This window comes from Pinus tabuliformis, chromosome 7 (genome assembly GCF_031772625.1).
Source record: "Pinus tabuliformis cultivar Carrire ecotype Pingquan chromosome 7, CPIR1, whole genome shotgun sequence".
Classification (NCBI taxonomy): Eukaryota; Viridiplantae; Streptophyta; class Pinopsida; order Pinales; family Pinaceae; genus Pinus; species Pinus tabuliformis.
This window is the reverse complement of record NC_142293.1, coordinates 925,190,012-925,262,100: the sequence shown is the minus strand read 5'-3', so window position 1 is coordinate 925,262,100 and position 72,089 is coordinate 925,190,012. Positions and strand designations below refer to the sequence as shown.

Here is a 72,089-nt window from a genome sequence, read left to right as displayed (position 1 = left end):
AGGCGAAATAGGAAGCAGAAGCAAATAGGAGATTTGACTTCATCAACAACCATCTCGTAGAGGTTGGGATAATGATCGGAAAGTCCACCGTCCTCCATTGAAGATTTGATTTTATAAGATGAGGAAATGAGAGTGTCGGAAATTAGAAAACAATATAGTCTTTTAGTAATAAAGTCATTATCAATTCTTGAATTTTGCCAAGTAGGAGAAATATTCATTGGGCCAAGATCAATGACACTTAAAGAGTTTATGAAGTGTGAAAAGTAATCAAACAGGGGGCCTTTTTGGCATTGACATGCCACACTCCTCTTTGAGAAATGATGAAATTCAAATCTCCACCACTAATAGGGGGATGACCACGAAGAACACTAGAGTTATTCAAATCCCCCCAAAAGGGCTGACAATCGACATATGGCCAATAGATATTAAGAAGACAAAACTTTAGACATAGCTCTTTCGATTCTATATCTGCAGGAATGTATTAAGAAGAAAGAGACATTGAGTAGACAATAAAAGTTTATGTCCATGCAGTTATAAGACCACCTGATAGGCCTTGGGGGTCAACTATTAGAAAAGTCCACAACTACATCCAGGGAGATATAATCTCTTTGGATTTTATCCCATTTGACATAGATTCTTGAATCATGATGACATTTGGCTTATTCTTATGGATAAGCCACTTAAGGGCAAATGTTTTGGGGGAACCCTCAAACCCCCTTAATTTAGGGATAAAATCTTCATCTTAGGTCCCCTTTGTGGCCTCGTGTTCTAAGAGTCGTGTCTATGGTGGCGTATTTGCCTTGTTGGATGTATTCATACACCTTGTCTTATGCTTTTGAAAGGTTATATTTTTTGTTCACATGGTTGATCGAGGGAGAACTTAGAGCTACAACTCCACGTGAGGGAGAAAATTCTAACCATTTAAGTCAAGAACGTAAAGGGTGTGTTCTCTTGCTATCCTGAGAGGAGTTTGAAGAAGAGTCTAAGGGTTCAGGGATAGGACATGCATCCTTTGAATGATAGTTAATAAAATTCGAAACCTAGGTCAAAAGATATGAGAAATTAACACGTGGAGATTGCAATCATAGAGGATATTTAACATGTGAAGAATATTGGGGTCAGACAAGCAGGGAAGAAGAGCATTTCATATAAGAGTCGTTTTCAATTCTTTCATAGAATTACTTGTATTTAGAACCAACACATAATTCATTTTCAAATTCAATATTGCAAAGGGCATTCAAAGAAGTTTTAACTGAATCCTGAGCCTGTTGGACCAAAATTTGTGTCGATCTGTCTATGAGATGGGGTTGCCCATTGGTGAGGCAGACAACTTTGGAGTGTCCCATGCCCAAGACAAAACCAATTTTTTAAAACACTTTTCCACCAGAGGTTTTGTATTTCGATAATTGGATTCACAAGAATTGACTAGGTGACCAACCTTGTGATAAACAAAAGACTTGAAAGGTATTCTCCAATATTTGATGTTTTGGACACATGTGCGACTTTGATAGCATAAATCAATGTCTTTTAGAAGACCACCTTTAAGGTTAACTTCAACCTACAAACACATTACTCTACGATCAATTTTGCTGAAACAATCTTCATTGACTCCCACACAATGTTTGATACAATTACCTATCTCCTTCAAAATTTCACTATTCTAGAATATCAACGAATGTCCAAGTAGGAGAGCCCATATATCTTGGGAAGTATAGCACAGAACCATCCATGCGCCAACACATCGAACTGTGGTGTGTTTCCCAACAAAAGCCTCCAATTATCCTGCAACCATTTTCCATAGAACTAGAGGGTGAACCACCTTTCTTGTAAATCTCCCTACTAGTGGGTGCTCCTGCAACAAGGGGATATTAGATAATGGTATATCCTCTCTTACCACTGATGAGCCTAGGTATTGTAACAATAATGTTGCAACTCCCATGGATATCAGCTTTACTTATCAACCCGGGGTTTGTACAAATTTGGAGGTGACAGTGCTATATGCACAAGTAGAAGTGAAGGTCTTGCCTGTTGTCACTGTTTATCTGGCAAGAGACCCCAAGGGTTCCAAGCCAAACTTATATAGATTCAGAAGAAGCTTAATTCTTTGATGAAAGGAGAGCAAACCTTATTCTAAGAGAGAGCTACTTCTACTGTAGTAATGAAGAAAACAACATGAAATGACAAACTTACACCATAATCTAACTAATCAATCAAACAACTATGCTAAGCAGAATTGCTAATTTAACATTAACCCAATGCTAATTATCTACGTTGCAGAAGTTAAAACATTAAAACTAGACTAAGGGGTAATAAAGGACTTAGGCTAAATCGGGTTTCAGGTGGAAAAAGCAGTCGGAGGTCGAAATCAATGAGAGGAGGAAGTGAGGGAGCAATAGTGCGTAAGAACCGTTGGATCAGTTGGGTGGAAGGTAAATGAACGGCGGGGATTTGATTGTAGGAGGTTACGTAGGTAGGTGGGTGAACAAGGAAGCAAAGGAGATGAATAACTAAGATTTAATAGCACGGGTGAGGGTAAGAAATGGGCGGATGAGGCTAGTTGGCAGATGGACGACAAAGATTAGATCACGGGCAAAAGAACGTGCATAAATGGTGGAGCGGTTTTAGAGGGCGGTAAGCTGTTTATTGCACACCCTCAAAGCTATAAGTGGTTTTCTCAAATTTTACGCGATTAGCCTCCCCAGGTGACACGTAGCACAAGGAAACCACCCATTTCGCGTGCTCTCGGGTGGATAACGGTCATATATAAATCCACGTGATATGGCGCGATAACCGTTGGATCAGGCGGGGCTGATCAATGGTGGATATCATCCAAACTAGTTGGTGATCAGGTGAAGCGACAACCGTCGGATCAGGTAAGGCAGATCGACAGTGGGGACTTAAAGTTCATAAAGTAAGTGGTGGACTCCACGCAGGGCAGTGGTTGGAGAAAAGAGTGAATCAGACGGTGATTGTGAAGGTTTGTTGGTGATCGCACGGCGAGGAAGCGATGTATGAGGAATGTGCTGGAGGCAATTTTTAAAGGAAAACGACAGAAAAAACCAGTGTGGGTAAACAACTAACTACATTTAAACAACAAACTCCATAGCCCATGCGAGAACCAGAGACTGTGTTTTTGGGGTTGCTGGAGGGTCTCTGCCTCAAGTCATGGTCCTAGAGGGAGGAGATGAGGCCGAGACACCTGCGCACAACCTGATAGTAATCTTTTCCTCTAACTAACCTGTGAATTAAAAACACAAATGAAAGTAAACTACAACAAATGCAGCTACTATAACAGATGAACAGAAATAGGAAACTATTCAAATAAGTGAACATAACCAGAAAGCTGCTTAATCAAATGAATCAGAACTAGAAACTTTTTGAGCAAATGCATTAGCAAACCATGAAACTACTGAAGCAAATGAATCAGCAAACCATGAAACTACTTAAACAAATAAACAGAACAGAACTTTATGCTAGCATAACAGTATAGTAAAGAGGAGTTGTGGCTGCTTGGGTCGGGCCTAACCCAAGAGCTTCAGCCCTCGAAGTTTAACTCAGAGCTGGCTTAAACATAACTCATCTTTATCACAGAAACCATGGATTACAGAGCAAATTCACAAGTCTTTGCAGTTCAGAAATAAAACAGAGTTCTACAAATGAAGTCCCAATCCTTTGAGGTCCTAAGCCTCTCTACTTATATATATGAAGTCTCCAACAACTTCCTTCCAAATTAGGGTGGTTTGGCTCCCAACTCAAAATACATTGTTTTATGTCCTTTTCACTTGCTTGGTTGTCTTTTAGTCCCCATGATGTGGCTGTTTGCACTTCGAGCTGATGGAAGAATATTCGAATGGATGGGTAGTAAATGAGGAGGATTGACCTCCTATAATTACTCTCCCTTGTCTCATTCTAGTCTTTACCAAGGTCTTTGCCATAGTTCTTTGCTTTTATCCTTTATACCTGCATTTTTCCTTGCTTTTACCCCTTTATTCCTGCATTACATGCACATTAGACCACAAAGCCAAATATCCAACTCTAACTCATTTCATAAACAAAATATAATCAAAAGTATGCAATAAGTTGTGAGAATAGTTGGTTTGACTAAGCTAGGAGGTGAATTAAGGCCAATTAAGGCCCATATAATTACTCAATAATGAGGCTCATCATCACCCCCCTACTGAAAGTGTTTCTCATCCTCTGAGCAACTTAGTGGCTCTAGTAGCCTCTCTGACATCCCATGCTTTTGTTGTGGTCTCTTCTTCTTGTTCATAGAAGCCTGCTTTCCTTTCTGCTTCTTCCCACTGCCTCTTTTCCTCTTCTTCTTTTCTCTGATCTTCAAATTGTGTGGTGGTGTGTTATATTTTAGCAGGCATGTATATTATCATCTCTTAGCAGCTTAAATATATCCTCAAAATGTGAAATTGCTTGCCCTTGGGCAGCAAGATATCTAAGTGCCAACTGAGGATCATTTGCAATTAGATTATGGGTGCTGAGTAGGGCCATGGGATTTGATTGTTCAGCTCTGATGAAAAGAGGTTCATTTTTCTCTCTGGCCAATATTCTTTCATCTCTACAACCCTTGACTTCTCATGGTTTAGCCATGATGCCAAAGCCATTAATTGTAGATCTCCTAGCTCTGCATTAGGATCCCAATTATTCATGTCTGTGAGGGCCATGTTATGCAAGTAAAACTCAGCCATTTTGGCCCCATCCTTTAGTGCACTTTTATTACAAAGATCAATAAACTGTCTGCAGTCCTGATATGGCATGGTGCTCCTTTGTGCTATTGTTTTTCTTATCTTCTTCCTTTTGTTGTTCTTTCTCATCTCCACCAGTTTCTTCCTATGTTTCAACATCCTCCTCCTTGTGTTTCAGCATGGTCCTCTATATTAGTTTCTTCTTTATTCATCTCATCCCATCTAGCTTTGTATCATCTTCTTTTTTTGCCTCCTCTTCACTGACAAAAGGACTAACATCATAGATGAGGGTTTTGATGTCATCCTCTGCTGGTAAGTCTTTGAAGACTAACCATTTCATAGGGATCCTGAGGTTTTGGAGGGCATCCTCAATGAGGATTCTGATCAAATCATGGTGAGCCAACTGTTGGGAATTCCCTTCCTTTACTTTGTTGCTGGAGTATATGAGTGATTGCGTCAAGAAATAGGGTATGTTGAGTCTTTGGTGAACTAGTGTTTCTACCACAAATCTTAATTCTTTAAACATTCTCAAATGGTTGCCATAACAATATTGTATCAATGGACCCTTGCATTCTCTTTTGACTTATTAAAGAACTTCCTTTTTGCCACCTTTTCACTTATAAACCAACTACCTCTTAACCTTTACAACCTTTGATCAAATGATGCATATGAGTGAGTAGGATACTTATCTGTGGCCTTGATGCCATGTTGCAGTTGTCAAAGATCAGAGGTGCTGCTGCTGGTCATTCTTCTTCCTCCTCTGTTGTTTGCTGATGATTTATTAGCTTTTGCAGGTCTTTGTGACTAAAGATCTTATGTTGTTGTTGCTACTGTGGAGCTCTTGGATCTGATGTTGTTGCTGCTATTGTGGATCTATTAGATCTAATGCTTCTACTGTTGTGGTGGAGCTCTTAGATCTGATGTTGCTGCCGTTGTGGAGCTCTTGGATTACCACTTGGAAATGTTTGGTGTCTTCCTTAAGATTCTTGATCATGTTGCTGGATGGTGTTGTGAGGATGCTATAATGAATGGACAGAGGGAGTAGGAGTGTATGTGGATGCAGGGATGATGGTAATGGTTGAGGTGATTTTGTTAGAAAACATAATCTTCACCTGAATGGAAGCAATGAAGTAAAAAACAATAGAAGTGATGGAGGGATGCATTGGTAAGGAGTGGAGGAGATGAAATAGATGTGAGACAGGGTTCCCTTTGGATCTTCTCTCTGCTCCTTAGTTGTCTTCCTCACCCACATGCACATAACAATTATGGTTTTTTTCTTATATATATATATATATATATATATATATATATATAAACAAAACACCTAGGCTGCCTCAGAGAGGTTTTCACCCTAGATATCTGCCTTGGGTGCCTCAAGGAAGGTTTTTACCCAAGGATCTTCTTATCCTTTTCATTTTTCTCATCCTTGGTCTGCTTCAAGAGGTTTTCAACCCAAATATGGGACTCAGGCGCCTCATAGAGGTTTTCGCCTGAATCCTTATTCTTTTTTTCCTTTTTCAGTGACCGGATGAGGGAGGAACTGGAACTTGCTCCACCATCATCATTGTCTTATTAATGTTGTCAATGAACTCTTGTCTTGATAAAGGCCTCTTATACATTTTCAATCTGCATCCATTAACTAGCAATGGAATGGCTTCTTCATCAATAGTTCTGATTTGCACTGAACCATTGTCATGGCATCTTTCCACCACATAAGGTCCGAGCCATCTTGTCCTTAGCTTGCCCTTGAAATATTTAAACCTGGAATCATATAACAATGCCCATCTCCTTCTTGAAATTGCTTCTTCTTGATGTGCTTGTCATGCCAGATCTTCCTTTGAAGCTGAACTATCTTTGAATGTAGGAGGGCCTGCATTCTGAATTCATCCAAGCCATTCAAATGTAACAACATTTCTTTTCGTGCATGACTGAGATCTAAATCTAGTTGGGCTATCATCCTCAATGTGTTATATTCAAATTCGATGGACAACACAACCTTTTTACCATAGACCAGCTGTTGAGCAATAAAAAGGTGTCTTTTTAACTCCTAATTATCTTCACATTAATTGTCAACCCAGGGACGACTTTTTATTTCAAGAGTGTACTCAGCCTGAGGCGACTATTTACTCAAGAGTAATGTTTTGCAGAATAGTGCTTAAAATCCAAAAGTAAATGAATGTTGTAAACAAAATCTAATTGGAACAACAAGAAACTGAAATGTTCTAAACTAAATCATTTACTCAAACAACCATCAATCGAGGATACAGTAGCAATAACCCATTCCTCTAGATATTGATGCAATTGAAATCAAACTGGAACAAGACAATCAATCTGGGAACGAGGAAGCAATTAAAACAATTAAAAGGAAATAGAAATTGAACTAAAGCTGCTATTGAAAGTGAATTAGGAAAACTCTTTAAAAGCAAACTCTTTGCAATTAATCAGAAATGAACAACAAAGTAAATAGGCAGCAAACTGTAATTAAAGGAATTAAACAACGAATCCTATCTAATAAATCTGAACATCAAACTCTAATTAATGGAATCGAATAACCAACAATCTGTAATGAATATACAAGATTGAAATGAACAGAGAAGCTTTACATTTGAAATGAACAACATAAAAATATATGTTGGAGAGGATAATAATCTCTGTTATGATGGAAAAGAACAGCCACACGATTCAATCTCAACTTGTGCAATAAAACAATTTCATAAAATACTGTAACAGCACGCTGTAAAAACATGAAACTATAAAGTAATGCAATTCAAAGGAATAAGAATTAAATCAAACCATCACATGGCAGAAATTGTAAAGATATAATACACAGCAGCAGCGTAATCCACCAGAGGCTGGGCCCTTAGCCGCCAGCGGATGCTGTTGGGCTACTTCATATAAGGCGAATGAACAACAACTCCCAAATCATATATTAATCATCAAATTGTGAAATCATTACATCACCAAAGCTTGAGAATTACAATGGTAATGCAACAATCTCCTTTTCCTCCTATTCTATCCTATCATGAATAATCCATCGTCTTTCTTGAATCTCCAATTCTGAATCCTCAATTCTCCCCCCATCTCTGATCTCTGTTTTCATTTAAATAGAGAGAGATTAGAGAGCAGTTACAACAAAGATAATTACAACATGATTTCTATTACAAAATTTGATTGTTTCTAACCAATTGATCAAGAAGAAAATATATTTCCATCTATCTTTCAACAAGAGCAAAGTGAATTTGGCTTTGCAGCTGATATTTGGGAAACGGCCACATAGTAAATCTGAGAAAATCATGCTCAAAGAACCCTATGTTTCTCTCAATACAAGCCGAATTTGGGCAAACCGTTCTTAAACAAAGTTAATTTGATCCGTTTTGGACAAAACCCATGTTCCGGATTTTCCAGATTCTTCTTCATTTGCCTAGAATCTCAACTGCAAAACTGTCACTTCTTATTCCAGCGAATTTCTGAGTTGGAATATTTAATGATCAAATCTTCAATCTGGAAATTGTATTGGAGGCTAAAAATGGTGAATAATGTTACAACCAATTTATTAAAACTATCATTGATAAAATCATGCGTAATCATCAATTTATTAGAAATAAAGGAGAATAAATAATATTTATCCATAAAAGCATAAATCATTGTAAAATGGATTTATATAATAAATTATAATAAATGACATGATAAAGAATAGTAAAAATGGATGAAATAAGTGTTAAAAAGTGATTGTATTTACGGCCCAACATACCCCCACACTAAATATATTGCATGTCCTCATGCAACAAAAACTGAATATATTGCATGTTCTCATGCAACTCAAAGACAAAACCCATGTGTTAACCAAGCAATAAAAATAAATTTGTTCATCCCAGGTCATGAAATGGATAGAACAAATGAATGTTTCCTTAATTAATGAATATTCACTTTTAGCAATCTTGATGAAGACATAACAATTTTTACATTGACGTTCAATTATATGAAGTTTCAACAAAATATGATATAAGTAACAGCAAACTTCATTAACCATTTTCCCAAAAACTACAAACCAGATTTTGTTGAAATGTTGTAAGTATATTTCTAATATATCAATGCTTCTATGATCCAAAAATTAGATCGTTTTGATGCACAGATCATGAGATATAAACAAAATGGTTGTAGATGAGAGTGCATGATTTCTGAAATTTTATGAATCAATTTAACTTGAAACTATCTGAGTTTTTGTATTTTAATGATACGTCTGTGTTTTCCATAAATCTCAAAAAATATGTGGAAATCAATTTCTGCACTGAAATTGTATGCTTTAAATGAGAAATAAAGTAGAAAACATCCATCATGCGTAGCAATTCCTCCCCCTCTCTGAAGAATTAGCATGCCCTCATGCAATGCTAGAAAACAAATTGAGGTGGACGCTACCATTTGTTGAATTCTATGCCTGGTGTAAAACAACATGGAATAAGGGAGGTGTTCAAAAGGAATAAGAATAGCAATGGATGATAAAGAATATGAATGACATGGTCATAAGAAAGAAATGAATGAAAGCAACACTCCCCCAAATTGAAAGATGATATGCCACTGAAAAAGGGGAAGTGGTAAATATATGGAATGAAGGATGATAAATAATGCTCAAAATGGATTTCATTACATTCTCCTAAATTCGTAATAAATCAGAAAATTATGCTATTTTACCTCAAGTTTTACCTCCAAAAAGAAAAATGTGGAATGACATATATGTACTGGTAGTTGTTGAAGTTGATGTAGGCAGAGTTGGTGCTAAAAGTGATGCAAAAGGTTGATTCCAGGCAAGCACATGATGTCTAAAGAATTGTTCACGTTTGCGAGTTGCTCGAGCCTCTTCTGTTAGTTGCAATAGTGTGGTCACGCTGTGAATAGGGTTCTGCCCCCCATACTTGTTGTTCTCCTGTAAACAAATCACTATTTTGCATATAATGTTCTTGAATCCACAGTGTTAATTTTGAATAGCAATAAATTATGATACATGCAAAAATTTCAATCAGAAAAACTTTTGTATACATGCAAATTTGTAAAATCAACAAGTTATGGCAGAGTGCAGTAATCATATCGCATGCTATCCCATAACGCATACATTTCCCCCTCAAGTTGGAAAAGGGATTCCATGACCATAAAGCATATGAGAGGTGTTGTGCTGATGGCAAGGCAAGGGAATGAACAATACGACAATGAATGAAGCAGAGTACACATATCAAGGATGGGACGGCGAGAGTTATGGTGATAATGAGAGCAGAGTGTGTAAAGATAGTTATGAGTAAAAGATAGGACGCTTTGGATTGATGATAAGTTATGTGAAAAAAGAAAAAGAACAACAATATGTCAAAACTATGCTTTACTGATGGTATTCTAGCTGAAAATAATGCGATTGATCTGAAAATAATTTCTCATGCGTAAAGGAAAAACAAAGAAAATTAAGGAAATAACTTCTCTGATAAAAAGAAAAAATAAGGAAAGGGTATTATAGTAATAATTGACGATAAGATATAACTTCAATACCATAAGCAGAGCCTCTGCTGCCAGTCGGCGTCCATAGCCTCGGCAGGGTTGCTTTTTAAGCCATATGAACTAGGATCCTCAATTTATAAATGGAAAGTTCCAGTGTTGTTCTACAGAAGAGATCAGTGTGCTGGCATGGTAACCAAATAACCACACTGCCATTTACTGGGATGTAGCAAAAGTGATCAGGTCGGCTCGTGATGAGACCTCCTGTTCCAAGGATAATTTGGCTATCCAATGGATCATAACCTTGGTGTGGTGGCCATAATGGGAATGTCACTTTGTTACAACCTTATGAACATGGTAGGCTGGCTCGTAATGAGACCCCCTATCCTCCATCTGCGAACAAAATTTTGTTGTTATTACACATTTTATGATAAAAAGAGGGAGGCTCAGTACTCCTTAAGAGTAGGAATGGTGGAAGAAGTTGAACATGTCAATAGAAAAAATATACCCATAATCTCATTTATTACAGACATAGAAGATTATAACTAGGAAAGGTGGAACAAGCATGGTATTAAGATGATCAATCAATATCATGTTCAACAGAAAACAATGCAGTAAAGTAGTATATAAAAAATTGTGTCCCTTTTGAAAATAATCTATCATCAAAGAGTTGTCCTGTTAAAGATCATAACGTGAATGATATTAACTCGCTTCAAAAGAATCCATAATTCTTGTCCTCATAAAAGTAGTGTACTTCATGCATGAAAGAGAATCAGTAAAATGTGGTTGAAATGAACTAGGAATAATCCCATAAGAGGAAGAAAGGGTTGCTCTCAAAAATACTCCCAAAGTGTTACTCTTTTGAAGGAATAGCAAAAACACTCCCAAAGTGTTACTCTTTTGAAGGAATAGCAAAAACACTCAAAAAATGGTGTTCTGTGTAGGGAACAACAAAGGAAATGCACACCAAAAAACAAAAATACACATGAAAAAGTGTTAGGGAACAACAAAAAAATGCTAAGAGAACAACAAGAAATGCGAAAATATTGTTCCTTTGAAAATGAACAACAAAAATGTGAAAGTGCTGAAGTGTTGCTCATTTTGGAAAGGAACAACAAAAACGTGAGAGTGCAGAAGTGTTGTTCTTTTCGAAAAGGAACAACAAAACGTGAAAGTGTAGAAATGTTGTTCCATTCGGAAATGAACAACAAAAACATGAAAGTGCAGAAGTGTTGTTCCATTCGGAAAGGAACAGCAAAACATGAAAGTGCAGAAGTGTTGTTCCATTCGGAAAGGAACAACAAAACATGAAAGTGCAGAAGTGTTGTTCCTTTAAAAATAAACAACAAAACGTGAAAGTGCAGAAATGTTGTTCTTTTAAAAAGGAACAACAAAGTGAAAGTGCAGAATTGTTGTTCTTTTGAAAAGGAACAACAAAATGCACAATCATAAAATGCAAGCACGCAAAGAATGAATTAGTTGTTCACTGTATTGATGCTGAGGATGGGTTACAGTTTAAATAAAGCAACACCTGAAACACAAAATATAAGAGAGATCAGAAAAGAAACAACATTTTATTTAAAATACAGTATGTAAATAAATTAAGTTACAACAGCTATGATATTATGTAAAAAAAAATGATCTCTTTGAAAAATGTTTTGGCAGCAGTGGCAAGACATGAATCTTCAAATGGAAATCAATTCTTCATTTCTTCTATTATGAATCTGTTGGGTAATGAGTTGGATGAAATTCATTTGCTTCATTGAAATTTCTTTCAAAAATCACTCATCCATAAATCGACCTTCTTTTTCTCTTAGGACCTGCAAAAAACAAGTATCTACCTGCAATAAAACATTAAATCATGTGAAAGAAAGGTGCGCGAGCTCCCCTAATCCAAGAATTATGCAAAAAACTAACAAGTAGTTACCCTGTAGAACAAATCCATGGAGAAAATAACAAAGTAAAATTTATTTGTCACCTGCGGGAGAGCAGTGATCGACCATACTAACTAGCAGTGTTGTAATCACAACTTCTTTGTTTTTCGTCCAAATTGAGTGATTCCAAAGCTAGATGAGAGCTGATTCAAAGGTGTATCTCCAATAGAAACAAGTTTTGAAAATTCAATGATATGTTATGTCAATTTTAGTTATAACAACCTGCATAACATAGTCATTTTCGATTACCCCACTTAGAACAACAGTGAATGTTTTAGGCATAGATTCTTCGTTTGATGTCGGATTTGAATGATTGAAATTGGAAATGAAAGTAGATTCATTTATTTATCTCCAATATAAATAGGTTTTGAAGACAAGAAGAATTGATAGGTCAAATGCTCTAAGGAACAACCGGAAAAACAGAGTTTTAAGAGTGTTAATTTACGATAGACAGTCAGTATTTTGATCATAACTTCCCCATACGATATCGAAAATGAGTGATTCCAATTACCTTGTAAACTAAATTAATAGGGGAATCTACCATAAAAACAGGTTTTAAAAATATGGTCATTTATGCCTCCAAAAACTGAATATCCCAACTCTATTCCTGAGCTGCCCGCTAAACACCCTGTCAATGTTTCAGTTCTAACTTTTTCGTTTCAAATCCAAATTGAGTGATTCAAATTGGGTTGGAAAGTAGACATCAAGGGCTACTTATTGTAGAAACAAATTTTTAAAATATTTCATTTTGGTCCCTCAAAACATGACTGTCCCGACTGTTTTTTCAAAAATTTCATCAAGCCCGCAAGCTAAAAAAAATGATATTCAATCATTTTTTCAAATTGGTGATAAAAATGAATATGAGCGTTTGTAGAGCTATTATTTTTATTATAAATCATCTAGATACACAAATGAATTGAAAAAAAAAAAATCAACGACGTTGATTTTCATAGCGTGTTGCAACAAAGAAACATATATTTTTACAAAAAAACAAAATGAATTTATTTATGTCCTTATTTTATTTTATTTTCTCCACTATCCTACTCTTCTTTGAGAATTGAATATGTTTATATATAAGAGTATTTCCAGTGGAACCATTTTAGAAATAATGCCTCTAGTAACGGCGCCAAAATGTTGAGCGATAAAAATGTGTCTTTTTAACTCCTAATTATCTTCACATTAATTGTCAAACCAGGGATGACTTTTTATTTCAAGAGTGTACTCAGTCTGAGGCGACTATTGACTCAAGAGTAATTTTTTGCAGTAAAGTGCTTAAAATTCAAAAGTAAATGAATGTTGTAAACAAAATCTAATTGGAACAACAAGAAACTGAAATGTTCTAAACTAAATCATTTACTCAAACAACCATCAATCGAGGATATGGTAGCAATAACCCATTCCTCTAGAGATTGATGCAATTGAAATCAAACTGGAACAAGACAATCAATCTGGGAATGAGGAAGCAATAACCAATGTTCTCTACAGTTGACAGCCCTGCTTTAAAACAATTAAAAGGAAATAGAAATTGAACTAAAGCTGCAATTGAAAGTAAATTAGGAAAACTCTTTAAAAGCAAACTCTTTGCAATTAATCAGAAATCAACAGCAAAATAAATAGGCAGCAAATTATAATTAAAGGAATTAAACAACAAATCCTATCTAATAAATCTGAACAACAAACTCTAATTAATGGAATCGAATAACCAACAATCTATAATGAATATCAAAGTTTGAAATGAATAGCGAAGCTTTACATTTGAAATGAACAGCATAACAATATATGTTGGAGAGGATAATAATCTCTGTTATGATGGAAAAGAACAGCCATGCGATTCAATCTCAACTTGTGCAATAAAACAATTTCATAAAACACTGTAACAGCACGCTGTAAAAACATGAAACTGTAAAGTAATGCAATTCAAAGGAATAAGAATTAAATCAAACCATCACATGGCAGAAATTGTAAAGATATAAGACACAGCAGCAACATAATCCACCAGAGGTTGGGCCCTTAGCCGCTAGCGGATACTGCTGGGCTACTTCATATAAGGCGAATGAACAGCAACTCCCAAATCATATATTAATCATCAAATTGTGAAATCATTACATCAGCAGAAGCTTGAGAATTACAATGGTAATACAACAATCTCCTTTTCCTCCTATTCTATCCTATCATGAATAATCCATCATCATTCTTGAATCTCCAATTCTGAATCCTCAATTCTCCCCCCATCTCTGATCTCTGTTTTCATTTAAATAGAGAGAGATTAGAGAGTAGTTACAACAGAGATAATTACAACATGATTTATATTACAAAATTTGATTTTTCATAACCAATTGATCAACAAGAAAATATATTTCCATCTATCTTTCAACAAGAGCAAGGCAAATTTGGCTTTGCAGCTGAGATTTGGGAAATGGCCAAACAACAAATCTAAGAAAATCGTGCTCAAAGAACCTTGTGTTTCTCTCAATACAAGCCAAATTTTGGCAAACCATTCTTTGGTAAAGTTAATTTGGTCCGTTCTAGACAAAACCCATGTTTCGGATTTTCCAGGTTCTTTTTCATTTTCCTAGAATCTCAACCGCAAAATTGTCACTTCTTATTCCAGCGACTTTCTGAATTGGAATATTTAATGATCAAATCATCAATCTGGAAATTGTATTAGAGGCTAAAAACGGTGAATAATGTTACAACCAATTTATTAAAACTATCATTGATAAAATCATGCATAATCATCAATTTATTAGAAATAAAGGAGAATAAATAATATTTATCCATAAAAGCATAAATCATTGTAAAATGGATTTATATAATAAATTATAATAAATGACATGACAAAGAAGAGTAAAAAATGGATGAAATAAGTGTTAAAAAGTGATCGTATTCACGACCCAACACCAGCTCATAGGGTGTAAATCTAGTGGTGGTATTCCATGTTGTATTATAGGCCCAGGTGGCCTCAACTAGTCTCTTTGCCCAGTCCTTTCTGTTATTGCTTACTACCTTGGTTAAGATGTTCTCTAGTGCCCTATTAGTCACCTTCACCTGCCCATTAGCTTGTGGATGATAAGGAGTGGAGGTCCTATGCTTGATTATGTGATGGCTGAGCAGTTCTTCAATCATGCTGGAGGTAAACAGGCTGCCTTGGTCTGTGACTAGCTCTCGAGGGTACCCAAATTTGTAGAATATATCCCTTAGGAACTCAGCCACCTTTTCTTCTGTTGTTGCCTTAATTGCCTTGGTTTCAGCCCACTTATTGAAATGATCAGTGCACATAATGATGTGTTGTTTTTGCTTTGAAGGGGGGTTAATAGGCCCAATGAAGTCCATGCCCCATTTGTCAAATGGCTCAAAAATCACATGAGGTTGTAGGGGCATTTCATCTCTTGGAGTAGGCTTTCCCATCCTCTGGCATCGATCACACTGACTAATGTACTTCTTCACATCCTGATGAAGAGTAGGCCAATAATAGCCTGCTTGCAACACTTTGAATGTTGTCTTTTTTGCTGCAAAATTACATCCACAAGGCCCATCATGATAGGTTAGAAGGATGTCAAAGACTTCCTCTTCCCTTACACATCTTCTCAAGATTTGATCTGGGCTAAGTTTGAACAGATTGCCCCCAATCCAGGTGAAGGGGTCACTTTTCCATCTTGTTGTTTTCTCTGGAGGGCAGGTTTGGTGGGAATTGTGCTAATACCAAATAGTTTGCTATATCAACAAACCATGGGGAGAGGACCAAGATAGCAAACAAATGCTCGTCTAGTAACTGATCATCCACCATTCCTTCTTCACCTGCAGGTAGATTCATCCTAGATAGCAAGCCAACAACAACATTTTCCTTACCGGGCTTATCGACAATAGTTAGATCAAACTGTTGTAATAAAAGTAACCATCTTATGATTCTAGCATTTATATCTGGTTTGTTCATTAAATATTTAATTGCAGCATGATCAATATGCACAAATGTTTGATAGCCTATAATATAATGCCTAAACTTGTTCGATGAATGCACAACAGCGAGGAGTTCCTTTTCGGTCACAGTATAATTTAACTCAGCCTTTGACACGTTTTTACTGGTAAAATAGATGGCATAAGGCAATTTATCCTCTACCTGACCTAAGGCTGATCCTATGGATATATTTGAGGCATAATCATGGATATGAAAATGGAGGGCCCAGTTTGGGGCTCTCAGGATTGGTGCAGTGATTAATTTACCCTTTAGAATGTCTAGGGCCTCTTGACAGCTTTCTGACCATATAAATTCAGAATCTTTGGCCAACAATCCGAACAAAGGAGAGGCCAATTTGTTGAAGTCCTTTATGAACCTTCTGTAGTATCCAGCTAACCCTAAGAAACTCCTAACATCTCTCTGCTTTTGTGGAGGTGGGACCCTTTGGATGATGGCTATTTTGTTTGGGTCCACCTGCAGTCCTTACTGAGATATGGAATGACCTAGCACAGTCCCTTCAGTCATTAAGAATTCACATTTTTCTAGACTGAGAGACAGATTCATTTTAATGCATTTGCGTAATACTTTGCCTAGGTTAGTTAGGGTCTCTTCAAAATCACAACTGTAAGGTGTAAAATAATCCATATAGATCTCTACAACATCATGTACTAACTCAACAAAAATACTCAAGACTGCTCTCTGTAAAGTGGCAGGAGCATTGAATAAGACAAAAGGAAGGACCCTATAGGCAAAAGTACCCCAAGGATAGGTGAATGTGGTTTTATCCTAGTATTTTGAGCAAATTTGGATTTGGTTGTACCCATTGAATCCATCTAGGAAAGAAAAGAACTTCTTCCCTGCTAGGCCATCTAGCACTTGGTCAATGAAGGGTAGGGGAAAATGATCCTTCTTTGTGGCTTTGTTCAACTCCCTGTAGTCGACACAAATCCTCCACTTACCATTCTTCTTGGGAACTAACACTAAAGGAGAGACCCACTCACTGTCAGAGATAGGGTAAATGAAACCTGCATCTAACAGTTTTTGCAGTTCTTCTTTGACGATGTCTTTAAGGGCTGATTCATTCTCCTTTGTGGTTGACTAATTGGCTTGCAGCCTTCCTTGATGTATATGTGGTGAGTACACACTAAGGGTTGTACTCCCTTCATTTCCTTATAGCTCCAAGTGAAGGCTTTTAGGTTCTCTTTCAACAATTTGCATAGTTGTTCCTCTTCTAAAGTAGAAAGAGATGGATTAATCTTCAAGGTTTTCCCAGGGCCAAATTCTATGGTTTTGACTCCGAGTGGGTTGGAATCATCCAAGCATAAGTCAATTTGATGATTGTTCAATGTTTCCTTTACTTCTTTTTCTAATGGCAGGGAACTAAGAGTTGGATTTTGGCGCAGGTGTTCAATTAAATCATCCTCATCTTGCTATCCTCATCCTATGATTGCTTCCAAAGTATAAAATTGGGCAGAATAATCCCCATCTTCTTCCTCCTCCTCTAACCATAAAGGTAAATCATGCTCTAGAGAAGGTTGAGCAAGAGGGTATAGGACTAATTGTTTGGACATATGCCCATTCTTGATGCTCATATTCCCAGCTCTGCAGCTAATGTAAGCGTCAGTTGTGGCTAACCATGGCCTCCCAAGATGAGAGGGTAACCAATAAGCTTAGCCTTAGGCTATAGAACTAGGAAATCTACAAAGTATTCCCAGGAATCAATGGAGACCATCACATCCTCCACATTTCCCTCAGGGGTGACTGGGGAACGGTCTGCAAGTTGCAGCACTGTTGTGGTCTTTCTCAATGACCCTTGGAGGTTGAGTTTGAGCATGGTGTCCTTAGTCATCACATTAATGGCAACCCCCAGATCAATTAGAGTGTGTGGGACAATGGTGCCATTGATGTGTACATCTACTACAGGGCTTCCAGGGTCCAAATATTTTGGACATATCACCTGCCCCAGCATTAAGTCAGACAACTGCCCAATGAAATTAATGGTAGGGGCATCCCTTTTTCTTCTTCTTGGATGCTTGAAGCACTTCTCCTTAATTAACTTGTTGTAAATGGGAACATCTTTGATGGCTTGGAGAAGGGGGATTTTTACACATAGATTTTTCAATTCTCCCAGAAGTTCAGTTTCTTCTGGGGTAGGTTGGAGTGGTTGGGCTAATCTTTGAGGAAAGGGTGGATTTACTTTAAGGTTGCTTTCCTCTCTTTCTTCCTCAACCTCCCTATGTGGAGATGGAGGTTGGTTACCAAGGAGAATTCTCCCTGATCTTAGGTTGATCTCCTGGATTTCTATAGCATAAGCTGGGTATGGTGTCTCTCCACTGTATGCTTATTGAGCTTGCGTATTGTTTGGGTTCGGGTTTGGTTGGGCAGGCATCTAGGGTTGCTTGGGTGGAGTAGAGTGCAAGAGTTGTGGTTGTGCAGGTGGTGGAGGCAATAGGGCTGGAACATTGTTGAATTGGGGCCTCCACCCCTGGGGTGGGGCATTCCACTGATGTTGTGGCTGAACATAAGGTTGAAATGACTGGCTGGCTGGCTGGGATTGATACTGAGATGCATAGGACCAAGGAGGGGGTGTATACCAGGAAGGATGAGCAGGGGGTCCCTAAGAAGGTATAGTTGTGGCTTGGTTGGGGTTGTAGTATGCATGGGATGGCCCTTGCATACCCTGTTGGTATGGTCTAGGCCCAGGAGGTCTCATTTGGTTGATGTAGCAAAGTTGCTTAGTGACCCCTTCAACTCCTTGATATACCTCTTTGAGTCCAGGTAAATAAGGGCACTTGTCTGTGGAGTGGTTTTCTTCACAGATTGAGCAAATCTGAATTCAGTTTAATGGACATTCATTCCTAGGATGCCTCCTAGTGCATCTAGGACAAAAAATGGCTAGGGCTCTCTCTATTTCCTCTTGCTTCCTTTTGATGTTCATGGTGTCCAATTGCAAGGCAAGGGTTTGCATCATGTCACTTTTGAAATCTTCCAGCATATTTCCGATTTCACCTTTGATGGATAAGTTAGAGGATGATGTACTGGCCATAGGTTGACTACCCCTACCCTTTTTCCTGGCTGTCTTAGAATGGTTTCTAAAGATAGTCTTAATTTCCTCATAGGGTAATTGGTAGACATCTCCTCTTGCTATCACATGTAAGGTATCTAGAAGATCTTCGCTTACTCCTCTAAGCAAGACCAACTTTAATGACTTAGGGTCAAGTGTGCACCTGGCCCTTTTGTAACTAAGCTGGAATCCTTCTTCATGGTCTTCCAGGGATTCATCCTGGCCTATGGTCATCCTGAAAATCTCTTCTTTAGTGTCTTTTGACCTACAGTAGTCCCTATATTTGTTGTTAAAATCCTGTTGCATCTGAGCCCAAGTTGTGATGCTATCTCCAGGTAAACCCATGAACCAACGCAATGCTGCATCCTTGAGGGTAGATGGGAATAGTTTTAACTTTTGCTCATCATTTGTATAGTCATAGGTTCGACATATAACAACAAATTCAAATAGGAAAGTGTCAAGGTCCTCTATGGTTAGGCCATGGAAATGAGGTAGAGTAGAGGGGCTTATATTCTTCATCTTAGTGTCCCCATTGGTTTCCCTGATGGGGAAGGCACTCTCAATTCTCTCTCTATCTCTCCTGTCATTTTGGTTTCCAGCCATTGGTTCAGTAGGAATGGGTTCTTCCTCTTCTTCTTCTTCTTCTGTAGGTTCCTCAAATAGGTAAGTTTGCTCACCTAAAGGGTCTTCCAATTCACCATCACTGAAGAAGAGAGAAGGTTGTATGTTGGATGCAGTGGGGGTATTTGACAAGAATTTTCCTGAATTATCCCTAATCCTACGAGGCATGAAAGGAAATGTTTTTGGGTTGGTTTTTTGTAAGATTTTGTTAAAGCCAGAAAGTACTTGCAGAATGGAAAGGAAATAGATAATGACAACTGAAAGAAAGAAAGAAACTAGACTAGTTTTGCAGAAATAAACTAATGGAAGAAAGTTGAAGACTAGAAGTAGAAGAAAAGAAAGTTTGGAGACTAGAAATAGAAGAAAGAAGTAATTACTTCCACTTAGACACCTTTCCAGCAACGGTGCCAAAAAGTGATGAGCCTAGGTATGACAATAATAATGTTGCAACTCCCAGGGCTACCATCTTTACTTATCAACCCAGGGTTTGTACAAACTTGGAGGTGACAGTGCTATATGCACAAGTAGAAGTGAAGGTCCTGCCTATTGTCATTGTTTATCTGGAAGAGACCCTAGGGGTTCCAAGCCAAACTTCTATAGAGTCAGAAGAAGCTTAATTCTTTGATGGAAGGAGAGCAAACCTTAGTCTAAGAGAGAGCTACTTCTACTGCAGTAATGAAGAAAACAACATGAAATGACAAACTTACACCATAACTTAACTAATCAATCAAACAACTATGTTAAGCATAATTGCTAATTTAACATTAACCTAATGCTAATTATCTACGTTGCAGAAGTAAAAACATTAAATCAAGACTAAGGCATAACAAAGGAACTTAGGCTAAATCGGGTTTTAGGTGGAAAAAACAGTTGGAGGTCAAAATCAGTGAGAGGAGGACGTGAGGGAGCAACAGTGTGTAAGAACCATTGGATCAGTTGGGTGGAAGGTAAATGAACGATGGGGATTTGATCACAGGAGGTTACGTAGGTAGGTAGGTGAACAAGGAGTAAAGGAGATGAATGGTTGAGATTTAATCGCATGGGTGAGGGCAAGAGATGGACGGATGAGGCTAGTCGGCAAATGGACGACGGAGATTAGATCGCAGGCAAAAGAACGTGTGGAAATGGTGGAGCGGGTTTAGAGGGTGGTAAGCTATTTATCGCACGCCCTCAAAGTTGTAAGTGGTTTTCTCAAATTTTACGTGATTAGTTTCCCCGAGCGATAAATAGCACAGGGAAACCACCCATTTCGCGTGCTCTCGGGTGGATAACGGTCGGACAGAAATCCATGCGATATGGCGTGATAGCCGTTGGATCAGGCGGGGCTAATTAATGATGGAGATTGGCCAAGCTAGTTGGCGATTGGGTGAAGCGACAACCGTCGGATCAGGCAAGGCAGATCGATGGTGGGGAGTTAAAGTTCATAAAGTAAGTGGTGGATTCCACGCAGAGCAACGGTTGGAGAAAGGAGTGAATCAAACGATGATTGTGAAGGTTTGTTGGTGATCGGACGACGAGGAAGCGATGTATGAGGAATGTGCTGGAGGCAATTTTTAAAGGAAAATGACAGAAAAAACCAGTGTGGGTAAACAACTAACTACATTTAAAACAACGAACTCCATAACCCATGCGAGAACCAAAGACTGTGTTTTTAGGGTCGCTAGAGGCTCTCTGCCTCAAGTCATGGTCCCAGAGGGAGGAGATGAGGCCGAGACACCTGCGCACAACCTGATAGTAATCTTTTCCTCTAACTAACCTATGAATTAAAAACACAAATGAAGGTAAACTACAACAAATGTAGCTACTGTAACAGATGAACAGAAACAAGAAACTATTCAAATAAATGAACAGAACCAGAAAGATGCTTAATCAAATGAATTAGAACTAGAAACTTCTTGAGAAAATGCATTAGCAAACCATGAAACTACTGAAGCAAATGAATCAGCAAACCATGAAACTACTTAAACAAATAAACAGAACATAATTCTATGCTAGCATAACAGTATAGTAAAGAGGAGTTGTGGCTGCTTGGGTCGGGCCCTAACCCAAGAGCTTCAGCCCTCGAATTTTAACTCAGAGATGGCTTAAACATAACTCATCTTTATCATAGAAACCATGGATTACAGAGCAAATTCACAAGTCTTTGCAGTTCAGAAATAAAATAGAGTTTTACAAATGAAGTCCCAATCCTTTAAGGTCCTAAGCCTCTCTACTTATATATATGAAGTCTCCAACAACTTCCTTCCAAATTAGGGTGGTTTGGCTCCCAACTCAAAATAAACTGTTTTCTGTCCTTTTCACTTGCTTGGCTGTCTTTTAGTCCCCATGATGTGGCTGTTTGCACTTTGAGTTGATGGAGGAATATTCGAATGGAGGGGTAGTAAATGAGCAGGATTGACCTCCTATAATTACTCTCCCTTGTTTCATTTGAGTCTTTACCAAGGTCTTTGCCATAGTTATTTGCTTTTATCCTTTATACCTACGCTTTTCCTTGCTTTTACCCCTTTATTCCTGCATTACATGCACATTAGACCACAAAGCCAAATATCCAACTCTAACTCATTTCATAAACAAAATATAATCAAAAGTATGCAATAAGTTGTGAGAATAGTTGGTTTGACTAAGCTAGGAGGTGAATTAAGGCCAATTAAGGCCCATATAATTACTCAATAATGAGGCTCATCAACCACCATCTTCAATTTTTCCTTGCAATATTTAACTGATGTTTTGGTAAGGCTCGAAAATCAAAGCATGAACCAAGGATCTTGGTCTCAGGAGTATATATGGATGCCTCTATAGGTGGCGAAGAATTGGGCAAGTTAACAACTTCCACAACCTCTTTAGCAGAATGAGATGTTGCTAGATTGGAAATATCTATGCATGGTGGATTAGATGGAGCATTTTTTGTAGCAATCAATTCATTGCAGGTTAGAAGATAGGTTTGGAGCATGAGGTATCTAGCCCATAATCTAACAATTCATCGTCCACCGAGCCATCAGATTGAGCATTACCATAGACATTAAATCCACACAAATGATCAATGAGCTTGGGATAAATAAGAAAGACACTTGTAACCTAGAGAAGTGCCATAAACAGGTAGCCGATAGAAAGCAATCAAAACCGGGGCATAAATAAGTCAGAACCCTTGAGGAAAAGTGCTTGGGAAAAGACGTCAGTGTGCACAATGAATAACCAAGAATCAAGCTCGAAGGTGGAGATTGTCATGAGGTGATTGCATCATGAATATATTTGTGAGGGCAAGAATTGATCACCAAAAGAAAAAACCTGCGACGACTAGAGCAAAGACCTCAATGAAACCTTGACCTAGGCGCAATCTCCTAGTTTGCTAGTTATGGACAAAACAAACATAGTGGGCCCCAACTTTAGTTAAATTAGAGACAAATTTAGGATGCATGTCACATCTAGCATATAATATTTTTGATATGGAAATTACACATTTAAGCAATTAGAAAGGGACACAATTAAAAGCATAAAACAAAGCCTAAATGCAAAATTGATGTAATTAAAAGTTTAGTTCAAAGCTTAAATGGCAAAAGTGTGAAAGACAATTCATTATATGACATCATTGATGGTCATTTCTAAAAATTATACTCACCACCATTTTCCTCCTAGACTAATAATATTCACTTAACTGAATGCAAAGATAGATTCTCTTCCACTGAGGTTGATAGACCACTGAAAAAGGGATAAAATCCTTGTAATAGAGTGCATCTTGACATCATAAATATCTTATCGTTTGAAGAGATTCCTATAAGCCATAGAGTCCACTTAAAATAATATATCGTAAACTAGTTGACTCCATATGCCTTTTGCATGATGAGGCATGAATTCTTCAACATTCTTGCTAACTATATAAATTGCAACAACATAAGACCAATATTTAAAATCTGTATTTGAACCTCAGTTTTATAAGCATGACATAACACATTGAAACAATCGTTCAATTGGCTCTAATATGCATGGTAAGTGAAATTTAAAAACAAAATTAATGTAATCCAAGAGGTTACAAGCTAGATGCTACCAACAATATCATAATAAAAGGGCACAATTTATTCAATAACTATCCATGCAAACACCAAATATAATGATACAAAAAACCAACTATGAATCACAAGTCAAACAAAATCATATATGAAAAAAGCTCTAGTATTAAACTCCATATATGAAAAAGTTATATATATATATATATAAAACTCCAGTGTTCATCATTCACACACCACCTCTAGCATACAAAGAGTTGCGGCATGGATTATTAAACTATTTCATATTTCTTATCCAAATCTCATCACTAAACATTTTTGGATGGTTCTCTATTGTGGTATATTTCAATTGCAAGGGTTGCATATACAATGGTCTCCATATTTGCAACTTGTAGAAGTACAACCATAGCCATTATCTATTTCTACAATACTGTAATCTTTAAAATACTTACTGATTTAAAAGATCTATAAATTAGGGATCCATTGAACCCAACATTAATAATTTGGGTGATGATAGACATGAAAATATTGCATTTTTTCACTTACCTATTGTCAAAAGTCATGTTTGTGAAAAATGGCACCTCAATCATCTCCTCTACTCATACCTCAAATTTAAATTATTTTCATTGAGAGCCAAACTAATTTATTGATAATCATATTGTATTAATTCAATAAGATATTGTTGACTCGTTGCAACTAGCATTGCACTTGCGATTTCCTCCACAACACAACATTTTCCAATCTAGGGAGAATCTAACTCCTCACCCACAAACTCCAAAGTTAGAGTGCAAAACCACAAAATACTTAACAAAATGTTCTTGGGTGAGTAGCTGGAGAAAAGGAAACTTCTAGAACCCTAAGGTGACTAAACAAACCATTAACCACACCATCGACTACACTATTTAGTTGATGTCTATTTAATAGTCATCCATGCAAATGTCAACTTTAATAACACAAAACACCAACCATGAATTGCACAATATATATATATATATATATATATATATATATATATATATATATATATACAATCCAATCATCATTTACATACCAAAGGTGGGCAAAGCGTAACTCATTAATACTTATATCATATTTTATATCCAAACCTTGCCATCGAACATTTGCTTATGATTTGCTATGGTGGTAACATTTAAATTTTATTATTCATTTTCAATGACAAAGGCTGCAAGGATATTTGTCCCATACTTGTAATTAGTAGAAGCACCACCACAATCATTCTTTCTAAATACAATAACAAAATCAACAATTCAAAAAACCTACCAATTATATCCGCAATCTATGTGTTAATAAATATAAAAAACTTACATTTTTCACCTTATCCATTGTCAAAAACCACTACTACATCTACAATTTCATCTATAACATAAGATTTTTCAATGTATATAAAATTAAACTCCTTACCCACAAACATGAAAACTAAAATGTAAAACTCCAAATCCAAAATAAATTAAATGTTCTACTCACTCAGGAGCTTGAAAGTTAAAGAGTAAAATCCCAAAATCAAAATAAATTATGTTTTTAAAATAAACTTTTAAAATAATTTAACTAATCATTAATTACCTTATAGGAAAATTTATCATAATTCAGTTGTAAAAACCAATAGTGGAACAATTACTAGTGGCTATTATCTGTAAATGTAGGTTGATTATTCAAAAAAACCACACCACCTAAAATTACCTGTTGATAATTTGTAAAAAAACAAAATTTCAATCATACTAAATATCTATCAGCCTTAACCCAACACAAATATTTTAAAGCATACTCCGCATCCAATTAACCACCCCACCTACGACACTTTTAGCAAAGTGATTTTTATTTTAATTTGAATTATTTTTAATACACACATTGAAATATAGTTGAATTAAAAACAAATCATAAGGTGGAAAATAACCCCCATAAAATAAAAAACAACGTCCGCTAACCACTCAAGAAAAGAAAATAAAGTAAATCCAAGGAGGTTCACTATCGTTTTCATATAAAATTCCACTCGATGGCATGCACACCAAAGGAAAAATAGAGCCCAACGCGCTTGAGGCGTTAGGGCTTCGTGAAATAATTGTACGGTCATCGACCCATTTACGCCATTGCCATTATCATTCGCCGTCCAAGGCAAATGCATTCAATCCAATTGCATTAAGCCTTCCGTGCCATGAATCTGCTGGACGTGAAAATGAAATCAAATGGTACAGGCATGTATGCTGTTTAGTATGTTTGTTTTGTTTGAAAATTTTCCAGCCAAGGAATGCAGAAACCAACCAGGGCGGCAAAATAGGCATAAATATTAAATAATAGCCTGATCCAATATTGAATGTTGAGTTTCAATCTCCGTGTCAGTGGTAGCTGATCACGAATATCTATCTAATATACACAGAAGTTGAGGGATTTGAAAAAAACAGGGTTAGGGGCTATTCGTGGCCATGACCATGGCCGCCGGGGGTTTTGGAAGCGGTTGGAAGTTGATTTTGAGATTTTATGCGTTCCAGGCGAAGAAGAGGGCACAGTACTTCAGCCATGGGAATATGCACCCTATTTCACCCAGAGCACATTCTTTAACTGCTTTTATAGAGAAGGGCATTTACATAAACAGGTCAGTTATAATGGCCCCCTCGCTTGCTGTTAGCGATTTTTATCAATATACCAAGTCCTTCAAGTATTGCACCACCTGCAAACACAAACCTGATGATGACAAACCCCCTGACAATCAAAGTTGCCACAAACCTGATGATGACAAACCCCTTGACAATCAAAGTTGTAGGGTCCATCTGGTTGAGCACGATGATGATGCATCATTGCAGTCGAATTCGACGGAGGACCCAGATGGAGAACGATGTCACCAAAACGAAAGCTTAGATCTCGAAGATGAGATAGTTAAAGGAGAAGTTGCTGTGAAGATGATTCGGGATGCAGTGATAAGTGCTTCTGGCCCCGAAGAAATCAAACAGGTTTTAGATCAGGAAGCTTCCATGTTTAATGTTCCCATGAGCAGGACATTCCTCCATCTGCTGAATAGTTTAGAATCAAACCCTCAACTAGCTTTAGAGGTGCTTATTCTCTTTCCCTTTTCAGTACTCTTTTCATTGGCAAGATTTCTTTTATTAACTAGAAAACTTACAATCTCCTGAGATAGGTAATTTCTGAAAATGACAATTCAGTGATTATCTTGACATCTTTGCATGAGCATAAGAATTGCAATCATAAAACTCACATTTTTTGACCCTGAAGGTCTTTACTGTCTGACGTTACTTTCTTTTAGGTATTCAATTGGAAAAGGAGACAATCTGACATGTCAATATATCCAGAGGAGTACTCCAAATCGATTGTTCTTGCCGGAAGAGTAAAGAATATTGATTTAGCTGTTGAGTTGTTTGCAGAGGTCCAGTCTAGAGGTATTAACAGGGCGACTTCAGTGTACAATGCTTTAATGACTTGTTATATTTGCAATGGTCTTACTAAGAAGGCGCTGTTATTATTTGAAGACATGAAGAGGGATGCAAACTGTATCCCGACTATTGTAACCTATAATATACTCTTGTCTACATTTGGGCGTTCGATGCTTGTGGACCATATGGAAATGGTTAATCAAGCAATTAAGGATGCAGGGCTCACTCCCACTGTCCATACTTACAACACTCTCATTGCTGGTTATGTCACTGCTTGGATGTGGGATGAAATGGAGAGGACTTTCAAAAACATGGAAGCAAGCTCTGTAAAGCCAAATAAGTTCACTTATTCTTTACTGACGAGAGGCTATGCACATTCAGGACAAATGAAGAAAATGGAGGATGCTTTTAACTGTTTGGGTGAACAAATAAGTCAGAAGGAGGTGCCCATAATTCGAGCCATGATCTGTGCATATTCTAAGAGTACCGATACAGATAAAATGAGAAAAATAGAGAATCTAATTCAGTTTATACCTGAAGAAGATTATAGGCCTTGGTTAGATGTAATATTAATTAGAGCCTATGCACATGCAGACTCTGTCAAAAGGATGGAAGATTCCATAAGTAGAGCATTGGAGCGTAAATCAACTATTACAACAGTAGGTGTGGCTCGTTCTGTCGCATCTACTTATTTCAGACATGATGCAATAGAGAGGCTTGAAGGTTTTGGGAAGCAAGCAAAAGCAGCTGGATGGAAGCTATGCCGTTCTTTGTATCATGCAAGGATGGTGATGTACGGTTATCAAAATCGGTTAAATCAAATGGAAAATGTTTTGGAGGAAATGAAATCCTCTCATTTTCGCCCTACTAAGAAGACCTTTCTGATTTTGTATAAAGCATACATGAAGTTTGGGAAGGAAGATGAGATAAAATGGACTCTCAAAAGAATGGACGAGGCTGGGTTTCCCTTACCCGAGGATTCACAAATATTTTGGCAGCAAGTGTTTGCTTCATTGCCAGAAGAGAGTCTAATTTAAAGGTAATGGAATTCTCATGATAAGAACCAATGAAAATTGAGAGACAGACATGGAATACATATTGCATGCCAATGTTGATGGAGACACGATGTAGGTAGCATGCACATGTTTCCTGATTACATGAAAATTTTCAATATGCACAAGCAATCTGGACAGTCAGTGGAGTTGCACAAAGGACAAGGTATGTTCATACTGATATTGCACAGGGTGCAATCTTACAATGCATGAAGGAACTTCTCGAGAATTATCTATTGCGGGTCATAGAAAGATATCCAGGATCACATGTAGCCGTTGTCTTTCAGGATCAGATTGGTTGAATTACTGCATTAAGGGATGCAGTACGTCCATGGTTTGATAGTCATGTGGAATAGCATTTTTTACTTGATCCTTTATCAGAGAGTAACTACGCCATACTATCAATGGATTATGTTTTAACTTCATTGGTTGTGCTTCCTTTTACCTTGTAACATTCATTTTGAAGTTTGGTTTTACTTGGACTGTGGACGTATTTTACCCTTTTCATGCAGATTGAAAAATTATAGAGATGGGACCTCATTCTTGCTGGGTGCTGAGGAAGGACAATGAGAAAGCATGAACTTCCGTTACTGAGAGAAGATATCATGAGAATAGTACTCCCTGCCTCAATCTGCTTGATATTGGTAGTTGTTGTGGTAAGTTTACTTAGCCATTTCTCTTCTTTGTCATGCTCATTGATAATAAATATAGTGAGACATATATTCATTGAAAAATCATCAGACTCAAACTGGGGAAATTTTGGGAGCGCTCTTCTCAATTGCTTTATTACAGATGCACAAAATTTATATGTCATAGCATGGTTTCTCCAGCACTCATTGTACTAGCTTATAAGGATGGGAGTATAGTTGTGCTACTGGTGCAAACTCTGTCTATACCCACGGATTATCACTTTTCGCTTTGTGCTACTTAATTTCACTGTGGTGGGTGTGTTTTCTGTATAAAATGGCCATAATATTCCCCCAGGGGTACTCGGTTCTTATATGTAGGCTTGTTGCATTAGCATATTGGTTCACTGTGCCTCCGGGTGGAGAAAGGGCCCAGGGGTGCTCCTTTGAGTTACCAGGCTGTTATGACATCGGCTTCTTCTTGCACCATAAGCTGCCATATTTTTTTTTTTACCTGGCCGATGATCCAATAGACTGGATGCATCTTCCATCTGTGCTAAGAGTAGAATCTGTGGAATCCTCATCTGTGCATAGAGTAGAAGCCATGCAATCCCAGAGGGGTGTATGGAAGAAGCTGGTTGGTTTGGGATCTGCATTTTGGAAATGATTGAATCCATGAGGTGATGAAAGTAATGCTACTGCTTGGAGATTCTTTTCATATTTCACAGTAGTTTTTTCAGAGGAGAGATGAATAAATGACGCTATCATGGAGAGTCACTGGCAGAAAAGGAATTGACTCCCTAGTAAACTACCAGGCGACTTCTTCTACACTTGTCCATTGGCAATTAGATTGTTCATCATTTCCTGTATTGGAAGGATTATTGAAACAAACTGATAGTGGGCAGAGGCCAAATCCAGTTCCTCAGGCCAATGGCGTACAGGAATCTACAGAAAAACAAAGACATGAAGGAATTGGTCGAAGTTTCTGCACCTGGTGCAATCAAGTTAGAATTAGTTTATTAATTGGAAGGGCAGCTCTGTATGCTTAAATGAATCTTTTTGCATGCTGCCTTTATATTATTGCAGGTGTTGGCATGCCATTAATTCTGTTGCCGTTTTGTCTGAAAGCTTTGCATTATACCCCAATGTCTATTTCGTTGGGTGTGATTTTTACTTCTTCACCTGTCTTGTAATGGAAGCTTTTGTGGTTTGCATTTCAAAATGCCTTTTGCTGTGCCAATATTGTTGCAGAGAAATTAAATATTTTTTGTTAATTTTGCATAAAACTCTGCAACTACTTAATGAATCACTGAAAACAAGGCAACCAATACTGAAACCAAATTTGCTTTCACCAACATACAGAGTTTCTTAACTGATAAGCAGCAGAATATAAACACAGATAAAAACACAATCACACGAATTGACACGCTTGTTTTCCCGGGACTTTCTTCAGACACAGACTTTTTTCAGCTTAGACACCAGGTTTGAGGGGTATCTATTCCACCAAATTACCCTAGGACTTGCATTTTACCTTGTTATCACCTAAGCTTGCACCCCTTAGTGCAAAGCCTTCACAAGGCTGAATCCCAAGTGTAACTTGGAAGAGTTGTCACTGTCACCTCAACAACTCTCACTTTAGGTTGGATTATCCAACACAAAGGGGGCTTCCCCAATAGAAACTAGGGTTCCGAAGGCAAGAAGTGGTGACTATTTTCTTGAATCAACTTTGAATAATTTATACTTGTTAATCAAGTTAATTCTCAACAACTAAGTACAGATCTAATTTCTGGTATTTTAGTGAGATAAAATGAGAGTTTGTGAGATATTCCTTATGAATATTAATCCCCTTAGATTCCAGATCTGAAATTACCTTAAGTGCTGTTATAAAATCACCTAAAAGATAAATAAATTTGAACCAACATCCAAATTTTCAACTAACAAAAATTTCCAGATCTACACAAAACAAAAAGAAAGGATGAAGATGTGATTTTGTTTGACGAGAAGTGACTAGTGCCCAACTACTGGGCTCACCTAAGGCTTTTCATAAGTTCAAGATGGACTAAAAGATGGATAGGGTTGAATTATTCAAACCCTAGCAATCCTTTAGTGACTTGATTGATTTCAAAAATTACAAAGTACTCAAGGGGGACCCTAAATAGAGATTTTCACAAGTCTTGAGAGGGGATATGCTATGAAGAGTTAAGAGGGCATACAATCATGAATAAGAAATATGATGATCTGGAAACCCAGGCTAACCATTTGATTAATCCATATCTTTGACCTTTCCTATTGCCATCCTCAATGTCATTAAGCATATCTGCTTCTGTAAAGACTATCACATGTATGCAATTGTTGGGTTTTAAGTGGTGTGTGTGTGAGAGAGAGAGAGGGGGGGGGGAGGGGGTTATTTGGTAATGAGAACTGTAGAGGATTGATAATGGGAGGGAACACGAGAGAAAGTCCTAGTCGTACTAAATCTACAGCTTGCTTGGAGGATTAATTTGAATTGTTGTTTAGGGTTCTTAACTTCTTACAATATTCCCACTCTTATCATCATTATTTCCTTGCAATTATACTTAAATAACCCAACTTTGTGAAAAACATATGTTACACTGAATAAAATAAAATGCAACCAAAAGGAAAAGTAAGAAGTCTAAAAGAGTGATTAGCCAAACATTGATAAAACATCAGTTCATGCACAGGGTATGAAGTTAACATAAGGGAAATTAGTTCCAAGGGATTTTTTCAGCATGTTTTTTGAAAGCCTATGTTACTAGGATATGCGTGTTCGAGGGGGGACGGGAACAACTGGGGATGGGGGTGATAGTGTTTGAAATAGGGACTTAGGTTCATTACGGGCATATGTATATGCATGTATGTGTTCTTTATAAAGAATAAATATTTTTTGAAACATAGTTTTCATTCAATAGTAATTGCTTCGAGAGACGCTCTCCAACCCTAGTATGTTAGAGATGTTGTAATGTCCTGTAAACATTTTGACTCAGTCAGAATAAAATAAAAATAAAAATAACCCTATGTTAAAATAAAAATAACTTCAAACTAAAATAATAAAAATAAAAATTCTATGTTATTATTATTATTTTTATTAATTTTTGTTGGGAAGCAAGGGTGTGGTTTTTGAGCTCCAGGTTTATGAGAACCCATAGAGACAAAATATGCAAAGTTTGCTAATTTATATACCATGTAAACGTGGATATATCAAAATGGCACTAAGTGCAATACACATTAGCAACAAAATACATAATCAATGAAGCTCTAAATGGTCTATAGAGTCCAAAAACAATGCTACAAGCTATGGGGGCACTGACCTACTACAAGTCTACATATCAGTGATCAATATGATCACTCCTCATCATGATCAAACTCATCACCATTACTAGACATGGGATCATCAACATGAGCTACATAAATAGTTTGGCTCAGAGTTTGAGGACTACTAAGACTCCTCTGCAACCTAAGTAGTAGTGGTAGTAGCAACATCAAAATTAGACATTAAAACTACAAATCACTAATCAACATGATCACTCATGAAACTCATCATTGATTCAATGCTACTAGAAATGGGAACATCAACAAGAGTTAAAATTGGCAACTAGGGCCAAATTCCACCTTGGGACAACTCATTTGATGGAGATGATGATTACATTAAATTCCCCTTTTTGGGAGGACCAAAATTGATATAAAGATCATTTCATTTGGACAAGCAGAAGTGTGATTTTGAATTTATGCCCACACATGTGCAAGTTGTCAAGGTCGGCCACATAATCATGTAGGCTCAGAAAGCCCAATGGATGTGTCACTTCACCCTCAACAACTTGTATAAATACAAGTGACCTTTCACCTCATTTGGCATCTTCATCACTCACACATTCTCTTTCCTTCTCTCATTGGTTCGTACAACATTGGGCATTCTTTCTCTCTCACACGTGTGGATCAAGGAGGACGAATTTCAGAGCTAAATTGTAGGGCTGAAAATCTCAGAAAATTTTGCAGTTTGACCGACTTTGACTCTGACCTTCCAAGGAGAGTTTGACTTCGATCTTTTGGGAGATTATCTGTTTGGGTAAGCATCTTTTGGCACATGAACTGAGGTAATCTGAGCACTTTGGCCACAGAGCAAATTGCAAGTTGATCGTAGATTTCAGGACAACGGTTTGACCAAGTTTGATTGTTGACTTTGTCACTATTTTGGGCTGACTTTGACCTCCTGATCAGGCTGAGTTTGATTGGGGAAGATCGAGTTGTTTTGAGGACATCTTATTGCTGCTTTGACCATCTTTGACTTTCTATTTAGGGCTGATTTGTCTGCAGTTGATTGCAGATTTTGACAAGGCTGTTTTGACTTTGAGTTTGATTGGAGAAGATCGAGTTATTTTGAGGACATCTTATTGCTGCTTTGACCATCTTTGACTTTCTATTTAGGGCTGATTTGTCTGCAGTTGATTGCAGATTTTGACAAGGCTGTTTTGACTTTGAATTTGGCAAGTCAATTTGACTTTTGTACTCTCTCTCTTTGTTGAACATTTGATATAATAAGAAGAAGATTTGATTTAAGGGTTTTCCATCTTGGGGTTTTTCCTTGGCATTCGCCAAATCTGGTGTTCTCTTGTCTTAGCTTGTCTTCTGCATATTGTTTTATGTTCTATCTACTTTCACTATCAATGTGATTAATGGTTAATGTGATTACTATTGGAAATCTAAATTGGAAGTTGTCATTGGGCTGCTAAAGGAACATTGAAATAATTGTGCTAAGCATAGAAGAAACCAGTGTTAACTAAAATTAACATGGTATCAGAGCACAGGGGAAGACAAAGCCCAAGCAAGAGAGAGAAAAGCAATCACTAAGAAAGATCTGTTTGAGCTAGCTTCAATGGCTTCTACATCTTACTTCAAATCCGAGGATAAGCTCAAGGACAAATCTGACTGTCATGCATGGAAGATGACTTTGGAATTGTCTTTGGAAGAGCATGATGCCATGGTGTTAAAATTGGCAACTAGGGCCAAACTCCATGTGGGTCACCTTATTTATGGCTGCTGATATTTTTCTTAGATTCCTCTTGTCGAGAGGTGTAGGATTGATCTAAAGATCATCTGATTTCGACAAGTAATTATGGAGATATGAATTTATTTGTATTTATTTAGTTGACAAATTGTCAAGGTCGGCCAGTAGCTAAATGTGTGGCACACATGCCCAACAAATCATATAAGTGCAAGTGAGGTTGAATCATTATCAACTCATCTCATCTCACATCTTCTCTCTCTCCTATGCATTAGAAGAGCCTCTCTCTCTCACACGTGTGGCTGAAGAAGGAAGACGCTGATTTCTGGTTAGGGCTGCGTTGACTTGGGTTGACCTAGCTGCAGGTGGGCAGATTGGGCCTTCTTGACTGTGGTTTTGGTTGGGCAGCCTCTCCTAGACTAGCTGTAGTTCTGTTCAACTCTTTTGACTGGGTTTGACCACTCCTTTGACTTGTGTGGACTGTCAAGAAGCTGTCGCAGGTTTGACTAGATGTTAATTGTTGTTTGACTGAGTATTGTGGACTGTTTTGGGCTACTGAAGTTGGTTGTTGAAGACCGAGTTCTTCAAGGTTGACTAAAAGTCAATCCGAGGCTGTTTTGACCAAGTTTGACTTTGCTGATTTAGGGTTTGCTGCTGCTGTTATAAAATTACATAATTCTGAATTGTACTATTTCTCTCTGCTGAACTATTGAAGATAAAGAAGAATTGATCAAAGGGTTTCCTCGCATTGGGGTTTGTCCCTGGCTAGCTGCCACATCTTGTGTATCTTGTCTTGACTTGTTTTCTATTGATCTATTAATGTTCTATCTGCACTTTACTTTATGTTTATGTGATTGCTAAACAATGGCTAATAAGAAGAAGTGAAGTAAACTGCTCTAAGCATAGAACATACCATAAATTAACATGGTATTAGCGTTGAGGTGAGGACAAAGCCCAAGCAAGAGCAATCACTGAAGGTTGTTGAAGCAATCTCAAAGGCTTCATGGGGTCCTCATCACACTTCCCAGTTGAAGACAAGCTCCGTGAGAAGTCTGACTATCACGGATGGAAGACATCTCTTGATTTGACATTAGAAGAGCAAGAAGTGTTGGACCATGTGAGAGGCAGAATTGTTGAGCCTCCATCAAATGCATCTGCTGTTGCTAGGAACAAGTGGACCAGGGGAGAAGTCAAAGCAAAGAAGATCATTTGGGACTCTATCGACAAACGCTTGGTGGCCTATGTTTCCGAGCTGACCACCTCCAAGGAAATCTATGATAGACTGGTAAGCTTATTTAAAGTCAATGATGCAAATCAAGTTTTGTTCCTTAGAAATAAGTTGAAGGAAATTAAGAAGGGCAAAGATGAGAGTATGCAAGCATATTTCTTAAGGATCACCGAGATCAAGAATGATCTCCTATCAATTGGGGAAGTCGTTCCTGACAGGGAAATGACCATCACAACTCTCGGAGGGCTCCCATCTGAATGGTATATATTTAGGACCACTCTTCTCAACAATAATGTAATCCCAGGATTTGAGGAATTGATGGCAAGATGCATTCAAGAAGAAACTAGGATGGAAGAGCAGGAAATGCCTACACTTAGAGGCAATCCCGCTACATTCTCCTCTCATGCTAAAAGGAGAAACAATTTTGGGGCTAAATCCAAAGGAAAGACTGGATCGAAGGGTGGAAGAAAAGGACGATGTTACAATTGCAACAAAATGGGCCACTATGCGAGGGAGTGCCCTGATAAAAGGGAATCACATCATGACGATGATCAAAATCACTCCCGAGGCAATCAAAGGAATGGCAGGTTCAATGGCAAAAGGAATGTCGGAAATCAAGGAGGAGGTCAACCCTCCAAGAAGGCAAGAAACTCCAGGTATGAATTTAACGTTGTTAACAATAAGCAAGATGAATATTATCTACTAGCAGCCGTCTCTACTACTGCTCCCCCGGACTCGCTGGGAAATTGGCTTATTGATAGTGGTGCCTCAAGACACTTCACTGGTTACAAAGAAGCTCTCTCTAATTTGATAGAGAAAGAGACCAACCTGGAAATTGTTCTTGGGGACAACTCCAAATATCCTGTGAAAGGTGTAGGGAATGTTACTCTGCAATTGAATCAGGGTAATACAATTCATTTACAAAAAGTCCTATATGTACTTGATCTCAAAAAGAACATGGTGTCCATTTTGGCAATGGAAGACAAAGGCTACAAGGTGGCCTTCATCGATGGCAAGATACGTGTATGGAAAAATAATTTAAAAGATGCTTTCACTCATGGGTTTCGAGTTGATTCATTACATCAGGTCCGAGGAAGTCTGTTGGGTGTCATGTCTTGTGACACATCTCTTCAGTCTGAACTATGGCATCGGAGGTTTGCTCACCTTCATTATAAAGCTCTACCTGATGTGAGACAAATGGTGACAGGGATGCCCGAGTTCAAAGTAGAGCAAGAAGGTGTATGTTCGGGATGTGCCGAAGGAAAGCTCAAAAGGGGACCATTCCCTCAAGCCATAGCAAGACCTCCGATATATTGTAGTTGGTTCACTCAGACATATCTGGTATGATGCTTGTGAACTCCTTGGGAGGATATTTATATTACCTCACTTTTACAGATGATTATTCTCGCAAGACTTGGATATACTTCTTGAAAAAGAAGGATGAAGTGTTCTCCTGGTTTCGTCACTTCAAAGCCTTGATCGAGAATCAAACCGAAAAGAAGATCAAGATCTTAAGCACTGATAATGGGACTGAGTATGAATCCAATGAGTTCCATGACTTTTGCAAAGAGGTTGGCATTAAGAGGGAGACTACAACACCATATACTCCTGAGCAAAATGGTGTGGCAGAAAGGAAGAATCGTACGATTGTGGAAGCTGCCCGTGCTATGCTCCATGATCAAAGACTTCCGAAGTTTATATGGGCCGAAGCTGTGAATACCGCTGTATATGTGCAAAATCGATGCCCTCATCAAGCATTGGGTTCCAAGACTCTCGAAGAAATGTTCATTGGTAAGAAACCTAATGTATCTCATTTTAGAATTTTTGGAAGTCCTGTATATTTTCATGTGCCGAAGGAGAAAAGGAATAAATTGGGTGCATCTAGAAAGAAAGGAATCTTCATGGGCTATAGCGAAAATACTAAGGGCTATAGAATCTATGTGGCTGGTCAAAGGGAAGTCGAGATTAGCCATGATGTCACCTTTGATGAAGATATGGCTCTTAGCAAAGTTGACAATCTTCCCACTCTAAGGGATCTAAAGAAGCTGACACCAGGGAACCGAAGGAAAAGGAAGATGAGACGATGCCCGATGTGGAAGAACTTATGGATCCTATTGATCCCCCTTCGGAAGAGCCTTCCTCTTCTAGGAAGAGGCCTTTATGGCTGAGGGGGACACTTGATGATGCTGAAGGACACATTGCACCCAGGGGGACTTTCCGGGAAAGTAAGAAGCCGACCAGGTATCAAGGGATACTTGACCATCATGAGCACGATCATCCAAAATGAGCCTTCATCATTTGCAGAAGCTGCCAAACATCAAGTATGGAAGGATGCTATCACTGAGGAATATGAGTCCATCATGAAAAACGATGTTTGGGATGTGGTCCCCAGACCCCAGGACAAAGCAGTTGTCACTTCGAAATGGCTTTACAAGATAAAGCATGGCGCTGATGGAAGTGCTGAAAAGTATAAGGCTCATTTTGTCGCTCATGGCTTCTCTCAGAAGGAAGGCATAGACTATGACGAGATATTTGCACCTGTTGCCCGATACACCACCATCCGCTCGATCACAGCCGCGCAAGGATGGAAGCTACATCAGATGGATGTCAAGACCACATTCTTGCATGGTTCGATCAAAGAGGAAGTCTATGTGGAACAACCCGAAGGATTTGAGATTCATAATCAGGAATCTCACGTGTGCAGGTTGAAGAAAGCCCTCTATGAGCTGAAGCAATCACCTCGAGCTTGGTATGAGAGGATCAATAGCTACTTGATGAAGCTAGGATTCACTAGGAGTGAAGCTGACCCTAACCTTTACTTGAAGGTTGAAAATGACAAACCTCTCATACTGGTGTTGTACGTTGAAGACCTCTTTCTAATAGGTGCAGACCCTCTCATTTACAAATGTAAGAGGGAATTGGCCTCTGAGTTTGAGATGAAGGACCTAGGACTGATGCACTATTTCCTAGGACTAGAAGTCTGGTAGAAGCCAGGGGAGATTTTCCTATCTCAAGGAAAATATGTGGCGAAGATATTGGAGAGATTCGGTATGGTGGAATGCAAGCCCGTGAGTATCCCGATGGAGCTTGACTTCAAGAAGTTAAGCAGTAGTGCTGCCGGGCCTATTTTACAAAATGCTACCGAGTATCGTTAACTCATTGCAGCATTGATGTTCTTGGTGAATTTCTGTCCGGATATATGTTTTGCAGTCAACACGTTGAGTCAACATATGGTTGAGCCTCACCACACACATTGGATTGGTGCCAAGAATATGTTGAGATATCTTCGTGGCACAATCACTCATGGGTTAAGATACATTGTCGGAGATGTGAGACTACATGGATATACCAATGCTGATTGGGTAGGCAGTGTGGTGGACCGAAAGAGCACTTCCGGGTGTTGTTTCTCTTTGGGATCTGCCTCGATATCTTGGATGAGCAGGAAGCAGAAGTCGGTGGCTTTGAGCACCGCCGAGGCAGAGTACATTGCTGCTAGTGTGGCCTCTTGTGAGGCGGTCTAGTTGCGGAAGCTCTTCAGTGGGTTGTTTGAATTTACATTGGATACTACTGTGATCTTGTGTGACAACCAGAGCGGGATTCGTTTATCAGAGAATTCCGTATTTCATGATCGCTCCAAGCATATCGATATCAGGTACCACTATATCAGGGATATGGTGCAGCGGGGAGAAATAAGGCTCCAACATATTGGTACAGATCAGTGTTTTAAGATTCGGCCAGCTCAAAACCGATTCGATCGAGTTGGTCTGAGTCAAGGCCTCACCGGGTCGACTCGACCAGTGAACCGGTTCGGCCGACCGGGTTATTACCGAGCCGGCCGAGACCGAGCCTACTTGGTCGGGTTAGATGACAGTGGCCCGTGAATTAAAAAACAACGATTTTTTTTTAAATTTTTTTGCTTTTGGTTCTCCAAAGTTTTCACGATGATACTTTAATGGTTTTTTTGTCCCTAAATAAGTTTATCTCGCTTGATCTTGTGAGGTTTGTTTAGGTGGTATCACATATGTAGTAGAGATTCCTTAAGGGATAGCTTCATTCTTCTTCAAAACCTTCCATAGGTTCTTTGCACCTTTCTTAAAGCAAATCTAACTTTGTGGCCCCAACCTTGGCCCTCCAACGATGAGCATCGAGCCTTGAGTTGATTCCACGTGATGCTGCACCCAGTGATGAGCCTCCAAATGCTAAAACACTAAACTTAAAAGCTTGGACGTTGGAATATTTGATGATATGCCTAAATGGACTGAAGATGTCCCTTGGCTAGCCTTGACCCTATTTTGGTGGATGGTGCCTTCTTCCAAAGCACAGATGAGGATGGTTATCATTGAGAGGACTTAGGAGAGCTAGCACATCCCTCTTTGATGCCAATGCTCACCCTTAGGGGTGCCATGTCACTCACATGCTTGAAAAGGGTGACATAGGGTCTCTCTTAGATGCCATCATGGCGGAGGATGCATCTTTTGAAGATGTACACATGCAATTTGGGACTTTCTTGGAGTGAGGAACACTCTTGGACCCTTGTATTAGTTCCTTGATGACTTACAATCTATTTTGGAGGATAACACCATTTCTAGCCTCCTTGGTTATGTGTTTTTGTTTTGATCTCTATCATCATCATGTATGTATTGGACAGTGCACTGGGTGCCATTTTGATATAATGGATATATTCATGAGCCTACTTTGATCATATGTTGTCTTCTATCTATATTCTAATGTTGTGTGTTTGGAAACATGAATGAAAATCTTTAAAATTATGTTTTTTTATAAAAAATAAATATTTAATGTATTTTTTACAACGACCGAGTCATTGAAATCGAGCCGACTGAGTTGATACCGAGTCGGAGTTGGAGTCGGAGTCGACCCTCGGCCGAGTCGGAGTTTTAAAACATTGGTACAGATGAACATGTTGTCGACATTTTGACGAAGCCCTTGGGAAAGGTCAAATTCTTGACTTTCCGAGAACGAATTGGTGTCGTTCAGAGACCCACTTATGAGGGTCGAGTATGATGCATACATTGAGCTCTGGGAGCTCTAGGGGGGGCGCGGGGTACTTCTTGGAGCGACATGCGACCACAGGGTGACTCACCTTCGCCTGGTGGTGCGCTATGTATAGGGTGAAAGGATCAACCTTCCCCTATGACACCCTGTGGTGACTGTGGGACAGGATGATTAGTTCTCCTGTGGGCCAGGATGATTAGTTCTCCCATGGCGACTGTTGGACATGATTATTTGTTCTCCTGTGGACAGGATAAGTAGTTCCCCTGTTGAGGCATCCTACCCATGTAGTCTGGGACCCATGGGAAGTACCTCTCATTTGATCAATGAGTAGGGAAATGGGGTCAAGGACCATTAGTAGTACTATCAATGGATGCACCGTTGTATCTACCGCACTCCCTATGTTTGGATGACCTCCATTGATCTGGGATCAGTGAGAGTGGTATGACACACTCTGAGACTGACTTCGGGTCAGTGGAGGATGGAATGATACATCCTCGATCTTTTCTTCTTTTTCATAGTTCAGCAGAGCAGAGCCAAGTAGTGCAGGGCAGTGCATTTGATGGTAGAGATAGTACCGACGGTCTGACAGATTAGTAGATGGAGTTCTCCCTAGTTGAGAGGGAGTGTTAAAATTGGCAACTAGGGCCAAACTCCATGTGGGTCACCTTATTTATGGCAGCTGATATTTTTTTTAGATTCCTCTTGTCGAGAGGTGTAGGATTGATCTAAAGATCATCCGATTTCGACAAGTAATTATGGAGATATGATTTTTTTTGTATTTACTTGACAAATTGTCAAGGTTGGTCAGCAGTTAAATGTGTGGCACACATGCCCAGCAAATCATATATGTACAAGTGAGGTTGAGTCATTATCAACTCATCTCATCTCACATCTCTCTCTCCTATGCATTAGAAGAGTCTCTCTCTCTCACATGTGTGGTTGAAGAAGGAAGACGCTAATTTTTGGTTAGGGCAACGTTGACTTGGGTTGACCTAGCTGCAGGTGAGCAGATTGGATTGCGTTGACCAGCGTGGAGGCCTTCTTGACTGCGGTTTGGGTTGGGCAACCTCTCCTAGGCTAGCTGCAGTTCTGTTCAGCGCTTTTGACTGGGTTTGACCACTCCTTTGACTTGCATTGACTGTCAAGAAGCTGCCGTAGGTTTGATTAGATGTTGACTATTGTTGGATTGAGTATTGTGGACTGTTTCGGGTTGTTGAAGACAGAGTTCTTCAAGGTTGACTAGAAGTCAATCTGGGGCTGTTTTGACCAAGTTTGACTTTGCTAATTTAGGGTTTGCTGCTGCTGTTATAAAATTACAAAATTTTGAATTGTACTATTTCTCTTTGCTGAACTATTGAAGATTAAAGAAGAATTGATCAAAGGGTTTCCCTGCATTGGGGTTTGTCCCTGGCTAGCCGCCACATCTTGTGTCTCTTGTCTTGGCTTGTTTTCTGTCGATCTATTAATGTTCTATTTGCACGTTACTTTATGTTTATGTGATTGCTAAATAGTGGCTAATAAGAAGAAGTGAAGTAAATTGCTCTAAGCATAGAACATACCATAAATTAACACATGGACTATGTGAAAGAAAGAGTGGTGGAGCCTTCTTCAAATGCACCTGTTGCTGTGAAGATGAAATACAAGAAAGGTGAGGTCAAAGCTAAAAGAATCATTATAGACTCTATTCAAAAGCATTTGGTTGCTTATATTTCTGATTTAGAAACATCTAAGGAGATGTATGATAATATGGTTTAGATGTTCAAAGTGAACAATGCAAATCAAATCCTCTTTCTCAAAAATAAGTTGAAGGATATCAAGATGGACAAAGGGGAGTCTATCCAATCCTACTTCATGAGGATTACAGAAATCAAGAATGACCTTCTATCTATTAGAGAAGTTGTTGCTGATAGGGAGCTCACTCTCATCGCTCTCGGAGGTCTTACAAGAGCATGGGATGTGTTTAACACCACCATTCTCAACAATGACAAGATTCCTAATTTCGATGAATTATTGGCTAGATGCACTCAAGAAGAGACGAGGATGATGGAGAGAGACAAGCCTTCAAATGGAAATGAACCTATTGCTTTCTCCGCTCATGCTAAGAGGAAGAACAATGTTGGTCCAAAGAGACAAGGTCAAGGATTCAAGCAAGGAAGAAAAAGAAGGTGCTGCAATTGCAACAAGTTTGGCCATTATGCTAGAGAGTGTCCTCACAAGAAGGATAATCGAAGGGATGATGACAACAACAATCACAACAACTACAAAGGCTATGACAATCAAAGGAACAACAGGTTCCGCAACGAAGGTAAAAGGAATGCTCCCGCTACTTGAGATGGAAATGGTCAACCTCCCAAAAGGACAAGAAATTCTAGGTATGAGGAAAGTAATGTTGTAGGAAAACAATTATCTTATTTCCGCCTTATCTACTGCCTCTCTTCCGAATACTTTGGATCATTGGTTGATTGATTGTGGAGCCTCAAGGCACTTCACTGGGTACAAGGAGACCCTATCAAATTTGGTTGAAAAGAAGACTTGGAAATCATACTTGGAGATGATGCCCACCTATCTCGTGAAAGGAATAGGTACTGTCACTCTTCACTTGAATCAAGATCACAAACCATTCATCTACAAGAAGTGTTGTATGTGCCCAACTTGAAGAAGAACCTGTTGTCTATTTTTGCGATGGAAGATAAAGGGTTCAAGATAACATTCATTGATGGAAAGGTACATATTTGGCAAAGAAACCCTAAAGATGTTTTTACACTTGGATTTAGGGTTGAAGGTCTCTATCAAGTTGGAGGAAGTCCTTTGGGAGCCTTGACTTGCAATACTTCTCTTCAATCTGAATTATGGCACCGAAGATTTGCTCACCTTCATTACAAAGCCTTACCTGGGGTAAGGAAGATGGTCACAGGTATGCCTGAGTTCAACATGAACCATGAAGGAGTTTGTCAGGGTTGTGTAGCTGGGAAACTTACAAGGGGACCATTCCCTTCAAGTGAAAGTCAAACTTCTAATATTATTCAATTGGTCCATTTTGACCTATTTGGTATTTTGGTCCTTTATGTGGATGATCTCTTTCTGACAGGTGCAAATCCTCTCATTTATCAATGCAAGAGGGAGTTGGCTTCTGAATTTGAGCTGAAGGACCTAGGTTTGATGCACTACTTCCTAGGCTTGGAGGCCTAGCAAAAGCTTGGTGAAATTTTCCTTTCTCAAGGAAAATACATTGTGAAGCCACTTGAGAGATGTGGGATGGTGGATTGCAAGTCTGTGTCTACTCCGATGGAACTCCACTTCAAGAAGCTATGTGGAAGTGTTGCTGGGCCCGAATTGGCAAACCCTTCCGAATATAGACAACTTGTGGGGGCCCTGATGTTCTTGGTAAACTCTCGTCCTGACATATGCTTTGCTCTGAATATGTTGAGTCAATTTATGGTTGAGCCTCATCACATACATTGGATTGCTGCTAAGAATCTTTTGAGATATCTCTGTGGCACAATCTACTATGGACTGAGATATACCACCGAGAATTTGAGGCTACATGGATATACTGATGCTGACTGGGCTTGCAGGGTGGTGGATCGTAAGAGCACGTTTGGATGTTGCTTCTCATTAGGGTCTGCTTCAATTTCTTGGATGAACAACAAGCATAAATTGGTTGCTCTAAGCACCGTGGAGGCCGAATACATTGCAACTAGTATGCCCTGTTGTGATGCTGTTTGGTTGAGGAAGCTCTTTAGTGAGCTATTTGAGCACGTGCTGGATACCACCGTGATCTTTTGCGACAACCAAAGTGGGATTCGCCTTTCAGAGAATCCCGTGTTCCACGATCACTCCAAGCACATTGATATCAGGTACCACTTTATCCGGGATATGGTACAACGAGGAGCAATAAGGCTCCAACACATCAACACTGATGAGCAGGTCATAGACATCCTCACGAAGCCCTTAGGGAAGGTCAAATTCTTAGCCTTCCAAGAGAGACTTGGAGTCGTGGAAAGATCCCTCACTTGAGTTGGACACTGAGCTCTGGGAGCTCCTGGGGGCTTGGGGTACTTCTTGGAGCTATGAGCGACCATAGTGTGAGTGGTTCACCTTCTCCTATTGGTGCGCTGTATACAGGGTGAGTGGTTCACCTTCCCCTGTGATACCCCATGATGGTTGACTGTGTGTAGGGTGAGTGGTTCACCTTCCCTACGATTGACATATGCACAGGATGAGTGGTTCACCTTCTCCTATGGCATATGAGCAGGATCAGTGGTTCACCTTCTCCTATTGATGCCCCATAATACATCCTACCGATGTAGTCCAGGACTCATGCGAAGTACCTCTCATCTAGCCAATGAGTTGGGAAACGTGGATAGGGACCATAGCACTACTGATGGACGCATTGTGTATTGCCATACTCCCTATGTCTAGGATGCATGGTGTTCAACAACTTGATCTGGGATCAAGACTGACATTTGTCAGTGGAGAGTGGTAAGGTCTTGTGACTCACTCTCGATCAATTCTTCTTCATTATTCATATCAGTGTTCAACAGAGCAGAGATGAGATGAGACACAAAGATGGTACATGACGACAGGATGGCATGATGATCGATGATTGGCAAGTGGAATTCTCTCTAGTTGAGAGGGAGTGTTAAAATTGGCAAGTAAGGCCAAATTCCACCTTGGGACAACTCATTTGATGGAGATGATGATTGCGTTAAATTCCTCTTTTCAAGAGGACCAAAATTGATATAAAGATCATCTCATTTGGACAAGCAAAAGTGTGATTTTGAATTTATGCCCACACATGTGCAAATTGTCAAGGTCGGCCACATAATCATGTGGGCTCAGAAAGCCCAATGGACGTGTCACTTCACCTTCAATGACTTGTATAAATACAAGCGATCTTTCACCTCATTTGGATCTTCAACACTCACACATTCTCTCTCCTTCTCTCATTAGTTCTTACAACATTGGGCATTCTCTCTCTCTCACATGCGTGGAACAATGAGGACGAATTTCATAGCTAAATTGAAGCGCCGAAAATCTCATAAAATTTTGTAGTTTGACCAATGTTGACCAGTGTTGACTTTGACATTCCAAGGAGAGTTTGACTTCAATCTTTTGGGAGATTGTTTGTTTGGGCAAGCCGCATCTTTTGGCACAGGAACTGAGGTAACCTGAGTACTTTGACTGCAAACCAAATTGCAGGTTGACTGCAGATTTCAGGACAATAGTTTGACCAAGTTTGGCCATTGACTTTGTCATTGTTTTGGGCTAACTTTGACCTCCTGATCAGGCTGAGTTTGACTGGGGAAGACCGAGTTGTTTTGAGGACATCCTATTGTTGCTTTGACCATCTTTGATTTTCTGTTTAGGGTTGATTTGACTGTAGATTTTGACAGGGCTGTTTTGACTTTGAATTTGGGAAGTTAATTTGACTTTTGTACTCTCTTTCTTGTTGAAAATTTGATATAATAATAAGAAGATTTGATCAAAGGGTTTTTTCCATCTTGGGGTTTTCTGTGGCATCCGCCAAATCTGGTGTTCTCTTGTCTTATGCATATTGTTTTATGTTCTATGTACTTTTATTGTCAATGTGATTAATGGTTAATGTGATTGCTATTGGAAGTTGTCACTGGGTTGCTAAAGGAACAATGAAGTAATTGTGCTAAGCATAGAACATACCATTGTCAACTAAAATTAACAAGAAGAGATACATTAACATCTTCTAGCTCAAAGTCTTCAGACTTGGATTGCTCAACCTTATAATATGATAGAAATTGAAAAAGCTTAACATGCCTAACCAATGATTTTGGTTTGAGTGAAGGGTTCATCTCCTCAACCTTATAATGTGGTAGAAAAAGCTTAGCATGTCTAACCAATTATTTTCCTTTGAGTGAAGGGTACATTTTTGTTAAGGCCATGACAGAGGAATTCAACAATCAATGGCACCAACATCAACAAAGTTCAACAATCAATGCCACCAACTTCAACAAAGTTCAACAGTCAATGCCACCAATATCAAGGTGCTTAAAGGGCTTCATGCTCATGATTAAATGCCAATCTCATACCCTCATGCATGACATTTAAAAGGAAACATTGCAAACCCCCAAACCATGAAATCTTGGAAACCATTAAGTTTGTTGAATTTTGAGTGAAATCTAAAATTCTAGTTTCTCCATTTGAAATCCAATTAGGTCGAAACGACTCTCAAACATCCCTAGTCATTTCATGGTAATGTTAAAAATTTAAGTAAAAGGATGAAAATGAAATATAAGGGAAATGCCATTTTTATTTCAAGAATTTAACATTACCATTGATTACCAACATTGCTAGGGTTGAGATGTGAGGCAAATGAGAGGGGAGGCATGCTTTTCTTGGAGGGCCTGTTTTTGGAGGGAAAGAACCCCAAGTTTCCCTCAAAACCGCTTCAAAACTCAAAAAACAGCATTTGTGGGGTTCGCGGCCGACCTAGCAATAAATGGGTTGGTTTATGGGAAAATTGGTTGGTTCTGTCATAAACCGACCAGTTTATGCTCGATTAGATCAAAAAATTGAGGGGTTTGCTAAGATAACCCAGTTTTTCAATTGGTTCGGTGCCCTGGGCTAATGAATCGGTCAGTTTGACTGGTTTACAATTCAAACTGACCAATTTTGAATACTATGCCTAGGACCTAGTGCGAATTAGCTAGGAAAGCAAATTTTGGCTCTTAGGAAGTCTAAATATCAAGGGTGGAGTGGTTGCCACAAAATCACTCACTTGGTAGGCATTCATTCCAGTTTTGTCGATAAATTTCCTTGCTCTAGTTATTTTCCCTACTGTAAAACCCTAGTTTGGTTTTAGCTTCAACTTGGGGCATATTAAGGGTTTCATGTGGTATATCCTTGCTAAAACACATTGTGGGAAACCCTTTTTCCATACCTTGATTTGGCTAAAGGCCAAAAGGAGATGGTAGACCTGATGGAAGGGATGACAAACAAAGGGACTTCCATCGAAAAATAGCCAATAAATGGAGAAGGGTCCAACAGTGCTGAGGCCAGCCATGCCCGTACTACTAACAGAGCCATTCATGCTCAGTTAACAAAATACCCAGACCCAACATGCCTCAGCTCTTATATGAGACAACAGGGGACCTAACAAAATAGTCTAGTCACGGGATCATTATGCAGATTATATGGAGGAGTATAAAGCTTTGGGACAGGAGTCCTGGGCTGCCATGAGTTTCACTGATTTTGCCACCTTTAGCTGAAGAGGAAACTGTAGCCATTTTAGAGGGTTTTGAGGCAGAATCATGAGCTGGAAAAGACATTGGGGAAGGTGACCATCCCTTGCTTTGATGGGTCATCCAAATGCTCAACTCGATCATGGGTACAAAAACTGGATACATATTTCCAGTTGCATTAGATGACAGAGGAGGAGGCTATTAAGCTAGCCACATTACACTTGGATGGTGAGGCCCATGAGTGGTGGTACCATGGGTTGGTGACTATCGTTCATAGTAACATTTACTCATATACTAAGTTCACTCACAGACTCATTGAGCAGTTTGACAGGAACGATCTAGAGCTTTATTTTAGAGAGTTGGCACAACTCAAGTAGATAGGCAGTTCAGAGGCTTACATTTCAAGGCTTCAAAGACTGGCAGTTATGGTCACAAATATCTTAGAGGCTAGATTGGTGATGCTATTTGTAGAGGGGTTGTCAGAACCTCTACGTGGATGGGTCAAAGGCTTTGAACCCACCACTCTTTGTGTGGCAATTAATAAGACCAAGGACAAGCATATGCCTCTTCTAAAAACAAATTCACTCTTAAACCCTCCTTCCCTTAGAAGAGTAAAGAAGTCAAGCCCTTTCAAAAGGAGTGGATCAGGAAACCAAAGGTGGATGAGGAGACCTGGAAGGAGTTAAGAAAGAAGAAGCTCTGTTTCAACTGTCAGGAGCCTTGGGCACCGGGGCACAAGTGTGCAGGTAAGGACAAGGTGGGAAAGGCTCACTATATTGAGGTGTACTCTGACAGTGGCAGTGATGATGGAGATGAGGAGTCGATATAGGGACATATACATCAGGTAGTTGGAGGTGAGGCTACACATGCAGAAGGCAAAGCACCCATCATTGTGTCCATGTCAGGGTTCCCCTGGTATCATACTTTCAGAGTCAGAGGGGTTTTAGCAGGGTACAAGGTGACAATATTGATTGATAGTGGAGCTTCCCACAATTTCATAAATGTGGCCATGGTAGACCAGACAAGGATTCCTACTGAGGAGTTTGATGGTTTTACGATCGTCATACCTAATAACCATCAGATGGACTGCAACAGATACGTCTCCAAACTACAACTAACTATGGGGAACTATATAGTGACTAAGGGCTTCTTCGTGGTGGATGTGCTGGACACCAATGTGGTGTTAGGTTGTTAGTGGCTTTACTACATTGAGAAGTACACTACGAATGAATGGAATATGGAGATGGAATTCAAAGATCCAATAGATGGAAAAAGGGTAGTTTTAAGTGCCATATATCAGTACCCACCGAGGCTAGTATCATCCAACCACATGGAAGTAGAATTGAGGCAAGGCGATGTTGAGTGGGAAGTTGAGTGCCTTATTACAAACAACAGGCAACCAGAGCAACCACGACAACACTCAGATGACATTCAGGTATTGCTTCGTAAACACCAAAAGGTTTTGGTTGACATTCCCTTAGGTAGACCACCATACAAGGGTTTTGAGCATGTTATAGATTTGGAGGAGGGTGTGCAGGTAGTGATAACCAATTCTTACTGACATCCCAAGGGCTATAAAGATGAGATAAAGAAGGCCATTAAAGAGTTGTTGAGGTTGGGCCATATTCGACCTAGCTCTAGTCCGTTCGCTTCTTCGATAGTGATGGCTAAGAAGAAGGATGACACCTTGCAAATGTGCATAGACTACCGAGTTCTCAATAAGAGGACAATCAAGAACTGGTATCCCGTCCGCAAGATAGATGAGTTGATGGATGAACTAAGAGGGGCCAAATATTTTTCGAAGATTGATCTTTGTTTTGGATATCATCAGATATGGGTTGGGAGCAGTATATCCCGAAGACAATTTTCAGGTGCCACTATGGGTACTATGAGTTCCTGTTTATGCCATTTGGGCTAACCAACACCCCCACAACTTTCTAGTCAAGCATAAACATTGTGCTCAATAAACAATTGTGGAAGTACTTGCTAGTTTTCTTTGATGACATATTGATCTACAACAAGACGTGGGAGGACCATCTGATGCACTTGGACGAGGTTTTGGGGATTCTGGAGGAACAAGAGTTATATGCAAAGGAGTCCAAGTGTGAGTTTGGCATGACAAAGATGCTCTACCTAGGGCATGTGATTGGGCATGATGGGGTTTAGGTACACTAGGAGAAAATCTGAGCAATCATTGAGTGGCCCACCCCAAAGAACATAAGAGAACTGAAGAGCTTTCTTGGTCTCTGCACTTACTACATGAAGTTTGTTAAGGTGTTCCCACAATTAACATCTTCTCTTACATACCTCACCAAGAAGGGGGCCTTTAGCTAGTTAGAGAGCACAAAAAACATTTGAGAAGATGGAGGAGGTGATGAGTACGTGCCCTGTGCTTGCACTACCAGATTTCACCCAACCATTTGTGCTGCAATGCGATGCTTGGAGAACAAGGATAGGAGCTAGTTCTTATGAAAAATCATCACCCCATAACATTCGAGAGCCGCAAACTCAGGGACTATGAGCGAAACCATTCGATTGATGATAAAAAGATGTTGGCCATCATGCATGCATTGGCCATATTCAGACAATATCTAGTAGGGAACAGTTTCAAAGTAAAAGCAAATCATAACAACTTGTGATTCCTCATGGAGCAGAAGGAACCGAGTGAGAGGCAACAAAAGTGATCAGTAAATTGCAGGCCTACGACTTTGAGATATAGTACGTTAAGGGAAAAAACAATATAGTGGTCGATGCTCTCTCGAGGATGCTATCCACTCTCTCACTCATGGAGATGACAATAGATTGGAAGTCTGTTGCTGCTTATGGAGTATTCGAAGAATAAATTTGCCTGTGAGATTTTGGAGGGGTTGATCCATGATGATAGGTACCGGGTTATGAATGATATCATTTACTACAAGGACTGGACCTATCTGGTACTAGAATCAAAGCTTAAAGAGAAAATTATGCAAACAAATCACAACTCACCCTTATCAAGACACCTAGGATACATAATGAGCGACAAATAGATTAGGGAGAGGTTCACTTAAAAGGGCCTCAAAATGGATGTGTTGAGGTTCGTGAAGGAGTGCAACACTTGCCAACAGAACAAAGCCAAACACACTCATCCAACTAGTTTATTGCAACCACTCCCTATTCCAGAGCAGAAATGGGAGAGCATTTCCATGGACTTTATGACCAGGTTACCTCTGACACAGGGCAAACACTGCATATATGTGGTGGTAGATCAGCTCACAATTTGCTCATTTTTTTCCATACCATCAAAATATTCAGCGACACAGGTGGCCGAGCTGTTCTTTAAGGAGGTCTTCTGATTGCATGGTTTGCCAAAGATCATCGTCAGTGATAGGGATATTCAGTTCATGGGCGGCTTCTGGCAGGAGCTATTCAGACTTATGGGGCGAAGTTGACATCGAGAACCAACTATCACCCACAAACTGATGGACATACAAAGATAGTTGACAAATCGCTGGACGACTATCTCCAAAATTATGTAACTGGCCAATAAAACACATGGGTAAAGTGGTTGCATTTGGGCGAGCATTGCTAGTAGCTACAACACCACTTTCCACATGTCCATTGGCATGACACCTTTCAAAGCATTATATGGATATGATGCCCCAACATTTGCTGATAGAGTATTTGGGGATAGTTGGGCACCTCTGGCCAAGGACTGGATTCAAGAAAGCCAAGATATTTTAAACGTCCTCAACGACAATTTACAAATGGCTTAGAATCAGCATAAATTGTACGCAAACAGGCACAGAGTAGAGCGCAAATTTGAAGTGGTAGATATGGTATACCTTCGTCTTCAGCCCCACAGATAGTCGTCACTCAAAACAAATGGGGTGGAAAAGTTGAAACCCAGGTTCTACAGGCGATACAAAATCGTGGGACGAGTGGGAGAAGTGGCCTATGAGCTTGAGCTTGCTGAAGGATGTAAAATTCACAACGCCTTTCATGTCTTGTGCCCTAAAAAGGCCTTGGGGCAACATGTTGTCACTTTCACAGAGCTTCCACTATTGGATGAGGAGGGAGAGTTGCTGTTGGTCCTAGAAAAGATCCTAGAGACAAGGGAATGGAAGCTACGAAGTAGGACAGTGAAAGAGTACTTGGTAAAAAATGGAAGGACTTACTTGTAGAGGATGCCACCTGGGAATGTGAGTAGATGCTCAAACATACTAATTTAAAATTTTGCTTGACGACAAACAATCTTGGGCGAGGAGGACTGTAATGCGCCTGAACACTGAGGAAGCATATGACAGAGTCCGCTAGCCTAACATGGTTCCTGTAAGCTAAAGTGGGGAAATATTTAATAAGGGTACTTAATTCGCCTAGGGAAACATTATAAAAGTCTAAGGGGTGAAAATGAGACATTTCTTAGGCAAGTGAAAAGTCACTTTATAAAAGGGTAAAATGGAGGCAAAAATGGGCACAAGTTTATAAAAGAGAAAAAGTGAGGAGACTTTCCTCATTCATTCACTTGTGTTTCTGAAAAAATAACTCTTGGAGCAGAGTTTAGGGTTTGGTAAACCCTAACAACCATAGCTGGTTTTAAAGTGTTGAAACTATACACTCTAACTGGTTCAAGAAGTGCAATCACTCGGATTTCACCATTGAGATTCAAAGGATAAGAAGATTTGTGTAATGAATAAAATATATAAATAATATAAATATAATGTAAATGATAATAATCATAATTAATTATTAGTTAAGTAGTAATTAGGTTGAAGAGGCATGTCTAATTGAGACATGACTCTTCATGAAGAGACACTTGCGTGGTATATAAGCAAGTCTCTCGTTCTCATTGTAATCATTCATTCATTCTTATTTCACACATTTAATATATAATATTTGTATCTTCATGGATATCTTGATATTCCAAGTCTTTTGGAGTAATTAATTTGTAGAAGGAACTTTGTTCGCTTCATTTGGTATCAGAGCAGTCCTCTAGGTTGTTTAACCGGTGCACAAAACTCGTTCTCCGATCCAAGTCTTTGGTTATCGACTCTTCGTCAAATTTATTGTTGTTGCAGTTCAAGCGTTTCGCTAAATATTTGGGGTTTCTCCGTTTCGCTACCAGGCCTTTGGCTATATATATATATATATATATAACACAAAAAAATAATAAAGATTATTAATTTAAAAAAAAGTGATATAAAAAAAAGAGATTAAAAAAATATAGAAAAAAAATCAAATTCAAAAGAAGAAAATAAAATAAAATAAAATAAGTGCATAATAAAGACAAGAGGGAATCTTTCCAAGTATATTTAAACTTTTTACGTGGAGAAGCCCGTGGTTTTAATTTTTAAAAACAACCCATGGTATTTTAAAAAGTTACAAAAAAAAACAAAAAACAAAAATACGTAACTTTTTACTTTTTAACATTTTACAGAGGTTTTACAACCCATGGTAATAGCCCATGGTATTTTAACATCGTGACCGTGTCATATGAAAAGACGTGACCTTTATATTTATTAAGTGGGTGACATTAAACAACCATGGTAATAGCCCATGGTATTTTAACATCGTGACCGTGTCATATGAAAAGACGTGACCTTTATATTTATTAAGTGGGGTGACATTAAAAATTTCAATGGAGTAATTAAGTATAAAAAAAGGGACCAACTTATTATTAAAAAAAAGAAGTGAAACTATTATTATTATAAGATAATAAAGTTATTTTGAAAAGGGGTCTTAATATAAAGAAATACATATGTATATAGAGGGCAACAATATAAAGGGGTATTTTTTTAATAAAAGGGTATTCAAGTTTTTAACAATCCACATTAAAGGAGAATATTTGAAAAATATATATAGAAGAAATAAGTGATATTTTATAATAAAAATTGCTCCAATTGACATATTGTTTATGTAAAAACATTAAGGCAAAAATGGAGACTAGTAATGAAAGGTTCCCTGAAACCTTTAGTACATGTGTTTACACACTATTTAAAATCAAAGGATCACTCGAAGGAAGAGACAAAATAATCTCTATCTGTCATGCTGAAAGAAGTAATTATGTAAGTCCTAAATGTGCTAACCAATTGGTGATTCCTTAATCAAATATAGTTGAAACAAATATTTTTGGCAAACAATACGATATAAGCAATTTACACCTAAATATTGGAGATTATAGTTTTACTTCACAATTCACCATGAAAACCTTACATTTTAACGATAGTGACATTGTTTTGGGTTTACCTTGGATGGAAACTCTAGGTTCCTTTATTCTAAATACAAAGAAGAAGTTTTTAACATTTTCTTACAAGAAAAAGAAAATAACGCTCCAAGATTTTACACTAAAACCAAATTCAGTAACACCAGAAGATATCTTAGATGTTTCAAAAGTAATGTCTCAAGAAGGTAAAAAGGTATTACAAAACATGCAAAAAGAAATTGACAAAATCAATGTTGACAAAAATGAAAAAGTTTCTCGATTTAAAAACCACAGCGAAAAATTACTGTCGCAAATTAAGAAACTTAAGAAGGATAAGAAGTCATTAGAAAACAAGGTACAACAACTTATCGAGAAAGAAGTATCAAATGTAGGAATTCAAGTTGATGACAAAACAACAAATACCGATCGAGTGAATATGACAACTCAAGAAGACAAGTCAGTTAAAGAAACAACACACTTAGATGTTATAGTTCAGACAGTGGACATCCCAAGTGAATGTTCCATAATCAATTCAACAACATCTTCGCCAGAAGAAAATTTAAAAACTCCATATCGACATCCGAATCATGAGAGTAGACCAATCAACCATGCTACGTATCAGTACCATTCAGACCAGAAACAACAAACTGATGTTCCAGAGAATAATGACGTAAAATCAATCCAGTGTTATGCTAACAAGTCGTTACAAAATTCCAGTGATCAGAATACTATACAGAAGATTAATTTGGGATGGTCTGATCCCTTCTTAGTGCGACAATTTTGTTTGTCACTAAGAAGATCATATCAACTTGTATCGATGAGGATGACTATTCTGAGAGAGAAAGACGTTGAAGCCGAAAAAGAGATTAGGCTTTTTTTCATCGACAAGCTTTAAGGACAAAGCTTTTTGAGGAAGGAGGCAATGTAACGAATAAAATATATAAATAATATAAATATAATGTAAATGATAATAATCATAATCAATTATTAGTTAAGTAGTAATTAGGTTGAAGAGGCATGTCTAATTGAGACATGACTCTTCATGAAGAGACACTTGCGTGGTATATAAGCAAGCCTCTCGTTCCCTTTGTAAACATTAATTCATTTTTATTTCACACATTTAATATATAATATTTGTATCCTCGTGGATATCTTGATATTCCAAGTCTTTTGGAGTAATTAATTTGTAGAAGGAACTTTGTTCGCTTCAATTTGCAGGAGATATTGAGGTAGAGAAATGTTATCAGTTGATTTTATTGCCTCATTTGGTATTTTTCTATCTCACCTTTTCAGGCTGAAGAAAAATCTCTGAAGATACAAGTTCCAGAGCAAGTTGGGGTCGATTTTGCTACTGAAACAAGACCATAAGCTACCTTCAATCGGTGGGACGAAGTGCTAAAGAGATGGTTGAGTTGGGCATTGTTAAAGAGAACATTATCCTTTCTCTGTCCCTGGTGTCGAAGTCTGCACATAGGGGCAAAGTTTACAGCCAAAAGAAAGTTGTATTCCTTCAGCACAGAGGTCGAGTTCCATTTTTCTTGCTCAGGTCGAGTTATTTCTCTCTTCTGGCCGAGCCCACATCACAAGAGGCCAAGTTTCTGTGACTGTAAGAGGGTTGTATTCTCTGAATGACGTGACCACGAGTTTCCCATACATTCATGGCTGAGTTTGACTGCTGAACGAGGAGCTGGGTTTATTTCTTGCTGGCGGTGTGTACCTTTTCATCATTGGCCGTGGGTTGAAGGGTTTGCAAGGTTGGTTCCTACACAGTTTGTGTTTCTCATTGCTGTACGTACAACCAGCTTCTTGGTGTAAATCTCCATGCTGTGTTAAGTCTGAAGGAGCTGATATAAAGCCTAGTGCAAGAAGATAACGCTGTCCTGTTGACTGCCCATTAATTCCTAACTCCAGGTTCCACTGTATACTCATTTCTGAGTGTTACTCTGCTATATATATTTGATTTTAAAGTGCTGAACAGTGAAGAATCTGTGCTCTGCATTTGTGAATTGATTTTTTAATAGAGGAGAATGCATCTCATACTCTGATTTGTGCTATACATCTTTGCAAAGTCACTTATCATTATATTCTGGGTTGATAATCTACGTGTGAGTGATATTACTCCATTGTAAACCACTGTTTGAGAATTAAAAACTGCACAGAAATACCTACAGCAATGTGCATATGACATGTTTGACAAAATATATAACTGAAGGATTCACTGAAAAACTCAGAAAAAAATTGGTCTTTGGGGAAATTTCCTTAATGGAATTTTACAATACCACATTGCAAACCCCATACAACAAAAGGCTCAAATTTTCGTTTTCTAATTAATCAACAATGTTTAAGAAGCAAATGAAAAATAGTCAAATGAGCAGAGGTAACACTTATCTGAAGTTTCAAGATGGCAATCGATTTGTAGAGGAGCCTTTTCCACCCAACCATAGGCTAAGCTGCACCATTGGTCTCTACAGCTGGCCACTCCCTAGCTAGGCCATGATACCACAAAGGGACACTGTCAGCACTCAAAATTTTGGGATGGGTGAAGGCAACTTTCCTTCACAAATACAAGTATAATAGAGAATTCCTCAGCCTATTGAGCTTGTGGTCTCCAGAAATTTCAGATGCCTCTCAGCTGGCTTGCCTGGCAATACGGAAATCCCTTCGCTACTCTATAGTCCCTTGACGATTTCCTTGTCCATTGCTTATCATGCTTGCCTAGCTCACATTAATTTGCAACCCCCATTGCTCAGCCAACTTCCAGAGCTCCCCGGTAAGTATTTAGCATGCAAAATTCACTTTTAGAGAGCCCAAAACACACCAATATTGTTCAAATGCGTGGTGGATACTTTCCTGGGCGTATTTCAGCACTCAAAACTCAGTATAATCACTTAGAACGTACCAACAAACTTTCCACTTGAGAGTGGCTACATTCTACTTGCAAATATGCTGACCCAGGCACTCGTGTACTGCTGCTCTCTCTGTGTATGGTATGAATTTGTATTGGAATGATTGCTTTTCACCCTTTTCTATTCGTGGGTCTCTGCCCCCTTCTAGAATTTTTGATGTTTTATGCAGTCTGTTGTTATGCAGTCGCACATCTACCTCAGTCTCCCGTGCAATCTGTGGTTCAACTTCAAAATTTAGGGAATGTACTCAGCCAATTCACTTCATTAAATTCTGAACCAGTATTGAAGCTGCCACCCCAACTTTGATATTTATGAGGCTCACTGTTCCAATTACCCAATCATTCACAATTAGTTGGTTCTTGGGCAAGAGTGAAAAGACTTGGATTTAAATTTGAATTTCATGGCAAGGCTTTGGCAAGACAATTCCCTTCAACATCCTTATTGTTTTCTGACTCGTGGTATCATAGCTGGTATCAGTGCTCACATGTTTCCAGTTGACTGCTCAACATTTTTAATTATCAAAAGAATATTTAAATGGAGATTGTTTTTAGTCGTTCAGTTAGGTTTGTTGCAAAAGCAACATTTGAATGCCGATACAGATGATACAATAACCTTAACATAATTAATTACAATTTAACTCAGGGGTCAAGATGAGGATGTTACATGAATCCTCTTACAGAAAGTTTATGTTCTCATAATCTCACCTAAACATGGACTGTCTGGATTTGCATAATGAAGCATAACACATATTACGTCTGCAACTTTCCACAGCAAAATTTGACATATGCCAAAATTGATTATCCAAAACCAACTGCTTCACCTCCATAGTTGCATCTGAGGTAGATAGTCACTTCTCATCCACTTTTTCCTTATATTACTGATAACTTTGGTAGCTGAAGCCCCCTTTATCTCCAGAAGCCACGGAAGCAAAATGTAGTAAGTTGGAAATCCAGTGTCAATAAGTTGGTTTAAGAATTTCCATTTTGGCATGCAGATAGTAAATGGCTTGTGAATGGCGGTGGTTGCAATGAAGGTCTGAATTTTGTAGCCATTTTCAATTAGTGCCCAAATTCACTTTAGTTTTCCAGTGCTTTTCACTGCCTTATTGAAAGAATGCACTGTGCATGGTGTCAAAAAATATGCATGGGGTATGTCAACAATACACAAATCAACATTTATGAACAATAGAAAAAAAATCAGAATTGAAATTAGCCCAAATATGCAGTATTTTTAAAATGAAAACACTAACATTCCACCTTTTGGACCATCAATGCTGCTGTTTTGCAAATTGGCTTTGCCTTGGCGACAACTTGGATGACATTGGATGGCCCTGCCTCCACGATGGCCTCACATGGTTGGTTCTTCAAGAACAAAATGTTCTTTTTTTGACCGGAACAAACAATGGCCTCTAGCAAATATGTATTGGATATGGAAGAGACAATGCTGTTTATCAATGGACGACTCCAGCAATCCATTCAATCATCCATAACAACGAAACATCCTTCTAGACTCCAATATGATTTCTCAAAATGTGCTTTCTCCTTGTCAACCATCACAGTTGGAGCTTCTCATAACAATGTGCCTTATATCTTTCTGGTCCATCGTTAATGGCATGGATCATTTGCTCAGAATAGGTTGAGCAGGCTGCATTGAAAGGAATGGAACAAGTAAGAAAAATCTTGCTATTGCAAGATTAACACCTTCCCTGCTTTTTACGTCGAACATATCATTAAGGCCACCCATTTTAGGTTTCTTGCATGATGGAGTTGGATTGTTTTTGGATGATTTTGAGGGCATATGCTCATCACCATAAATAACATCATTATCAGATGACATTTCTTCCTCATCAAACTCTGTCACCAGGGTGTGGCTGTGAGATTGTCTTAGTGAGTACCAAACCATCGTCCCTTTGCTGCTTCTGTGCAGCAGGGGTTTAGTAGCTTTTTGAAGGACCAGGATCACCTCTACAACGTTCGATCTCTTTTCTTGGAATATTCTTAAAATGGGCTGCCTTTCTGATCTAAAGGATAAATCTTGCATTTGATGAATGGTGCTCCCTAACACCCTTGGGCGGATTTATTCTCTCCACATTTTTCCAGTGGATAGAGGGGATTTGCTGAAGCTATCTTGGAGGAATTTGTAAGAGGATTTCGAGAAGAAGAGATTTAGAAATGTAATTCCAGCACTGAAATTTGCTTAAAATGCTGAGAAAATATCCCTGCAATGGAAGATATGATCACTGAAGGCAGTAGTCCTCTTCACCACTTCACTATCTATCACTGTCTATAAATTTGCAGCAAGAAAAAAACACCGAAATCCCTTCACTGCTGAAAATGAAATGATCTAAATGAGATGCTCTTTTTGTGTTTTGGGCGCATGAGAATGTTAGGAAAATGAGGGATTTGGGTTTTGGAGGAGGCGCCCACCTATTCCTCACATTATTTGACTTGTTTTACCTTAAAAAAACCTTTATTTAAGTGGAAGTCGTGCCCTGAATAATGTTGAGACATCTAGGGCAGTATGATTAGGTTTTTCTTTTAGCTTGATTTCTCTTACTTTGACCAGATCTTGTGATATTATATTACTTTCCTTTTGTTATTACTATGTTCCTTCATCATCAAGATAAATGCCAAACAAATGAAGATCACGAACACAAGAAATGGACACAAGATGTAAGCACTCAGCTAGGGAAAAACCCCTATCTAGGGGAAAACCCAGTCCAACTCATCCATTAGTAGATTTAGATAAAGATGGGACAATCCAAGATCCTAGACAAAGACCTTCTCCAATCACCAAGTCAGCCCTTCCTTCAAGTAGATGTATTCTGCGAAAGTCTCCAAGTGTCAGCTTCCCAGATGCAACTTCAATTTAGAATTTCGGCTCTCAGCGTCAGAATTTTGTACCTGCAACTAATTCAGAATTTCGGCCCCAACTTTAGTCCAAAAACCCTAGCAAATTTCACACGTGAGAGAGATACCCAAAAGCTTAGATTTTTTTTTTTTTGGATTAGGTCTTTTCCTTTTGCACTTCACTCTCTTTTTTGTACTCTTTCTCTTTGTAGATCGAACTTGTGTGAGTGTGTTTTCAAATGAGTCGAGCTATCTCTCTTTATACTGCTTCCATAGGGTCGAATTGCCTCCAATAGGGCCGACTTCTCTAGGACAGGGCCGACTTGGTGAGGAGGGACAAAATGATTCTTTAAGTCAAAAATAATTTTCTTTACATCTATATTGCATGAGTTTTTGGAACGTGGGAACATTAGGAACTTGGGTACGGGTGTCCAACAGCTAAAGGTTTCCCCAAATTTACAGGAATGACTAATCGAGAGCGGTAATATTATATAATACAAAAATAAAAAATATAAAAATAATTTTTTAATACATAAATATATTCTCTGGGTCTCTATATCCCTAGGTCTCTCCCTTTTATATATATAAATTTTCAAGTTCATTATCAGTTCTTTGACACTAGACCAGTATTTGAAACAATCTGGCTTAAAAATACAAAGGAACAATTTTACATATGTTTATCTAGTTATTCATAAGAGAAAAAGCAACTCTAATGTTTAAGCATTGACTGCGACATACAATATGCACACACAATCTTTTGTGATATATATATATATATAAACAACAAAAGAAATACTCATCAACATGACATCCCAGATATCACCCTTACATCGAGGTGCCACACGCTTCCTTAACCCATCAAGAGATTGCGCTAGTTTCTCAATTAAGGATATTTGTGTTAAGGATGTCTTTGGCCTTTATTCCTGTGAAGGTTTCAACATAGGCGCATGTTTTGTGGGCAGTTCAACATATTTCTCTACAGGGTTTGTATTCCCCAACCTCGGGGTTGGATATTTAGAAACAAAGGTTCCATAAGAATTATCCATAGTTGCTTGTTTAGTCCAGGACTCATGAAGCATTTTTATGAATTCATGAAGCTTGTTGCATACCACAAAGACGTAATTATGAATTTGTACTAATTACACTGAACTATGAAGAAACTGTGACAACTTCGTAATTCCCTTTTTTGAGCAATTGTCATGATTCACGTCCCTAACACAATCATTGAGCTGTGGGAATGTTGGAACTCCAAAAAAACAGTCTTTAACGTTCCCGGAACTGTCCCCATCTCCCATTGCAACTCCCACTGAAAAGGTAACGTTCCCATACAGTTCTAGAGCTCTTGGGAGTGTGAGAACCATTGGAACGTGTTTCCCACCTCTCGAGAACAATTCTGGTGTAACAGAGATTTACATGATACAAAAGCCCAAGAAGGGTCTAATAAATATGACAATGACTCTTTTGACTCTTGACAAAACCTAGAACCCTTCAATGGAGGCTATGAGCTAGACACTAAATGAAAGTTCATGAAACTCAAGCTTTAATAATATTTTTCTATTACAATAAGTTTTCTTTTGACAAATACAATTATGAAGACCGACACTAGTTACATTCTTCAACAAATAACCCTCAAAGAACCAAATCAGGGTTTGGCCCTTGGCTACACAATTTGAGGGGCGATCGCTATCCTTGGAAGCACTTGTTTGTATCTGGGTTGGCTTAGAAATGTTCTGATTTTGGAACTTGGGATTGGAGACAGGAATCCTATTAATTTTAGTTAACATGTTCTTTGCTTAGGACAATTACTTAAATGTTCCATATTTGCCCAATTTCAACTCCATTTCATTTCATTAGCAATCACATAAACCATTATCACATTGACAATAACTGAAGAAAGGACATAAGCAGTAGATGCAGAAGACAAGCTAAGACAAGAGAACACAAGAATTGGCTTAAGCCAGGTAAAAACCCCAAGATGGGGAAAACCCTTGACCAATTCTTCTTATTATCAAATATCAAAAGTTCAATAGAGAGAGAGAGAGAGAGAGAGAGAGAGAGAGAGAAACATAATTCAAAGTCAAATTTGACTTGCCAATTTGAAGATCCAAAACCACTTCCCTTAGACAAATAGATGTCCCATTCAAAACTGCTCAACAACTGTTAAATTCTGCCTATCTAGTGGTCAACGATGGTCAAAGCATCAACAAAGCGGTCCCTCTTGAGTTCGGTCTTCTGAATCCTGGTTAGGGGTTTTTGGCTTACTACTCTAGCTCCACTATTTACCTCCAGATCTTCTTTCAAGGCTATGACTTCTCTTCACTCAATTCTGTCCACATCCATCAACTGTTCTGAGCTAATACCAACCCCAAATAAGCCTTTCGGTTGACCTGTTCCAAGGAGACTAGGCTTGTGGCCTAGTTGTGACACCAACCAGCCTCTCGACCTTTTGTTTCAAAGAATGTTAACATTGTGGCCTACCTGTACCAAGTTGTTAAGAATGAAACCTACTATTGAAGAGAAGACCCACACAAAACATGCCCAAAATACCATTAAATTGCCCTTAACAAATGCGGCCTCCTCTCTGCGCAAACTCACACCTGTTTAGAGACAAAACAAATGAGTTTTGAATTGTGAGGAAGGTCATTAATTATAGCACTTGTTTCAGAATCTTTTGCATATTCACTTCGAATCTCATTAAGCCGATCGAGAACAACAATTGAAATTGCAAGTAATGATGGTTCTTCGTCTTTCCTAGACAAAGCATCAACTACTACATTATCTTTTCCTTTTTTATGTAATATAACCATGTCGAAGGCAACAAATTTTTTGATCTATTTTTGTTGTTCTGTAGATAGCGTGTTTTGCTGTAGGAGATGCTGAAGACTATTATGATCTGTTCGTATTAATAACTTACTTCCCAAGAGATATTGTCTCCATATGGCTAATGAGTGCATAATAGCAAGCATTTCCTTGTTGTATGTAGACTAGAGACGTTCTTGCTTATTGAGCTTCCTGCTCTCAAATGCGATTGGTTGTCCATCCTGCATTAGTATTGCTCCTAAGCCAAATCCTGAAGCATCACACTCAATTACAAATGATTTTGAGAAGTCTAGAGTTGCCAATACATGCATTAGACATAACTTCCTTCAAGTCTTCAAAACACTTTTTTGCTTCATCATTCCATCGAAATGAGTTCTTCTTTAGAAGGTTCGTTAGGGGTGCAGTTATATGGGCGTAGTTTTTAATAAATCTTCGATAATACCCGGTCAACCCTAAGAATCCTCTTAACTCGGAGATATTAACTGGTATGGGCCATTCCCTTGTAGCCTTGATCTTATTAGGAGCTACTTTTACTCCTTCCTTGGATATTATATGTTCGAGATATTCTACCTCTTCCTTCCCAAAAGTGCATATGGACTTCTTGGCATAGAACTGATGTTTTTCTAATATAGTAAGAACTTGTTCCAAATGTTGCAAGTGCTCCTTCCATGTTTTACTATAAATTAAAATGTCATCAAAGAATACTAACACAAATTTCCTTAGATATGGACGGAATAGCTCTTTCATAGTAGCTTGGAATGTTGCCAGTGCATTGGTTAAACCAAAAGGCATCACTTTAAACTTGTAATGACCTTCATGTGATCGGAACGCCGTTTTTGCTACATCTTCCAACCTTATTATGATTTGGTAATACCTTGACCTTAAGTCCAAGTTTGATTTTGAGAAATATTTAGCGCCATGTAGTTCATCCAACATTTCATCGATAAAAGGAATTGGGAATTTGTTTTTAATTGTTATTTTGTTTAGTCCTCGATAATCGACGCATAATTTGAATGATCCATCTTTCTTTCGCACTAGTACAACTAGAGCAACATACGGACTTTTACTTTTTGCGATGATGCCACACTTTAAAAGATCTTGGAATAATCTTTTAATTTCAGTTTTTTGATGATGTGGATATCGATACAGTTTGATGTTGATGGGATTTAATCCTGCTTTGACTTCTTTTGTATGCTCGATTTCTCTTTTGGGAGGCATCTTCATTGGTAGGTCTTGGAAGGCTTTTTCGTGCTTTTGAATTAGCTCTTGGACTTCTGGAGCTTCTTCGTTGACTAGATTCGAAGTTAACATTTCTAATTGATGACATTGTACTACATACGCTGGTGCTCCCTTCCGAATCATTTTCATCATTTGGGATGACGATACAACTTGATTCTCAGGTGGTTGGAATCCATATAACTTGTACTTCTGCGCTACCCATTTAAATCTTATAAATTGCTTTTGATGGTTGGTAGAATAAGTGCCTAGGGTTTGTAATCATTGGATACCTAAGACCACATCCACTCCTCCTAATGGAACAGTGTAGAACGAAGATTCTATATTATAGTCTTGAATATGCAATTTGACTTTATGGCATTTTCTTACATTTTCAATTTTCTTGCTGTCAACTACCATAACCTTCATGTTAGGCATGGGAAATGTGAAAATGTTGAGCCTCTTCACCATGGTTGAGTCCAAATTTTTTTGGGTGCTACCAGTATCGATTAAAACCATTACATTGTTCTTCTTGATATGTCCTTATAATTTTAATGTCGGGGTTGTGATATACCCGTCATGGCCGATAATGATACTTGCAGAATACTTTCATCATCTAGTTTTGGAGAAATTTGTGGAGAATCTTCAATTTCTTCTTCGTTTGGTTCTTCGTTGTCTTAATCATTAGTTGCTTCACATGTATATAGGTTCTTGGTTTCTTTCCCTTTAGCACATCTGTCCTGGGTCCCATTTTTTGCCACAACGTCTACACTTACCTTCTTTCATCCTTTGCATTTACAAATTAGTTTGGTCTCCTTCACGAAGATGTGGTGGAACATATTTTGTATTATTCGTGTTCATAGCCTGAGAAAATCTTTGTCTCGAATATACTCTTTCAACCTTTGGATACTGCATCTTTTCATGTTTCTTTTCAGCAGCTTTCGCTTTTTGTCTTGCTTCTTCTATCAAAGTAATGTCATGAAGCTCAAGTTCTGCCTGTAGATGGGGTTTAAGTCTTGTGATGTATGATCAAATGAGACGAGTTTCAGATATTCCAGGTACTCGTGTGGCTAAAGTTTCCCATTCCCGAGTGTATTCGTCCACGTCGCCTTTTTGTTGCAATCTGGTGAGTGCTGAGAAAAATTCTTCCTCTTTAACACCTTGAAACCTTTTAAAGAATGCATTTTTGAATTTTCTCCCACTAATAGTAATTGTCGTCTTTTTCCACCACAAATACCAATTATATGCTTTGCCTTCCATTTGCATGGATGCATGCCAGATCTTTTCGTCATCATTGTCATTGTCGTAAATGTCGAAATATTCTTCTGCTTTGTTGAACCATGCAACACTGCACTTCTCATTACCGTCAAATTTGGAGAGTTCAAGTTTCGCTCTTCGTTGATATGTCGCAACTGTTGGAGTAAAGAGAGGGTATTGATTCACAAGCTGCATATTTGAGAATTGATTCTAGTGCTGCATATTTTTAAATTCGTGTTACTATTTTGTTAATGAGGTATGGAAGATGTATTTGGAGACTCAGTTTTCTCATGTGAGTCTGACGAGTTTGATGAATCTGGCGAATTGATATGTTGAGTAGCTTCATTATTCTGGGGTATCTGATCGGGTGTAATTTTCAACTTGTCACAAATACAAGTCAACATTGCCATTGTTTGATTATGATTCAAGTTCACAATATTTGAAAGGATTGCATGCTCTCTTTTAAATTCGTTATGGTTCTGCTCGAGCTGACTTTCTATTCTCTTTGTTGTATCCTGGAGCTCCTTGATTTCATTCGAATGCCCGGTAACCTTATTCCTAAGATCAATCAAATTTTTAGTAAAATCGGCTATCGACATTGACGAAGACATTGATCGAGTATGTGGTGGCATATATTTATCCAACTTAACTTTTTTTCTCAACTTAACCTTATTTTTTTTTTTTTTTTTTTAAATTAAAGAAAAACATTTTATTATTATTATCATTTTTTAATTATATAATTAAATTATAATTATATTGTTATATAACTATATAACTTAATTATGTAAATTATAATTATATTATTACTATACTTTATAATAATAATATAATACTTTACACTTTATTAAGGCCGATGGAGTGAAATTCGAATGGAATTGGAAGTCGAATGGAGTGACGATCAGGGTGAATGGCAGCGGTCGGTCAACCGAGACTTGGACGTGGGGAATGAGGTTTGGGCGGTGCAGAGACTGGAGGAAGGATGGCGGCAGAGATAGCGGCGGGGAGGGAAAATGGAGGACGACGGACTTGGACGCGGGGAAAATGAATGGTGGGACGGAGAAAAGTTCGATGGCGGAGAAGATGATGGAAAGAACAAATTGGGCAGAGAGCACAGATGGCGGACTTTACGAGGAGCGAACAAGAGCTGCAATAACAACTGGCTCCGATACCACCTGGAGTGTACAAACTCATATAAAATATATATATATATATATATTATTGAATGATGATTTGTTTTACAGGCAGGGCACTGGCTTAAATAAGCCCTTGGGCACCTATACGGAATCATGCCCCACCCAATTTACATACTAACTAATTACATAACAACAAACCAAAACACAGTCCCAAACATACTCGTCCTCCTCCTCTTGAGCTTAGTTGCTTCAGATGCAATACACATGAGATGAATTCACCTTTTGGATGTGTCAAATGAGGTTGGAGGACAATTCTATTTATATGAGATGGAGAGGGGTTTAATTTGTCCAAATAACCCCAAGCCGACCTTGATAAATTGCACGTGTGGGCTTGATTCCAAAAACATATTTCTCCTTGTTAGATTTTAAGCTTCTGTGGTAGTTTTTTGGAGTAACATGATCCAGATTATCCACAGTATTGTGTTCATTCTGTCAACGTTTCAAACCCCAAAGGGGGTCCATCATCAGGACTAAATTTGATAGAATATGAATGATAGTTCTTTGAGAGAAGAGTCTTTCGACCTGAGTATAAATAAACCTAGATCCAAAAACATATTTCTCCTTGTCCAAATTTAGCGATCTTTAGGTCAATTTTGGTCCTCTTGAAAAGAGGAATTCAAGACCGCAATTATCTTCTTCAAATGAGTTGCCCAAAGTGGAATTTGGACCTAGTTGCATATTTTAACAAATCCACTCCATGGTCACAGTGTTGGGAATCACGATTGCTGTTAGACCAAAACCCACAAGTGTTAGTCAACGATCGCATTGCCAAAGGTAAGGATTCATGAGAGACAGTTAGTCTATGTCGTGAAAAACAAGGGGAGCATTGGTTTATCCAATGTCCAACACTCTCCCCCTAGTGCGAGCCGGGTGAGTATCGAACTCGTGACCTATGCTTTGATACCAATTGTTGGGAATCGTGATTGCCATTAGACCAAAACCTGCAGGTGTTAGCCAACGATCGCATTGGTAGAGATGAGGATCCACATGAGGCGGTTAGTCCATGTTGTGAAACACATGGGGAGCATTTGTTTATACAATGCCCAACACATAGACCCATGGTCCTGGTGTGGGTACCCTGGCAACACAACTGAAAATGATTTCCTTAGTTGTATGCACATAGTGAGGAAATGGAATCCATTGTTAGCTTGTTTGAATGTGGTTATTCTTCCTTGTTTGAATGTGGTTATTCTTCCTTGTTTGGTTAACATAAAACTTTTCAAAACATGGCGTCGTACTAGAGAATCAATTGTGTATATACTATCAACTAATATGAAAAAAAAACAAAAAACATGCTAATGGATTAGAGCAAGTTTGGAAAAAATTACAAAAATATATATTTTCTTGTAAGGAGAAAATTGGACGACACTTTAGTAAGTTCAAGTAAATTTTGAATGGTTTTGACCAGTGTTGATAATATTGCCGATATTTTCAGTAAAACGATATATCGCCGAGTAAATATTGTGATATTTTCTGTTTTGAAAATATTGCAATATTTTCAAAATATCAGCAAAATATTGCGATATTTTGAAAATATCGGCTAAATATCACCATTTTTGAAAATATTGGCTAAATATCATTATTGCTTTATATGTTTAAAAATCTGAAAAAAATGATTTTTTTATGTTTGCTGATATTTTCCGATATTGCCGATAAGATGTTTTTAGGACCCTTGTCGATATTTTGCTGATACCGATATTTTCAACGCTGGTTTTGACCCTCAATCAATTCTACCTAATTATATGACTTACTTTTAGGCTCATCTCGTTACACAAGTAGCCTACTCTATCGTAATCTCAATAAGTTCCCTTGAGATCTGAACTACTCAAAGAATTGAACATTATCTATTTCCACTACAGCTTGAGGACAAAGTATAGTATTACTGCTTTGAATTTTTACTGTTGCTGAAGTTAATATAGCAGTTTTCCTTGTAGTGGAAAAGATCCTTATAATGATTTTAGTACATAATTTGTACAATTTTATGGATTTAATACCAAATTCAACATTTTGGGATGGATATGAACTTTTTACTGCCCCTTTCTTTTCAGTTTTTTTTTGCAGTAACTGTTTCATTTAGCAGGAAGTGGTTCCGGCAGCCATTATTACTGCCTATATGTTTTTTTGCTGCCAGAAATACATCTGACAGGAAAGCAGTGGAATCCAACCAAGTCTGGGTGCAGATCAGGGATTCCCCAGGTCTGATCCCCACTGGAGCTAAGCCATACTAAATAACGGTTGCTTCTGGGTCTTTACGAGTGCCAGCATTCTACAGTGAAAAATTTCCTAGTAAAGTTACGGCTATATATTGCACTACAAAGCATAGGACCTCCAGTGTATGACAAACTATAAAAGCTAATCCAAGAGGCTGACTTATGAAAAACATTATTTCAGCATAGGTCACTGCTTGATCTTATTGGCAATTGGTTTCTTTTCTCACATGTAAATACTCACATGCACATGTATTTGCTTTTTGGTATTTATGTTTGTGCTCCAATCTGGCTTCAAAAAGGGCAGTAGCAATTTTTCCTTTGATCAAAGCTTCTATGGCATTATGACTGTTATTGACAACATTTCCTAACTGCAGTGGTTGCCATTTTGAAGTTGCTTTCCACTAGAATGTTGTAAATGGCTTTGACCTTTTGCAGTCTGAGGCTTCTTACAAGTTCTCTGCCAATTTACTGGAGACAGCTGCCTGGGGCTCAGGATACAGCATGCCCCATAACTAGTACAGCTACAAGCTGGACATGGCCTGGATATGGCCAGGATTTGTGTTTGATATGGTCTGGACAGATCGTGAGCCATACCCATCTAAATGATTTAAAATAACAGAAAAAATATCTGGTATACTGGATACCAATGAAACTGAAGATAGCTCTTCGTAAATGAAGACCATATACGAGTCCCCACAGTTAAAGCCAAAAGCTGATGTTCACAAATGCACACAACTAAATATGTTGCGTGAAATAATTACTATGTGCAATTATAGATCAATCTTTCTTATTTTGAAGGGATCCGATCAGATATTTAGAAACATTATAAGATTGAAATTGAAACAATTGAGCACATACATCACAGGTGCAGTTATCATGCCCTTCCTATCAGTCCCAAGCATCCTCCGCTCCTAATGTAATGGCGTTTATGAGATTCACTGATGATTTGTATCACAATAGTAGAGTAAGTTTAATTATGAAAACTCACTAGTGATTTTTTTTTTTTGCTTCACCAGTACCCTGCGGATTTTCTCCCTCCTCCCTGGTTTTCCTGGATGGAGAACGGTATTAACTGCCAGCCACAATAGAGGCTGGTAACCATGCAGGACCCTCTGGGAATGAATCCCATGACCTTCCTGAACATAATGCCTCAGCGGAAAGGGTTGAACCCACTGAGTTATTCCTTGGGGTGAATTCACTAATGATTTTTTTTAATTGTTGCAAACGTCGTGTTGGTGACTATATTGTTGACAGTCTGAAAAAAACTTGTTGGCAACACGGGGAAGATATCCGAATGCTTACAAAATACAAAATATTCATTTTTTTTTTACATTTTTTAAACATCTAAAGCAACAGCAACATCAAATGAATACATTGTGACAAAATATGAAAAGAAAACTGATATGTAAGATGTGGAAGTTGTCTAGTGATGCATCACACATCAATATTGAATTGTGTTAGGAGTCCTGACTTTCGAGCCTCAAATCATCATCAAATGTACCTGAAAACGTATCTCATCATCATTAGTCATCTTCAATGAAATCAGATAAATAAACTAACGATTCCCTCGTTCTCTTTGAAAAGCAAGGGAATAGCTCCGACAATGGTTCTTCCTCTAAAGGAAGAAGGCCTCGGGGCTATTGTTGGGCTTTGATGTCCTTTAAAAGAACGAAGAGACTTCAACATCCTCTATTAGTGCTATGGCTAAGTTCAACTCGATGTGTCTATGTTTGTGAAGCTGATGGCACACTCCTAGTGTCAATAGCCACCTCTTGTGAAGGTGTCTTTTTTGTAGCATCGTCCTCCTTGACAAGACTATCTCTCACCACTTCCTCATGTGCCTTCTCTTGTAACCGCTAAAGGGTGGAGCCCATGATATGACTCTCACTCTACACCCTTCATGCAGTGATGGCATCAATTCCATCTAATGAAATGGCCTCCATGTCAGGGGTTTTTCGAATCTGCCGCACCCATAACTGGAGATTGTAGTATATGCACCATGTCATTGAGGGACTATTCCAACATGCATGAGAATCCTAAATTGTAATACATAATTTAGAGGGTAATGGCACATAAAATAATAATTTACAATGAATTCAAAATTTAATTTGAAAATTTTTAACTTGTTGCACTTCTTGGTGTGTATCGTTTCAAACATGCTTAAGTTACACTTGCAATTTAAAGAGCTACATGTTTGGCTAAGCACCTGAATGGCAGATTTCTGTAAATTGAGTGCTTCTGAGCCATAACTTGAACACTAAACATCTACAACAAATAAGAGAAACATAAAAAAAGACATTGAATTTGAAACAAAGGAAAAATAGACATTGGAATTTGAAAGGAAATGAAGCTTACTTGGCATTTTGGCTAAGTCACTTGGCATGGGACATAAAGGACACGTAAATACAAATATTTGACTCGTGACACAACGACCCCATATATATATATATATTTGCAACAAATTAGTGAATTACACACAAAAGATGAAATATACACAATATTCAATTTAAAAACTAAAACATTTAGACGATGGTGATATAAATTCAAGCATACATACAACTAGTACTATACCAATGATGATAAATTGACAAACATATAAGAGACTAAAACCATAAACTACTATTTTCTCATTAAATCATCAAAATCAAAATGTATTGCATAGATATTGAGTCACAGAGTCATTGCTACTATAGATGGGAATGCTAATGGAAAATGCAAAATAGGGTAGATATTAGAACCATAGATCAAGGTGGAAAAAACTCATAGCTCATGACCATCAATAGTTCCCCATGTAATAAACATCAAAATCAACGTCATTGCTACCACAATTTTCTCCTCCATCCTCGTTTGCATTCAATCTAATCTCTGCATCTACTGTGTGGAGGTTGACCCATCAAGAGGATCACCATCATCAAAATTGACAGGGTCTAGCATTGGTTCATTAAGTTTCAAGTTGGCCAGTGCGAACTCAACACTGTGGTCCAAACTCATATCATTAGGAAACACATCCCACATCTTTGTCTTTACCTTCAACCACTCCTCTCTTTGTCGGTAACTAAGACAAAGGTTGGTGTGCACATACACCATTGTCACTATCTCGAACTGCTCAATTTTGCTCTTCTTCAAAATATACAGATTCCTATGTGTTCCAATTCCTCTTGTAACTAGAGGTTGAAGTAACCTAAGAATGGAGCCTCATGGCTAATTGTTGTAGAGGAGGGCATGTTTAGTCATGAGTTTCCCACCAAACATAGGGTTTCTTAGCCCCTTTTCTCTAATCAAATCTTAGCCTCCAAATCTCCCAGTGTTGGTGTTGAGAAATCAATGTGGATATAAATTAGGGTTTTTGATTCCTCTTTTCTTGATAATTACTTGTGATTATGTGTGGGCCTTTAATTCTTTATTTCTTCTTTCATCAAGCAATTACCAATTCATAAATGTATGAAGATCACAAGAGCAAAAGACATAAGATAATAGGCTTTTAGCTAGGGCAAAACCCCTTTCTTAGGGGAAAATCTAAGCAAACTCTTCTTTTTATAGAACCAAATCAAAGTGAGACAACCAAGACCCAAGAACAAAACCAAGACTTCCACCAAGCACCAAGTCAACCCTCCAAAGTATCTTCTCCAAAAGAGTTAAAGTCTATCCAAGTCAACTACCAATTCATAAATGTATGAAGATCACAAGAACAAAAGACATAAGATATAGGCTTTTAGCCAGGGCAAAACCCCTTCTTAAGGGAAAATCTAGTCAAACTCTTCTTCTTATAGAACCAAATCAAAGTGAGACAACAAAGACCCAAGAACAAAACCAAGACTTCCATCAAGCACCAAGTCAACCCTCCAAAGTATCTTCTCCAAAAGAGTTAAAGTCTATCCAAGTCAATGAAGGTCAAAGTGTTTTTCTTTTGTAACTTTCAAGCTCTCGACCTATGACTTTAGTTTTGCAACTCTCGGCCTAAAACTTTGGATCTATATCCGCAACAAAAACCTTGGAAAATCTCTCACGTGTGAATCGAGTTAGGTAAAAAATAGTCTTTTTCTCTTTTGCTTGGGTTCTCTTTTTTTCTTTTTGCCTTTGCTTGTCTTTTTCTTCTTATTTAGGTGCAAATCGAACTTGCTTCACTTGGTGACTCATTAGGTCGAATTCTCTTCCAA

At 38.4% G+C, this 72,089-nt stretch overlaps 1 protein-coding gene across 5 annotated transcripts; it reads left to right on the top strand.

The window, feature by feature from the left end:
* Window positions 1–25,748: 25,748 nt before the first annotated feature.
* On the top strand, window positions 25,749–55,480 carry LOC149250676 (pentatricopeptide repeat-containing protein At2g30780-like). Of its 5 annotated transcripts, XM_089459179.1 has the most exons (5): window positions 25,749–26,809; window positions 27,022–28,366; window positions 28,488–28,584; window positions 28,713–28,856; window positions 54,776–55,480. In XM_089459179.1, exons 1-2 carry the CDS (start codon window positions 26,186–26,188, stop codon window positions 28,183–28,185), a joined length of 1,788 nt encoding a protein of 595 aa, XP_089315305.1. In that variant the 5' UTR covers window positions 25,749–26,185; the 3' UTR covers window positions 28,186–28,366; window positions 28,488–28,584; window positions 28,713–28,856; window positions 54,776–55,480. The 5 variants fall into 5 exon arrangements, with proteins under 5 accessions (XP_089315305.1, XP_089315306.1, XP_089315304.1 ...); XM_089459180.1 differs by lacking the exon at window positions 28,488–28,584; XM_089459178.1 differs by having other exon boundaries at window positions 28,488–28,856.
* The last annotated feature ends 16,609 nt before the right edge of the window (window positions 55,481–72,089 follow it).

Coding starts and splice junctions, on each gene's coding strand:
- LOC149250676 (XM_089459180.1), top strand. CDS start 26,186: ATGACCATGGCCGCCGGGGGTTTTGGAAGCGGTTGGAAGTTGATTTTG. Junction 26,810..27,021: donor ACCCTCAACTAGCTTTAGAG/GTGCTTATTCTC, acceptor ACTTTCTTTTAG/GTATTCAATTGGAAAAGGAG.